The sequence below is a fragment of the Podarcis melisellensis genome, assembly GCF_964234715.1.
Source record: "Podarcis melisellensis genome assembly, chromosome: 6".
NCBI classification, from domain to species: domain Eukaryota; kingdom Metazoa; phylum Chordata; class Lepidosauria; order Squamata; family Lacertidae; genus Podarcis; species Podarcis melisellensis.
The window spans coordinates 58,993,319-59,054,977 of record NC_138538.1 but is presented as its reverse complement, the minus strand read 5'-3'; the positions used below and the strand labels follow the sequence as shown (position 1 = coordinate 59,054,977).

The 61,659-nt window shown below is 41.8% G+C and overlaps 3 protein-coding genes, 1 long non-coding RNA gene and 1 pseudogene across 8 annotated transcripts in view; 4 read left to right on the top strand and 1 right to left on the bottom strand.

The window, feature by feature from the left end:
• The first annotated feature begins 1,172 nt into the window (after positions 1-1,172).
• On the top strand, positions 1,173-40,769 carry LOC309372317 (cytochrome P450 2J2-like). Of its 4 annotated transcripts, none has more exons than XM_081915840.1 (10): positions 1,173-1,315; positions 18,635-18,944; positions 20,316-20,478; positions 26,244-26,393; positions 27,106-27,266; positions 28,560-28,751; positions 30,430-30,565; positions 30,884-31,071; positions 39,094-39,232; positions 39,887-40,769. In XM_081915840.1, exons 2-10 carry the CDS (start codon positions 18,744-18,746, stop codon positions 40,060-40,062), a joined length of 1,506 nt encoding a protein of 501 aa, XP_081771966.1. In that variant the 5' UTR covers positions 1,173-1,315; positions 18,635-18,743; the 3' UTR covers positions 40,063-40,769. The 4 variants fall into 4 exon arrangements, with proteins under 4 accessions (XP_081771966.1, XP_081771965.1, XP_081771968.1 ...); XM_081915839.1 differs by lacking the exon at positions 1,173-1,315 and adding an exon at positions 3,581-4,228; XM_081915841.1 differs by lacking the exon at positions 1,173-1,315 and adding an exon at positions 3,587-4,228 and having other exon boundaries at positions 28,560-28,736.
• On the top strand, positions 27,273-28,356 carry LOC309372364. Its single transcript, XR_014169457.1, has 2 exons — positions 27,273-27,873; positions 28,121-28,356. It is a non-coding gene; the product is annotated as an uncharacterized lncRNA (long non-coding RNA).
• On the bottom strand, positions 32,363-37,483 carry LOC309372161 (tigger transposable element-derived protein 1 pseudogene; annotated as a pseudogene). Its single transcript, XR_014173493.1, has 3 exons — positions 37,327-37,483; positions 33,354-33,563; positions 32,363-33,309 (listed from the first exon to the last, which is right to left on the bottom strand). The product of XR_014173493.1 is annotated as a tigger transposable element-derived protein 1 pseudogene (transcript).
• A 2,794-nt stretch (positions 40,770-43,563) lies between the features above and the next one.
• Positions 43,564-53,669, top strand: LOC309372320 (cytochrome P450 2J4-like). Its single transcript, XM_081915846.1, has 9 exons — positions 43,564-44,504; positions 45,343-45,505; positions 47,442-47,591; positions 48,259-48,419; positions 49,472-49,648; positions 50,182-50,317; positions 50,957-51,144; positions 52,002-52,140; positions 52,801-53,669. Exons 1-9 carry the CDS (start codon positions 44,304-44,306, stop codon positions 52,974-52,976), a joined length of 1,491 nt encoding a protein of 496 aa, XP_081771972.1. The 5' UTR covers positions 43,564-44,303; the 3' UTR covers positions 52,977-53,669.
• A 3,877-nt stretch (positions 53,670-57,546) lies between these two features.
• The window catches only part of LOC309372319 (cytochrome P450 2J4-like), an 8,652-nt gene continuing 4,539 nt past the window's right edge, over positions 57,547-61,659 (top strand). The window contains exons 1-4 of the mRNA XM_081915845.1: positions 57,547-58,113; positions 59,393-59,555; positions 59,674-59,823; positions 60,487-60,647. Coding sequence (XP_081771971.1) covers positions 57,913-58,113; positions 59,393-59,555; positions 59,674-59,823; positions 60,487-60,647 — 675 coding nt within the window. The 5' untranslated portion in view covers positions 57,547-57,912. The remainder of the gene's footprint in view (positions 58,114-59,392; positions 59,556-59,673; positions 59,824-60,486; positions 60,648-61,659) is intronic.

Here is a 61,659-nt window from a genome sequence, read left to right as displayed (position 1 = left end):
TTTTTTTTGTTTTTTTGGCAGGTTCTTTTTTTAATAGATTTTTATTCAGTACAAATTAAAAAACATACATATTTACAACAAAAGAAAATACCAAAGAAAAAGAAAATACATCTAACCAAGGAAAAAGAATCAGAGAATATTTTGTCTTTTTTCATATTTACAGTTATTTATACCTTTATAAAATGCTATTCATGATAACACATTGAAATGACGAATAAGATATCAGAAAAAAGAACAAAGAAAGAACAAAGAAGTAAAAGAAAAAAATCATATGTGAAAATTTTCAAAAGTAGATAAGCACTCACAATACATAGCCGTCTCCCATCTACCTTTATATTCAATTGTATAATTTCATCTTGTCCCTATCCACCTCAAATAAATTGTTTCTTTTGAAGAAAAAAAACAGAAAAAAGAAAAGAAAAGAAAAAGGGAAAAAAAGAAAAAGATTTCCACCATTTACCTCACGCGTTTTTAATAATCCGTTCTTCAGAGCCTCTGTTTTTCATATTTTCCCTTTGGATTTCCTTAATTTTTCACTTTGTATTTTTTTATATTACGCACAAGATTATTCTAAACACAACCAGATTTTTGTAGTTGAACCCTGGTTTTGTAAATAATCATTTAAGCACTCCCATTGCTTCATAACCATAGTTTTGGATTTTCTCCTTATTATATCTGTCAATTTTGTAATTCCAGGTACTCGCAAAGTTTCCCCAACCATTCTCTTTTTGTTGGGATGCTTTCCTCTTTCCAATAGCTAGCAATCAAAATTCTTGCCGCTGTTGTCGCGTATAGAAATAAGTTAATTTTATCTTTGGGGATATCTTTATCTAGGATTCCTAATAAATATGCCTCTGCCTTTTTGTGTGTGTGATGTCCTTATCAATTTTTTTATTTTGTCATGGATCATGTCCCAAAAGCTTTTAATCTTTGGGCAAGTCCACCACATGTGGTATAACGTACCTTTTGTTCTGTTACATTTCCAACATTTGTCGTTGTTCCTTTTATTTATTTTTGACAGTCTGTCAGGAGTTAAGTACCATCTGTGGTGAATTTTAAAATTGTTCTTGTCTTTCTATTTATATCCAAAAGGAGGTGGTGTAGTCTCTATTAGTGTATTCTTCTGGTTGTAATTGCTTTTAACAGCCACACACATCACTGTATCTTCGGGAGACTTTCGAAACTCTCTCTGGGATCTTTAAGGACTCCTCTTCGTCTTCTCTTCCTGTCCCTGTTTCTAGCAGTCTCCGTCAATGGCAGAGGATCCCTGTGACTCAGCACACCTCCACACTTCTCTTTCCCTTCTCCCACACAGGTATGTCAGATTTCTCAAGTTTTTTTCCTCAGCGGGTCTGTTTTTTAGTCGTTTATTTTCACTACAGTTTTTAGTCCATTATAAAGTCCTCCAATAGTTTATTCTTCTAGTTTTTCCTAATTTCTAGTTTCAGTTCGTTATTTTTGCTCAATCTGGTGTATCTAGACACGCTTTTCTTAAAACACCTTGTGCAATTATTAGCAGAGGGTTTTCGCATGAGGCGCACGGCCGCCTTCTCTGTTGTCTGTTCAGTTCTGTAGTTCTGTCCACAAACTGTTTCTTCCTGCCTCCCCCTCCCTCCACTGAACAGGCAGAGGTTTTCCAATTATTTTCTTTTCTTTCCATTATTTTACAGGGGAGGCATTTGCTTTTCACAGTCTCCTTTTTATAGGAGAGTTCAGCGCTGCCGTGCCGGGGAATTGGGGCGTTTGTACCAGAGAGTGGTTTTGCCTCTTTGCGCAAAGGTCTTCCCCTCATCTTTCTATATCAGTTTTCTTTGTTCTATAATATTGGGAAGCCTCTTCTTTTGCGCTGCCTTAGGCTTCCGCCCTCAGCTTCCCCCCTGAAATTGAGGTGACTTATGCCTAGTCCCTCGTTTTTCCCTCTCTGGCACCAGGTCCGCCTTGAGATTGCAGGAGCGTGGATCTCCACGCGTCTCTCTAGCGGCTGCTCTGGAAGCTTCTGGTTTTTTAACAAAAGTGTTTTTAAACATTTTCTTTAGCTCATTATATATCATTTCCCAGAAAGCTTTTACCTCTTTACACGTCCACCACATATGGTAAAAAGTATCTTCTTTTTCCTTACATGTTGGCCAATTTAACTGGCGTTAAATACCAGTTAATACCACCTATACGTCATTTTCATAACATTTTCTTTAAGCGTACTACATACTGTAAAATTACAGTATTTTTTGCCCTATAGGACGCACTTTTTCCCCTCCAAAAATGAAGGGGAAATGTGTGTGCGTCCTATGGGGCGAATGCAGGCTTTCGCTGAAGCCTGGAGAGCGAGAGGCATCGGTACGCACCGACCCCTCTCGCTCTCCAGGCTTCAGGAACCTCTGTGCAAGCCTTGCGAGCCTGGGGGAGTTCCCGCGGGCTCGCAAGGCTTGCGGGCAGCAGCCTGCAGCCTGAAGCATGGGGTGCGCTGCGGAGCACGCCCCGTGCTTCGGGCAGATGTCCGCAAGCCCTGCGCGCGCGACGGGAGGTCCCGCCGGGCTCGCAAGGCTTGCGGATAGCAGCCTGTTCTGGGGGCTGGGGGGGGGAAAATAAATTATTTTTATTCATTCCCCCCCAAAAAACGAGGTGCGTCCTATGGTCCAGTGTGCCGTATAGGGTGAAAAATACGGTAATACCTTCATTCCATAACCTCTCCCAATCTTCTAACTGTATGCTATGTCCAATATCTTTAGCCCAATATATCATTACCAATTTTACCTCCAAATCCTAATTTTACCTCATAATCCTAATTATGTTTAGCCAGAATTCATTAGGGCTTAACCCAGGTAAGTAGGGTTGGGATTGCAACATGTATCTTTAAAGCACATTCAAAACAGACTTGCCCCCTCAATGAATCTGGGGAACTGTAGTTATTTTGGGAGTTGTAGTTTACCCCTGAGAGAGCAAGATTTCCCAGGAAATCACATTTCAGGTGATTTTGTATGCAGATCATAATGATCCATTGATGAGGCTCCAGAGTCCCCATTCCCTGTTCTTGGTACGGGGGTCTCTCCCCCACCCCATTATTTTCAAAATTATTTTATGTAATAACAATTTTATAGCTGCCAGTTATAGTTCAGCATTTCCATCTAACCCCCAATAATTTGTAAATACAGCATTGGTGTCTATGTAAATCCTAAAAACAAAAGTAAACAATAAAAAACAAGAATGACACCATAGGAATGCAACAGCAGCAGCGCATAGCTAAAACAGACTGTAAATGAACCCATGCCCCCTTAAGATGGAGCCTGTAAGCCTATACACATTACCTGAGAGTCCTCCTCATTGAGTACATTGGGACTTACTTCTGAGTAACCAGGCAGGGAAGTTTCATTTGATTGGGAGGAGGGAGAACAAAGGAGCAGCACTATTTAGTACAGTGGTACCTCAGGTTACATACGCTTCAGGTTACAGACTCCTCTAACCCAGAAATAGTGCTTCAGGTTAAGAACTTTGCTTCGGGATAAGAACAGAAATTGTGCTCCGGCGGCGCAGCAGCAGCAGGAGGCTCCATTAGCTAAAGTGGTGCTTCAGGTTAAGAACAGTTTCAGGTTAAGTACGGAACTCCGGAACGATTTAAGTACTTAAACTGAGGTACCAATGTACAGTTATGATGCTTCAACTGTTCTTAATCTACCCTGACTACTATAATTCTATACCCAATTTGATTTACCTGAGACAAAGCCCCATTAAACATTATGAGAATTACATCTGAGTAAAGATGTGTACATTGTACTTAGAATTTGCTATATAGGGATCTTTGAGTGCCTGGACTTAAACAGAACACTTTACTTTTGCCACCCACCCACCCACTATTTGCACAAAATAACTTCAAGGGAATACCTGTGCCAGATGCTTCCCAACTGCTATGAAAAGTGAACAGCAAGACAAGAAGCTGGATAGAAAAGCAGGAATCAGAAGGTCTTTAGGACCCTGGGGCGTTTCTATCAGCTTGTGTCCAAAACTTGCAGTTTACTCATTGGCTCAAAACAGGGGGAAAGGTCTTGCTTGTTTCTCTCTCTGCCCTCTCAGGAGAGGGAACAAATAGCTTGCTTTCACCCTTTGTAAAGGAAGGTCAGAATCAAGCCAGGGTCCCAAGACACTGTGGGCTTCCTCTGGCTCTCTTCTAAAGAGCCTACTGAATAGGTGTTCCTGTGCAGCTCTAACTGGTTCCTGTCACTGAAGAGAGCAGCTGGTAAGTCATGTTGCTGCAGGATTTCCATCTGTTGAATTTGTTTCCTGACAACAGGGAGCAGTCCTCCCCACAGATCTTCAATGCACTCATGTTATACCTAAACACTTTAGATCTTTAGATCTTGCTTTTCCAGATTGTTCTTTCTACACCTTACCTCTTCTTGTCTTATATGCATCAGCCAGTAGTACCAGGACTAAGTTCCTAGCCAAGTTTTGTTACACATGTTTTGTTTGTTATTATGCATTTCTTACTTTTTCCAAGAAAATGTCAATAAAATCAATTGAAAACAACAACTGTGGATCCTTAGGAGCTTCTGGGTCTGACAGAACACAAGCTTGTTCTGCCTGCAGTGGAAAAAAGGCATTGGTTTGTTTAGAGAAAAGGGTGTGCTCACAACTCAAGATCTAGCTCTAATGGAATTCCTGCCCAGGTTTACAAGGCACATTTTGTTCATTGCGATCATGCAAAGAGCTTAATATGTTAGCTACATCAATGCATCTTAATGAACATACAAGAACTCTCCCTTGTTACATAACCAGTTCTTGCTGTTCTGTATTGTTGGCCCCACTCTCAAGGCAGCGTTTAAATGTGCTTATAAAGGTAAAGGGACCCCTGACCATTAGGTCCAGTCGTGACCGACTCTGGGGTTGCGGTGCTCATCTCGCTTTATTGGCCGAGGGTGCTGGTGTACAGCTTCCAGGTCATGTGGCCAGCATGACTAACCTGCTTCTGGTGAAACCCGAGCAGCACACAGAAACACCATTTACCTTCCTGCTGGAGCGGTACCTATTTATCTACTTGCACTTTGATGTGCTTTCAAACTGCTAGGTTGGCAGGAGCAGGGACTGAGCAACGGGAGCTCACCCCGTTGCAGGGATTCGAACCGCTGACCTTCTGATTGGCAAGTCTTAGGCTTTGTGGTTTAACCCACAGCGCCACCCGCATCCCTAAATGTGCATATACATATAGTAATATTGGTGGGTTAAGCATACAATTCTGAGCTGGATTGTGGACGGTGAATATTCCATAGGTTTTATTGTTTTTCAAATGTATTTCTGTTCTGATTGAATAAACAAAGTCAATAACAAGGTGAAAACTGAGTTTGTAAAGTGATTTTGTAATGTTTTATAGGGGTTGCTCGTGCGCAAGCAGGCAAATATCTCCCTGGCTGGTTGCAAACACCTGGCTGGGCTGTCCGGAGCACCACTCACCCGTGGCTGACTCAGTCGCTGGCAGAATCCGTGAGTGGGCGTTTCTTAAACTTCTTCCAGTAAAGAAGCTGTTTGACGCCCAGTCTCCACCTTCCCTCTCTGTGCGAAAGCCTTCTGCGCAAAGTGGGTGTGGGCAGCGGAGGACCCTTTCCCTCCCCGCTTGTCCCAATAACAAGGTGAAAACTGAGTTTGTAAAGTGATTTTGTAATAGGCAAATATCTCCCTGGGAGCAAATATCTCCCAGCAAACACCTGGCTGGGCTGCCAAAGTAAAGTTTATCTGTCTGGAGCGCCACTCACCCGTGGCTGACTCAGTCGCTGGCAGAATCCGTGAGTGGGCGTTTCTTAAATTTCTTCCAGTAAAGAAGCTGTTTGACGCCCAGTCTCCGCCTTCCCTCTCTGCGCGAAAGCCTTCTGCGCAAAGTGGGTGTGGGCAGCGGAGGACCCTTTCCCTCCCTGCTTGTCCCAGGCAAGGAGTCATGGGACCGCCTTGCCACTGCCAGCTCCTGCCCCCCCTCTCCACTGGTGCTATGCTGATTCTCTTCCCCATCAGATGAGCTGCTTCTCCTGATCCCTGGACGCTCTCTATAATCCCTCTGGCTTTTGCTCTCTCCCTCCAGCACTGATGTCAGTTCCCTGACAGATTTCCATGAAAACATTTGTGGAATTGTTTGGGATGTCCATTGCTTTGGGGAAGAAGATGTTTATAAAAATTCTAGAATAATGCAACAGGTTTTACTGCTTACCCCAAGCTTGGCACTATTGAACCTGTCGCGATTCAAATCGGGTTTAAAAGAACAATGTTCTTACTGTTTATCTTCCTGTGACTAGGGGGACAATAACGAAAATCTGGAACAATTGCACCTGAACTGAACTGAATTATTAGTATGATATATTCTAGCATATAGCCTTCTGGGAGAAACTCCCTGATAAGCTATAGGTATTGGTGGTGGTGGTGGTGGGGAGGACAGAAAAGAGATCAAATTGTGGCCATTGTGTTTCCTTTTTTTAAAATTTTTTTTGTTTTGTTATACACATATGTTACAAATATACAAGCATACAAACATACATTTCATACAATCCTTAAAAGTGTTCAAACATACCTACACTCAATCCCACAAATAATTCCTTTTCCCCTCACCATCCACCACCCTCACCCCACCCTTGTGTTAGACTTCCAATCTACTCAATTACAATTTCTTTCCACTTCCATTACTTTCTTTCACACACCTTTAACCTAATTTCATACTTCTTTTTCTATTACACATTGTTATCCATCTTATTTAGTATTTCGGTACTTGAAATGGAACTTGTTTAGTCTAATAGGAGTTCTGATTTTTCGATACGATTTTGCAAGTATCTTTCAAACACCTTCCAGTCCCTATCTATCTTCTCTTTTGAGATCCTTCCAATTTCTCCCATTGCTTTGGATATATTGTAGTACTCCAATAATTTGGCAAGCCACTCTATTTTTGTCTATTACTTTTCCAATTTTTCGCAATCAATAGCTTTGCGGCTACCGTTGCATATAAATATAAGGTCTTGTCGTCTTCCTTTAGGCTTCCTGGTACTATTCCCAATAAAAAACCTTCTGGTGTTTTCCTAAATGAATATCTAAATATATTTTTTCATTTCATTATATATTGTTTCCCAAAATTGTTTGGTGTTTAAACAATTCCACCATATATGGATCATAGTACCTTTTCCAGTATTGCATCGCCAGCAGACATCACTACAGTTCTTATTCATTTTTGCTATTCTTTCAGGTGTTAAATACCATATGTTGCATTTTAAGGTAATTTTCTTTCAGTATATAACACATGGTGAATTTCATATCTTCTTTCCACAATTATTCCCATTGTTCAAACATAATATTTTCCCCAATATCTTGTGCCCATTTAATCATTGATACTTTAACCAATTCATCCTTTGTTTCCCACTCTAAAATCGGATTATACAATTTAGATATATTTTTTAATTTTTTTTGTATTAAGTATTTATCAAATTTTGATATTTCTTTTTCAAATCCTAACTTTTTGTCTTTTGCTAATCTATACTTAATTTGAATATATTGGAACCAATCACTAATATGAGCTTTAATTTCTGTATAATCCTTTAATTCCAATTCTCCGTTTTCTTCCTTTAATACCATTTTGTAGGTAGCCCAATTTTCTTTCATATTTAATTTTTTCACTGCGACAATTTCTGCCGGCGATGCCCACCAGGGAGTTTTCGGTTCTAGGAGTCTTTCATATTTCTCCCATATTTTATGTATAGACTTTCTGACTCTCTGCCCCAGGAAGCCTTTATGTACTTTAACTTTTTCATCTATTAGATAGGCATGTCATCCAAATCTCGTCTCTACTCCCTCTAAATCCAATACATCCAAATCATCTAATTTGATCCATTCTTTTAGCCAGGTCAGACCCACCGCATCATGATATAACTCCATGTCAGGGAGACCAAATCCTCCTCTCTCCTTCTTATCTATCATTATTTTGTGTTTTATTCTTGGCTTTTTCCCTGACCATACGAATTTAGCCAAATCTCTTTTCCAATTATTAAAACATTTATCTCCTCCTAGTATTGGGATACTTTGAAATAAAAACATCATCCTTGGGAACATGTTCATCTTTATTACTGATATTTTCCCTAGTAAGAAAAGATTTAATTTTCCCCATACTTGCAAATCATTTTTTATTTCATTCCATGTTTTCCCATAGTTCTCATTACTTAAATCTATAGTGTTTGTTGTTAAATTTATTCCAAGATACTTTATTTTCTTTTTGATTTCCAATCCTGTAATTTCTTGTAATTTCACTTTATCTTTTTCTTCCATATTTTTCACTAACATTTTGGTTTTCCCATAGTTTAATTTAAATCTGCCATATTCGTTTATGCATTGCAATATTCTAGGTGTACATTGTAGGGGATTTTCTGTTGTGATCATAACATCATCTGCAAAGGCTCTTAACGTATATGTTTTTCCACCAACTGCTATTTCTCTTATTTGGTTCCGCCTTATTTTCTCTAATAGAACCTCTAATACTATTATAAATAACATTGGGGATAGGGGGCATCCTTGTCTTGTACCTTGTATCAAAAGATATTGATTTCTTCTCCAAACTCTCCATTAATAATAACTTTTGCTTTCTGTTGGTTATATATTGCATTTATACCTTTTTGGAATTTTTCACCTAGACACAATTCTTTTAATAGTTTTTTCATAAATTCCCATGAGATTTTATTGAAAGCCTTCTCTGCATCGATTGAAATAAGGGCTGCTTGTTTATCTCTTCTTACTTGTAGATATTCCATTATGTCTATTATATTTCTAATATTATCCTTTATTTGTCTACCTTCCACAAATCCAGCCTGGTTTTTATGTACTATTTTTCCTATAATTTTTTTCAACCTGTAAGCCAATAATCCTGCATAAATTTTATAAACCGCATTTAACAATGAAATGGATCTATAATTTGAGACAGATTCCAAGTCCATACCTTGTTTTGGCAGGAGCGTTATATACGCTTGAGTCCAAGAGTCTGGAATATTCCCCTTCTCTACCGCTTCCTCTATTACTTCTTTTAGTGGGTCGATTAATTCATTTAACATTTCTTTGTAGTATTCAGCTGGTATGCCATGTGGACCTGGGGATTTCCCTATTTTTAATTTTTGAATTGATTCCTTAATTTCTACGGTTGATATTGGTTCATTTAATAATTTATGGTCTTCTTCTGCTATCTCTATTAATTCATTTTTCTTTATATATTCCTCTATTTCTTCTATTGGCACTTCATCTTTTTGATATAATTTTTTGTAATATTTTTCAAATTCTTTTTTAATTTGTGTCATATCCTTTATTGTCCTCTCTTCTACTTTTATTTTATTTATTAATTTTTCATTTCTTTGTTTTTTTAATTGTCAGGCAAGGATCTTGCCTGGTTTATTTGCCCATTCAAAATTTTTATATTCCCAAAATTTGATTTGTTGTTCTACCTCCTGTTCTATAATTTTATTATATTCTACTCTCAGTAATTTAATTTCCTAATTTAATCTCTCTTTATTTTTGCTTGCATAGGCCAATTTTTCCTTCCTTTTAATTTCTTCTAAAAGCTCCCTTTTCTTTTTTTCTTTTCTTTATTCTTATATGCTATTGAGTTTTGTTGTATGAAATATCCCCTAATAACTGCCTTCCCAGCATCCCACACTGTTTTAACATCTGTCCCTTTCCTCCAATTGTTTTCAAAATATTCCTTCATCAACTTTCTGGCTCCTTGTATTACTTTTTGGTTTTTTAATAAGAAAACATTCATTCTCCACCTTTTTTTTCCTTCTCTTTTCCTTTAAGAGTTAATGATACTGGATTGTGATCTGTAAGAGTTTTTGGTAATATTTCGGCATTCTCTGCTTCAATTGTCATATCCTTAGTAATCCATATACTATCGATTCGACTATAAAATTTTTTTGGTTCTGAGAAATATGTGAACTCCTTTTCGACAGGATATTTATATCTCCATATATCTACTAAATCAAAAATCTTTACCATTTCCATAAAGCTTTTTGGCAGCTTCCCTTCATTTCCCCCCTCTTCTTCTGCAATCTATCCAATTCTGGTTCCATTACTCCATTTAAATCCCCCAACACAATAATTTTCATATCTATATATTCCATTAATCTTACTTTAACATAGAATTCTGATTTTCTTTTATTTGATCCATAGATCCCCGCTACCCCAATTGGTTCCCTCTCTAGTGATATTTTGACTATTACAATCCTCCCCTCTTTATCTTCATATAACAATTCTGGTTCGTATTTGAAGGGAAGCCTTGCTTTTGCACATGCCTGCATAATGGGAAGCTCTGCTTCTGCACATGACTGTGGCCTGATGGGAAGTCTTGCTTCTAAGCTTTGCTTCTGCACATGATTCTGGCAAACTGTTCTAAGCTGAAACATTCCTAGAATGTTCAGTTCACATTGAGTTCGTACCCTGACTTGTTCTTAATGCATAGTTGACCACATCTACGGATGAATGCTATATCAATCACTAGTAAAAGTTTAATTAGGAGGTTTTCATGCCTGTCTAGTTCTGTGCTCCCTTTCCCAGCCTTTAATCTATTGATGATTAATGCCTATATGCAACCTTTGCTTTGTACTTGTGTTAACCAATCAGCAATAAGCACATACGTGGCAATGCTGTAATATTCAATAAAAGAGACTTCTCGAGACTTGTTCGAGAGATGCCGCCAATATGACACTCACCACTCATCTGTCATTATTTCAACCCAAAAGTATTTGCTTTTAACATACATTATAACCCCCCTCTTTTTTCTTAAATCAGATGCGATGAATTCTTCCCCTAACTTTGGTTTTACCAATAATCTTTTATGTTTAGTATTGATGTGGGTTTCTTATATACAAGCAAGGTCCCACTTCTGCCTCTCTAAGATACGTTCTATTTTCTGCCTCTTCCTCCTATTGTTTAGACCATTTACGTTCCAAGATAACAATTTGAATTTCATCCTTTGTTAAAAAATTATAAAGTTAGTAGAAAGAGTTTAAATTATCTGCAGTGGCGAAGGAGAAGGATTTTGTAATAGCTATTGGTCTGATTATTTACCACTGGCATAGTTCTTTATCCTTCCACCCTTTGCTGAGCTCTTTCTTCTTCTTCCACCTCATCCAATAGCTCTCCCTTTCTTCCTTCCTCATTTCTTACTTCGCTTTTCCCTCCTCCTAATTCTCCTCGATACTTCCTCCAAAACATATCTGCTTCCTCAAATGTCTCAAATTGTCTTCTTTTTCCTTTGAAATTGAAGGAAATCCCCACTGGGTATTCCCATCTGAAGGATATTGATTTGGCCTTTAGTGCTTTTGTTAGAAATTGGAATTGCTGTCTCTTTTTTATCGACCTGGATGGGACTTCTCGTAAAATTATTATTTCCTTTCCATCTATGGCTAATTTGTTCTTACTCTTTGCTTGGAGGATCTTATCTTTCATCCAATTCGATGTGAATACAATGATGCAGTCTGCCGGCCATTTGTTCATTTTTGCTTTCCTTGAGTTCACTCTGAAGATTTTCTCTGTCTGTTCTATTATGTCTTTTTCCTGTAAATGTAGCCACTTTGCTAAAGTTTCAGGCATCTTCTTCCAAATATCCTCCTTCTCCTCTTCTGGAACATTCCTGAATCTCAAGGTCTTCTCTTTAATCTGCATCTGTATCATTGCTAGCGCATCCCCAGTAGCTTCCTGGATTGCTTTTTCTTCCTACATCTCCTTTTTCAATTTGACCATTTCTTTTCTTTGTTCCCTTTGTTCTTTGCTAATTTTCTTCACCATCTCTTCCATTTGTTGATTTTTATTCTTAATTTCTTGTATTTTCTTATCTGTCTCCTTCATTCCTTCTAAGACTTCTATTAATTTTTCCTTTATTTCTTCATTTTCTTTTTCATTTTTTCCATTGTGTTTTCTAATTTTTCTAATTTCCCATCAATTGTGTTGATTTTTTCTTCCAACTCTTTTCTCAATCCTCCCACGTCCAATTTCAAACTAATAATAAGCTCCTTCAAATCCATTTCTTCAAGGCCTGAGTTTCTCACAGTACCGGTGTACACCCCGACCTGCTTACTGCAGTCAGAGCTCACACTGTTGCAGCTGTGGTAAAAGCGGAAGTCCCCCATTGTGTTTCCTTTTGTTTGAGCATAAAGATGGACAGGGCATAGCTGGATACTTTCAACAATATATAAATCAGTGTAGATATCCTGACGTCCAAAGGGAAATATTTAAATTGTTTTCCAGAAATTTTGCAAGAACGTAACAGAAGAGGAAGACAACTAAATATTCAAGTGCTGCTTTTGTTTATATTAACTCTGCTGTCGTGTTTCGTATCTTACTATGCTATGATCTGGATTATCTTTTTTGGTAGTTTGTTTATTTGTAGTAATATCTTATGGTTGAGTAATGACCTTGATATGACATAGCGTAAAGACTCAATGAAGATCTACTGTATATGTTTTTTTAAAAAAGTTTTACTTTTCTTGTATAATCAAAAGATTAAATTTCCTCCTTGGAACTAACTGATCAGGAAAATAGATTAAAAATCCCATTGACAACATGTTTACACCATCATAACCATCAACCCTTTGGCAACAGACTATTCAAAATTTAAAGGACCTATCAGTGTATATGGTTTACAGCTTATATAAACAATGCACCTGAACTTAATCGACATATGGGCCCCCCAACAAAGTTCTTGTACAAGCCTCTGATGTTGTTTGGTTGGAAGTGGGGATTTCCTTATTATTATTATTATTATTATTATTATTACAGTGGTGCCTCGCAAGACAAAATTAATTCGTTCCACAAGTCTTCATCTTGCGAGTTTTTCGTCTTGCGAAGCACGGTTTCCCATAGGAATGCATTAAAAATCAATTAATGCGTTCCTATGGAAACCGCCTTCAGACCAGGTCCGGGGACAGTCTGTCCCCCGACCTCTTCTGAAGGCCGGTGGGGGGCGAAAGTCTTTGCTTTCCCCCCCCCGCCTGCCTTCCCGGGAGAGCGGAGAAGCAGCGCTGCCTTCCCGCTCTCCCAGGAAGGCAGGCAGGGGGGGAACAAAGACTTTTGCCCCCCGCCAGCCTTCAGAAGAGGTCCAGGAAAATAATATGCATTACTTACAAGAAGGAGAAAAGAAAAGAAAAAGAAAAAGAAATAAAAAACAATACAGTACAATATATAAACAATACACAACACAACATTGACACATTAAACAAAACGAGAGCAAAAACAATTAAAAGAAACAACATCATCACTACTGGGTTAGCGCCATCGGCGAATGGCGGAGTTCCTCCAATCGCTTTTTGTAAATAGGCTGAAGCAAAAACTTGGTAATCTAATAGCCTGGAAAGTTGTTTGCAAAGGCTGGAATTTCCTGCATTTATAACCAATAAAACCCCCTTGGAAGCAGGAGAAAAGGGGGGGGGGATTTGACTGTTTAAGCCTGCAGGAGAGGGAGTAAAGGAAAATAAGTTTCCATCGTCTCAAACCTGGGAACGGGGTGTCAGGATAGAAATTGTTGGACACGTCCATTGATTGTAAGTGCAGCATTTTGACAGATAGTTAAAAAAGAGAAACAAAGTGACTTCAATGTTGCCTTCCGCATTCTAAAGAAACAAAGTATTTGAAAATTGAAAGTAACTTTCTTTTGTTGGATATGTTTCAAAAAGATGGATACAAATAGAAATTGTGTCCCCTAGAGGGAGCTTGTCAATTTGCTGCTGCAGTTTACTTGGAGACCTTACAGCTGTGAGATTGGGATCATGGGACCAGTCGTTTGACCTTGAATAGAAATGTGTTGGGAGGAAGTTTTGGTGACTGCCTTTTGTAAGACAAATGCTTTGCTGGAGCAGTTGCATGAGAAGACGGATTTGATGAATGAGAAGTTGGACTTGATGACTGCTGTAGTCAGTCAATATGGATTAACAGGAAATACGGTTACAGAAATTATACAGCGACCAACTCAGGAAACTGGTTTGACTGGGCAAGTGCAAGGGCAGATGAAGATGGAGGAGGCTGTGATCACACCTCAAGCAATACAAATGGAGAGACCCGAAGCCCTGCAGGAGCATAAGCCACTGTTTTGGAAGATTGAACTTGGAGTGGGCCTAAGAGAGCCTGGAGCTAAGGAGGCTCTTAACTTTGGTGGGACTCTGAAACATGCTGATAACTATTTTTTGGATAACTACTTTTCGGATTACAATGATGATGGCGGGGAGTGTGACTTTGGGGAATGGGCTAGCCTGATGAGGGAAGATGGAGACAATTATTGGTTGGAATCCCCCAGAGACCTACTCCTCAAGGAGAAAGGGAAGACATTAAGAAAGATACCAACAAAAGACAAGGAAAAGTGTAAGCATAAACAACAAGAAGAAAATCTGCAGAAGGGGCATAGAAGAGACTTAAGGGCCTCGGACATAAGATCACCAGGTTGATGGACTGGATGGAATGGACAGTAAGGACTGACAAAACCTGAGACCAGGAAGAAGGGACGTTGGATTAAAATTAGAAAAAAGAAAAAAAAGTCTAGAAAAGGAAATTTTTTATTATTATTATTTCTGGAATTAGTGTAAAACTAATGAAACACTAGGGGAAATGTTGGAATGGAATTATCTGGCTTTAGTAGAAAGGATACAAGGAATTATGTATAAATATGTTTTAAATTTTGAATTTTAAGGTTTATTATGGTAAGATAAGGTTAAATAAATTAAGGTAAATTGAATAACAGAATATGGTGAAATATGAAAAGGATTTGCTGAGTTAACTAATAGGCTAGACTGTTAAGATAAATTAGAGTTGAGAAAGATGGAAAGAATTTGCTGAAACAACGAATTAAGCTAGAATACAAAAAGGGAGGTGTGAGGAGGTCAAAGAAATAAGCAAATGAAAATATGTAACATGGGATTTGTATTCTTTTTTCTTTTTGTTGTTGTTGTTGTTGTTGTTTTTATCTCTCTCTTTTATGTACCTGTTCTTTTTCTTATTTTTCCTTTTTTCTTTTTTCTTGTATTTTTGAAATTTTGAATAAATATCATTTAAAAAACAAAAAAACAAAAACCAAAAACACACATCATACCATCTTAATACCCTCTCTTTCATTCCCTTGTTTCATCGACCTCCTCTCACCTCCCTTTTTGTATTCCATTTCTATTAATTATTTCAGCAAATCCTTTCCATCTTTCTCTATTTTCTGTCATATGGTTATCTTAACATATTTTAACCTTATTTTCCATTAATACTATAGTACTTATTTATGCTTAATTCCTTATAACATTTCTACTAAAGCCGTATAATTCCATTCCAACATTTTTCTAACACTCATTAATTTTACATTATTTCCATACATAGACTTTAAACTTTTTCCAATAATCTTCCACCTCCCTGGTCTCGGATTCTGCCAGTCATTTCCGTCAATTCCATATAGTCCATCAACCTGGTGATCTGTCTGAGGCGCTTAACTCTTTTCCAAGTCCCTTCTGCAAGTCTTCTTCATATTTATACATGCATTTAACTTTGTCTTCTACTGATCTTGTTCTTATTTCCTTCCTTTGATGCTGGAGTAGATCTCGGGGAAATTCCCACCTAGCAATGTTTTTATTCCTTCTCGACAGGTCAGCCAAATCTCCATAGTTAAAACTAAGATCCAAAAGATATTTCAGGACATATTTCAAAGTTCCTCCAAAGCTGGAGGTCCCAACTCCAGTCTCCTCCTGACCCAAGTCCAGGTCCCAAAAGTCAGTAAATCCCTGCATGAAGGGATCTATCCAGCTTTCCTTCTCCAGTCCAAGCGGGGCTCCAATCTTCAAAATTTGACTTTATCTAAATTCAATCATAAAAGGCATCAACTTATAGTCATCAAATTGCATCTGTAAGGCTGGGGCTCTCTCCCTCTCCACTTGTGCTACTTTAGGTTCAACAACCACAACTTTCTCCCCCGCCTTCTCCACAATTTGCCATGTCAAAGTAGATCCCTGTATCGATTCCTGAATAGTTTCCGTATTAATATTCACTTTTTGTCCCAATTTAGTCACCTTTTGTTCCAAGTTATCAATTTTTATAGTCATCGCATCCATCTTCTTATGGAGCTGTTCCAGTGAATCATTTATCTTACATAATGCAACCACTAAGGCTTCTTCTGTCAACATTCTTAACACTCCAAGGTCAATCCCAGATTCTCACAGTTTTTTATCTTGCAGCTGGAAATTCCCCCAGCTCAGCTCATGTAACAATTTCAAAGGCTTCCTCTACGGGAAAACAATTTCTATTTGTATCAATCCTTTTAAGCACAGTTCAAGCAATAAAGTTAGTTTCAATTTTCAGTTACTTTTAGTCCTTTTTAAACACAGAAGGAGACAATGGAAACAATGTATTTCTCTTATTTAACTAGCTGTCAACAAACGATCTATTCACAGTCAATGAGCATTTCCAAAACGTCAGTCTTACTAGCAGCCCATTTCCAGGTTCAGAGCGGTGGTAATTTGACTTTCTTCACTCTCTCCTGCAGGCTTACACGATCGAAAATTTCCCCCCTCTTCTCCTGCTTCCAAGGGGGGGGGTGATGTTTTTAGCCGATGGAAGTTTAATCCTTTACGGAAGGCTTTCCAAGACTTTAGCTTGCAGCCTATTTGCTTCAGTCTATTTACAAAAGAGGAAGGCGGACTTCCTGTTTGAAACTTCCCCGTTTCAGTGCCAAATTAAGATGTTTAAAAATCCAATTTTCTGTTCTACTCACGGGTAGTTGTTTTAAGATCAAATTGTCCACAGGAGAAAGTCAGCACTCTCCGGCAACAGCAATGAGGCTTCACTCCGTGAAAGAAGCAGTCAATTCGAAGCACCGCGCCACTCACCCCACGTCACTCCGGATCCCCGAAACCGGGTTTCCCCGCGAGTAGGGGAGGCGCAAAAGGTGCCAGCCGAATCCCACGTTCACAGGCTTCTCCTGCCTGTGATTTTTTGTGGGTCCCCGCCTTTGCCGTGGCGGCCAGACCCTAATTTCCACGAAGCAAATTCCTCCCAATCAGAGGAATTCAGCCATTACCGGAGGCGCTAACCCGGAAGTCCTCCCCAGGTGCCATCATGGAGGGGGTGACAGATGATCAAGGAACAATTACTGCCCTACTAGGGCAGTTCATAAAAAACTTTTTTTTTAAAAAAAGAAAAAAGCCTGCTCCAAAGGTCCTGTCTTACTACACTAGGGATTATATAGCTCCATATGAAATTTCATGCATGTCAGTTAATATCTTGACCCTCCTCCACAAAAATAGCTGTTTACTTGGCCATTTTCCTGTGTTGTGAAGGCTGAAATTTCAACAAAGCACATGCCTTTGCTAGACTTTTTTCGGCCACCTGCTAAAAGCATTATTTTTTAGGCAAGCATACCTAGATGCTTAGGAAGTTGAAGTTCTTGATATTTTAGCTTTTGTATGTTTTAAAGTAGGATTGTTAATTTTTCTTGATTTTACTGCTGTGGTGGTTTTTTGTTTTGGTAAACCACTTTGCATGTTTTTTAAAATAAAGTTTATTAAATAAATAAACAATAAATATAAATAAAATAACACAATCCATCCTGTAGATATAAGTATCTGTCCATAGTCGCCTACTTGTTATCAGAGGCTCAGAATCCACATTCCTTTGTAAGAAAACATGAAATAACGTAAAAGCATTTCTGCAGGCAAAAATCAATCAATCAATCAATCAATCAAGGGGGGTGGTGACAAGAAATGTTCCGCACCAGGTTCCACCTGACCTTCCTACACCTCTGTATGAAAGGTGCCGGAACTGAGTTCTGGTGAGTTCTGGCTGGGGGAAAAAAGCCCTGGCTAAGACTAGTACTACATGATATGGTAGCGCTCAATGGAACTCACAAGAGCTGAGTTGCTTCTGCTTATGGGAGGGAGAGAAGCAACACTGCAGTGACGGAGCCAATCTGGTGCTCTTGGCAATGCATTTGCATTGCATCAATTTCTTCCCTTCTGCATGGTCTGCTGCTGGCTAAAACTGCCTAGTACTAGAGGGCTCTGGCCCTCTGAATGATCCTTCTCCCATCATCCCTGTCTATTGGCCATACTGGCTGGGGCTGCTGGGAGTTGGAGACCAAAAATATCAGGAATCCGTGTTCACCATGCAGCCATCAATCAGCAACTGTCAGGGGTCCGTGGAACGTCCGTGGAACGCTAGGGCTGCTGGGAGTTGGAGACTGAAAATATCAGGAGAGGTGCTGGTTCCCAGTCCCAGATCTAGTCATACTGTTGCCAAAACAAAATATAATCTATGCAATATTGAACAGAAGGCGGGCAGATAGACTCCTCTGGCCTCCTTAGCCAGAGGTCAGAGTTGCTGAAACTACCCCAGATCCAAACCTTTCAGGAGCAAAAGGCATCCTGCTTAGTGTAAGTTTTTATTTTCTTTATTGACAGTGCTTTGATTTGCACGGGGAGAAAATCCTTCTTGGAAATGTCATGAAGGAAATTAACCTTTGCTGTTCCAAAAAAGTGAAAATAGGAAGGAAATATTTTAATTCTGATTGCTGCTCTTCCCCACTCTCTTTTTCCTGCTTGGTGGAATCATTCATTGGGTCATTTCCTGCCTCTTTATGGGCATGATGTACAGTAATATAGGCAGACTTTGTTCTCATTTCCTACAGGCGCATCAGCCAAGAACACAGCTGTGGCTGCTCTAGTGGTATCAGATTCAGGTTTCCCTCAGCAGACAGCAGACCAGTCTGCAAAAGGAACACCTAGAGGGGTTTGAAGATGCTGCTGCAGCTGCTCTCTGTCCTCTGGGAGGCCTTGTCCCTGAAGGTCGTTCTGGTGTTTCTGGCTACATTTCTACTTCTTGCTGATTACAAGAGAAATATTCGCCCAAGGAATTACCCCCCAGGGCCCATGCCTCTTCCTTTGCTGGGTAATATGCTACATGTGGATTTCAAGAAGCCTCACATTTCATTACAAAAGGTAAGGATGAAGGATAAACCTATGGCATGAATTAAATACGACACTGCTGTGCCAGATTTGGGGTGGTGCAAGTGGTTCCCTGGCATAAGGCACTGAGTCAAGTGGGCAAAGAATTGAGAGGAACGATCATTGTGAAGATCCATTTATGTGTGCCAGATTTTGGTCACTCTCAGGGTGCCATACTACCAAAATATGCCCCTACATTGCACTGGAAAGGAGTGTAAGACCCTGGCTGGAGAAGCAGGTTGAGATGCTTCCAGGTTTAGCATCCTGATTCTGAGAGAGGTCAGCCTCATGTCTGTGAGGAGCCCATATGTGGGGCACCAAGAAAAATGCCTTTCTTTTTGTTTCTTCCCAGAATATGGTATCCAGAAGTGTTTTGCCTCTGAACTTTGAGGATCTATTTTATTCTACAGTTATTTGTAACAAATCTGGGTCTTACAACTGCCTTTCACTTACCGTGGTTGGCAGAGTATTTTTTGTGTGTGTTTGTATGTTTTGTTGCTCCTTGTCCTACCTTCCCCACTTTTATCTTTGCAACAACTCTGTGTAGTACACTAGGCAAAGTTACTACATGCAAATAAGCCGCAACTCTTGTGAATACATTGCAGGTGGAGGATGGAGGGGGCCTGTCCATGTACAGACCCTGGAAACCATTTTGGCATTTCTGATGTCCCCGATATATTTGATGGCAATCAAAGTTCCCTTCTTCCATATAGGCATTCAAGAAGCACCAAGCAGACAAATAATATATATAATATATAATATATAATATATAATATATAATATATAATATATAATATATAATATATAATATATAATATATAATATATAATATATAATATATAATATATAATATATAATATATAATATATAATATATAATATATAATATATAATATATAATATATAATATATAATATATAGAGAGAGGATTGTTGGGTGTAGTGAAGGGTTAACCTTCTATGCCTCGTGCTTGAGGGGACGGGCTTACAAGGGAAGTAAGCCAAGACATGACGAAAGCAGCTTGGAATGTTGTGAACTGAGTGGAAATTGAAAGCATTCAGTTCAGCCGCTGCAAGGAGAGAGAGGAGGCAGAGAAAATGCAGCTTAACACGGATGGCTGTTGTGGATTGTAAATGCGCTATTTTGCTTCCAATAAAGAGATATAAGGACAGAAGAACCGTCTGGACTGATTACTGCCCTTTCGACACACAGGCACTGTGTAATTCTGCTAATTGCTTTATGACCGCTCCGAAGCCACACTGTGTAAACAGAAGCTGGAGAGGCTCTCAGGGGAAGCGTGGCTGGGCGCCAAACAATAAAGCAACAAAACTATCATTTCTTACATTCTACCTCAATCTCCATTCAGCTTATAGAAAAATACGGCAATGTCTACAGTCTTCAGGTTGGAAGCATGAGGTTTGTGTTTGTGAATGGATTGCATCTGATGAAAGAGGCTCTTGTCCATCAGGGTGAAAACTTTGTAGATCGACCAAGTAGTCCTGGTATCCAGGAAATATTTGGGACATCTGGTAAGTTTCTTTTAATGTTGTCAATTATTTAGATAATTAAATAATTCCTTTTTATTTTTTATTTTTAATGGTCTGCATTGATTGGGGAACCTTTTAGATTATTCCTCAAGTTTAAATATTCAGGACTCATTGTTAGATCTTTCCTTAATCTTCATTTTCATTCCTTGCATCTTTAAACTACTACTAGTAAGATGTGTCATAAAAGTATACCTACTAAACTGTTTAGATTAACTGAACTCACCATTCAGTATTGAGTACTGAAGATAAACAGCTTGTAAATAAGAACCTGGCATTATTATGGATGGAGGAATCTGTCGGTTTTTCTTTCAATCAGTTCTTCATTTTTCCATTCTTCAGTTTGAAACACTTACACATCAGTAACACTCCAGTTTGTGCATTGTTTCAGCAAGTGAGACTGAAGTAAGATTGCATTTAAATTCAAGATGAACTGAATTTCTGTCCCATCACTAGTAGAGATGGAATAATAGTTAGCGCTTAAGCATGAAAGGAACAGGTAATATCTTCTTCATAGTCATTTATCTGTTGTTGTTTAGTCGTTTAGTCGTGTCCGACTCTTCGTGATGCCATGGACCAGAGCACGCCAGGCACCCCTGTCTTCCACTGCCTCCCGCAGTTTGGTCAGATTCATGTTTGTAGCTTCGAGAACACTGTCCAACCATCTTGTCCTCTGTCGTCCCCTTCTCCTTGTGCCCTCCATCTTCCCCAGCATCAGGGTCTTTTCCAGGGAGTCTTCTCTTCTCATGAGGTGGCCAAAGTATTGGAGCCTCAGCTTCACGATCTGTCCTTCCAGTGAGCCCTCAGGGCTGATTTCCTTAAGAATGGACACGTTTGATCTTCTTGCAGTCCATGGGACTCTCAAGAGTCTCCTCCAGCACCATAATTCAAAAGCGCCAATTCTTCGGCGATCAGCCTTCTTGATGGTCCGGCTCTCACTTCCATACATAGCTACTGGGAAAACCATGGCTTTAACTATACGGACCTTTGTTGGTAAGGTGATGTAAAGGGAAGTTTTCCTTCTGCACATAAGATCATTCCCTCTGCACATAACTGTTGCATTATAGGGATACATAACTGTGGCCTTATGGGAAGTCTTGCTATGGGAAGTCTTGCTTCTTTCCTCTTGCATTCTGGGAAGTCTCACTTATAATCTTCTCTCTGTTTCTGCACACACTGTACAAACCTGCTCCAAACACCAAGACATTCCCTCATCGCTCAGTTCACCTTAAGTTCATGGTGACTTGTACTCCATGCATAGCTGACCACATCTATAGAACTTGATTATTATATTCTTTCATGTTATGATCAATCATTAGTAATTGTTCATGTTATATTAATCTTTAGTTATAATTAATTAGGAGGTTTCATGCTTGTCTAGTCCCAACCTCGTTTCCCAGCCTTTAATCTACCAGTGATTAATGTTCACATGTAATTCCCACCCCTCACATGTAATTCCCGCCTTGCATTTGCATTAACCAATAGGCAATGAGTTTCTTTGTGTTTGTATCAACCAATCAACCACAAGTACACCTGTGGCAATGTTTGTGATATTCAATAAAAGAGAGTTCCCGGGACTTCCCCGGCAGACGCCTCTCACATGACACCTACTACTCGTCTCCCGTGATTTTCATTCCTACATCTGGTGACCCCGACGTGCCAGATCCCTTACGCAGCCTAGCACCTGTACTTCACTCGACTGGAAAAGTCTCAGCGCGCTTACTTCGTGAGTATGGGGAGCAATTTGACAAAATTGCAGAAAGAACATGCCAGGGAATTGTTTTCTCTAGTTAGACAGCGAGTTGCGGGTGTTAATGTTTCCTTAAAAGAAATTGAACAGCTCCTTGCTGAGATCAATTGCCAATATCCCTCCTACCCCGAAAGGGTGTCCCTTGAGGTGGGGACTTGGCAAAAGATCGGGAAGACCCTCTTTGCAGAACCGAGGGCTCCGATTCATTGTCTGCTCACCTGGCAGAAATGTGCAGCTGCCGTTGCTAAATTAGGACCCCAGGCGTCTCCTTCGGCCCCTGCCCTTCTGGCTGTTGCAGACAATCCCCCCCCTCCTTATCCTAAGCTTTTGCCTCCATTGCAGCCTTGCCAACCCCTCCCTACACCTCAGCCCGCAAACCTATCCACCCCTACCCTTCCTCCTTTGCCTGCTTTGCCTGCCACAACCCCTGCGTGCTCTCCTACAGGAGCTGTGCGCACCTCACTTTCCCTGGCTAGGCAGAAAGGAATTCTGTCCTTAGAGGAGGAATCTGTGTGGGCTGGGGAATTGCCTTCTGCTTTCCCTATTAGCTCTTTTGTTAATATTAAACAACAACATTCAGAGCCCTACCATCAATTTATAGATAGATTGAAAGAAGCAGTCACCAGGCAGGTTGATAATACTACAGCCCAGAATGAACTGATGAAAAAATTGGCTTTTGAAAATGCAAACACCGACTGTAAGAAGGCTTTGCAGTCAATCATTAACCGTCCTCTGGCTCAGATGATTCAATCCTGTGCGGAAATTGGCAGTCAGAGCCATGCCATGTCCTTGCTTGCCGGAGCCAATCCAAATTTGGCAGCCAACCAAAGTGAATTTAAGCATAGCGCAGTAGCTCTGTCCCGTTGGATGCCCTTACTGTGTTTAGTAATGGAGCCCCCTCCAGGGGGGTCGTTGCATGGCTACAAAATGATAAATGGCACAGCCTCTACACTCTTCCACAGAAGTTTGCCCAGCATTCTGAGCTGGCAGCTGCTGTTAAAGTTTTGCATCATTTCTCCACGCAGCCAATTCCATGACCCCATACGTGGCTTACTTTAATGTTACTTGTGCCCGTATGGTGAACTGCACAAAAACCAACAGTGTAAAAATGGGCAAGGATAACTTCAATTGTTCTGATTATGTAAATATTTCATATATATATAAATACACAGAGCTGCCTGACGGCTGGTTTTGGTCGTGTCCAGGCTTCACGTTTAATTACATTCCTGCAAACATCAGCCATGGCACGCCCTGCTGCTTAAGCCGTATGTCTATTATTTTACCCAAGAAGCATCATTTATCCCGCTCTCGATATTGACGCCCTATAGAATTGAATAATGATTGCGATGATTCTGTTTCTCTCCCTAGCAGATCTGAATATATTTTTCTAGCTGTATCTCTTCTAGGAGTCCCTGGACTGGCTGTCCGGAATAGCAGGAATATTAACTCTTTAGCTTGCTCCGCAGCAAAGGCTCTGAACTTTACATCACAAGCCCTTCATCTTTTGAATAAAGAGCAGAGTGAACTCCAGCATGGCGTCCTGCAGAACCGCGCTGCTATCGATTATCTATTGATGCTCCATCATTACGGATGCGAACAAGTGGAGAACATGTGCTGCTTTAATATCACTGACAATTCTAAGGCTATCCAAAACAAATCTCTCATTTGCAAAATCTCACACATCACATCAAACAGGATGTTGGTTTTCCTGCTTTCTGGGATTCTTTCACCCAGTGGCTTACCGCTTGGTTGCCAAACCTTACTTGGCTTCGTAATCTCTTTCAATATGCTATTGTCATAATTTGCATGTTGATCTTACTATGCTGCTTCCTCCAATGCATTCCTGGCCTCATAAGTCTTTTCTCCCGGTTTCTCTCTCCCCCTCAGCCACCCAATAAAATCCTTGCTGCTTATTTTGCGAAATGGCAACACCAACAGTAAACCAAAGGGGAGATATGGGCAGATTTATTTCGAGCATGCGTTGGCAAACCACGTATCTCGTAGTATTTTTTGTCCCATCCTCCCTGGCGAATTTATTTTGGGCATTCGCTGGCACACCACTAATCCCGAAATATTTTTGCCTTATTTACCCAGAATGCCTCGCATATAAGAAAAGAAAGGGGGAGATAAAGGGAAGTTTTCCTTCTGCACATAAGATCATTCCCTCTGCACATAACTGTTGCATTATAGGGATACATAACTGTGGCCTTATGGGAAGTCTTGCTATGGGAAGTCTTGCTTCTTTCCTCTTGCATTCTGGGAAGTCTCACTTATAATCTTCTCTCTGTTTCTGCACACACTGTACGAACCTGCTCCAAACACCAAGACATTCCCTCATCGCTCAGTTCACCTTAAGTTCATGGTGACTTGTACTCCATGCATAGCTGACCACATCTATAGAACTTGATTATTATATTCTTTCATGTTATGATCAATCATTAGTAATTGTTCATGTTATATTAATCTTTAGTTATAATTAATTAGGAGGTTTCATGCTTGTCTAGTCCCAACCTCGTTTCCCAGCCTTTAATCTACCAGTGATTAATGTTCACATGTAATTCCCACCCCTCACATGTAATTCCCGCCTTGCATTTGCATTAACCAATAGGCAATGAGTTTCTTTGTGTTTGTATCAACCAATCAACCACAAGTACACCTGTGGCAATGTTTGTGATATTCAATAAAAGAGAGTTCCCGGGACTTCCCCGGCAGACGCCTCTCACATGACACCTACTACTCGTCTCCCGTGATTTTCATTCCTACAGTGATGTCTCTGCTTTTTAAGATGCTGTCTAGGTTTGCCATCGCCTTTCTCCCAAGGAGAAGGCGTCTTTTAATTTCGTGACTGCTGTCACCATCTACAGTGATCATGGAGCCCAAGAAAGTAAAATATCTCACTACCTCCATTTCTTTCCCTTCTATTTGCCAGGAGGTGATGGGCCCAGTGGCCATGATCTTTGTGTTTTTGATGTTGAGCTTCAGACCATATTTTGCGCTCTCCTCTTTCACCCTCATTAAAAGGTTCTTTAATTCCTCCTCACTTTCTGACATCAAGGTTGTGTCATCTGCATATCTGAGGTTTTGATATTTCTTCCGGCAATCTTAATTCCGACTTGGGATTCATCCAGCCCAGCCTTTCGCATGATGAATTCTGCATATAAGTTAAATAAGCAGGGAGACAATATACAGCCTTGCCATATTCCTTTCCCAATTTTGAACCAATCAGTTGTTCCATATCCAGTTCTAACTGTAGCTTCTTGTCCCACATAGAGATTTCTCAGGAGACAGATGAGGTGATCAGGCACTCCTATTTCTTTAAGAACTTGCCATAGTTTGCTGTGGTCAATACAGTCAAAGGCTTTTGCATAGTCAATGAAGCAGAAGTAGATGTCATTTATCTACTTATAGTGCAAATCCTGGAAAAATGACTACAGTTCACAAGCCAACCTAAGGAGGGATAATGACGTTAACATAGCAAAATGAAACAAAAAGAAAAAAAGAAAATAAATCTATTAACCATGAGGAAAGGAAGGGTGTGAATAATTACAGAAGGGGCTAGAGTGGGACCCCCATTTTAAATCTAAACCAGTTAATTCTGGGGGGGGGGGGAATGCCTGGGTGGCCTAAGGAGAGGAAGGAACAAAAGATATTAACTGCATGACTTCTTCACCTGTCAGTATTTTTTTAATGCTGCTTTTCTATCAAGAGTTCCCACAGTGTATAACAGGACAAAATAAAATTAGTATTAAAAATTCTACCCAAACAGTCAAACACACAAAAAGCATCAATGAAACAGCAGTAACAGCAAACGGCAGAATTCAGAGCAAACAGATAAAAGCCACCAGCACAAATTGGCTAGTTTCTAATGCCTTGCAGTCTTTCCAAATGTCATCAGCAGGCAAGCAGAATAATGGAAAGCAAACAGGAGTCCATCTTGGAATTAACAGGATTGCTAAATCTACTTACTTGCTCTATATACTTATTACTCCTTCCCATCTAGGAATAGTCTTCTCTAATGGTCTCATCTGGAAACAACAAAGGCGATTTGCCTTATCAACTCTCAGAAACTTTGGTTTGGGTAAAAGGACTTTAGAAGAAAGAATACAGGAGGAAAGCTGTTACTTAAACAAAGCAATAGAAGCTGAGAAAGGTGAGAACCAGAGTTAACAATCCTGTGGCCCACCTTTGATGCTTACCTTAAGTTGCTACTTTGTATGAACTAGGTCAAAACTTCATTAGCTAGGGTGTGAAGCTTTCTGGCATTATTTCTTCACACAAATGTAGCTCTGCTTGGACTGGAATGACCCTGTGATGGCAAAGGGGGTGTTGATAGGAAGCTCCACAGAGGCTCGTTGTGGTGCACAAAAGTTCTAGTGTGAAGCGCTGTGCGGGAACCTGCCATGGGAGCTAAAAGCCCCTGAACTAGAACAGAGTAAGAACAAAGGTTGGGTTTTGAGGATATCTGCAGATTTTTGATAATTTTGACAACCAACGTCGCAAATAGAGTAGGGTTTGAAGTGCTTTTTTTTTTTTGGTATATCAGTGTGTCTCTATACTGTCTCTGATGGTCCTTTTTGACAGCCATTGTAACAAAAATGCCCTTTCCTGACCTCCTGCCTCTCAGATCAATATCACCATACTGCAGAATAATCATTGCCTATAGAGAATAAATATAAATGGGCCTCAGAGTCCTGAGTGTCCCAGGTTAAATTACAAGATATAATGTTAATATGAAATGATTTCTTCAGCTAAAACAAATCCTGCCTCATCAACATCCAACCACTTTCCCCGCCTTCTGTTTTTGTTATATGGAAGCTAGAAGCACCCCAATTCCTTCTGCACCATTTTCTTTCTCTCTCCAGGGCAGCCATTTGACCCTCAATTTCAGATTCAGAATGCTGTTTCAAATATCATCTGTTCCATCACTTTTGGGGACCGCTTTGATTACCATGACAGCCGTTTCCATAATTTATTGCACCTGTTTGATGAGACAAACCGCCTTCAGGGAAGTTTTTGGAGTGTGGTAGGTCTTCTTTGAGTTCAACTGAATTGCTTTGATTCCAGACACATTCCCATATTCTTGCTGACTGCAATCATTTGCTTTGGGTCCTCCTGTTTCTTCATGTTCTCATTCCTGTTTTCTCCCTTACTATTCATTCAAGTCTCTTGACTCATCCATATTCCTTTGCCTTCTAGCTTTTTTTTTATCAAGGCACTAAAGACTTTAGTATTGTAATGTGTATTACAGCAGAGGTTGTGTTTTTAAGTGGCTGGAGGTATGCGCATATCCATTCCTCATTCCTCATACGCAGGTGTCCAGTGACCCACATCCAGTGGAGCTGTGGGCACGCTATTAGCATTAGCAGAGTATCAGCAAAGAAGTGAGGCTGTAGGTATTTGGCATCACAAAACCTTCTTTATTTACAAAATATCAAAATAACAAACATGGCTGAGTGTGAGCAGCAGCTTCACACGTCGCCTCTGTCCGAGTCTGAGTTCTGTTCCCACACTCCTATCACTATGGAATGTAAACAGTGGATCACAAGATCCAGCAGCAAAAAGAGAATGAAATTACTAATAGGAGGGTTGTCACATGTGTGACTGAATAAAATCGCTGTGTATGTGAACAGGTTATAGATAGGTAGCCGTGTTGGTCTGCCATAGTCAAAACAAATTTTTTTTCCTTCCAGTAGCACCTTAAAGACCAACTAAGTTAGTTTTTGGTATGAGCTTTCGTGTGCATGCACACTTCTTCAGATACATACTGTGTATCTGAAGAAGTGTGCATGCACACGAAAGCTCATACCAAGAACTAACTTAGTTGGTCTTTAAGGTGCTACTGGAAGGGAAAAAAAATTGTTTTGACTATGTGAACAGGGTGTGACTTGATCCTACACAAACCTGTTCTAACCTGTGAATGGAAGCCCCATGCAGATGCATAACATTAAAGGGAAACTCTACATATTCATGACATGAGCAGGCATTGATAAAGGCCTTTTTCAAATGATGGCAATCATCTTCTTGAGAAGTCAATCAGTGAATTACAAGTTGTGTTCGTAGAACTAACCACAATAATGCCATTTGATTTGCAATCTGTACATTCTAACCAAGAAGTTAAGACATTGCCATGGGGTCCCATCTTAAGCAGTGGTGAGTGTAATATTTGCTCTGGTTCCAAGAGAGTCTGCCATCTTTGAGCCTGTGCACACCAGCCTTTATTACTGCTAGCTCCTTTCCCATGACAATGACATGATGTGAATGCTTTTTTGAGAGGGGTTTTCCTTCACATATATGATATTAGTGTTTGTTTCCTCAGCTGTACGATGCATTTCCTACTGTCATGAAGCACTTGCCAGGGCCCCATCAGACACTTTTTAAAAAATGGGGGCAGGTGAAATCCTTTGTGAGAGAAATCATTGAAAAACACAAAGAAGACTGGAAGCCATCTGAACCCAGAGACTTCATTGACGCCTACCTAAATGAAATGGCCAAGGTGAGAGATGAAAAGGTAAAAAAGTATGTAAAAGTTTGTTATTTTGTCTTTAATAACAAAACAGTAGTAGAAGGCAGAGAAGCAATATTAAAAATCATAACTAGTCATGTGGCTTGTCTGAATGGTCCTTAGTGCCTGACCATATTCTTTCTGTTGAATTTATGACTTCAGACAAGATGCATTTCTACATGCACAGAATATGAGGTCATGTATTTTGTAGGGAGACACCTCCCCACTTGTTCACTGCTGGGATTTCACCACTAGTCGGTGGTTTGTGAGAGCACACAGTTGACATGACTAAAAGAATCTCTGCAGTGGAGGCATCTCATGACCAAAGGATTCAGTTGCCTGAATAAACCCAGAGCAGGAATTATTGACCAGAACAAACCCAAACTTTATGCCAGCATCAGAGAGTCACAGGACTCTTGACTGGACCTTCCTAGAGGCAGGATTGTTGTTGTTTAGTCATTTAGTCGTGTACGACTCTTCGTGACCCCATGGACCAGAACAAGCCAGGGACCCCTGTCTTCCACTGCCTCCCGCAATTTGGCCAGACTCATGTTTGTAGCTTCGAGAACACTGTCCAACCATCTTGTCCTCTGTCGTCCCCTTCTCCTTGTGCCCTCCATCTTTCCCAACATCAGGGTCTTTTCCAGGGAGTCTTCTCTTCTCATGAGGTGGCCAAAGTATTGGAGCCTCAGCTTCACGATATGTCCTTCCAGTGAGCACTCAGGGCTGATTTCCTTAAGAATGGATGCGTTTGATTTTCTTGCAGTTCATGGGACTCTCAAGAGTCTCCTCCAGCACCATAATTCAAAAGCATCAATTCTTCGGCGATCAGCCTTCTTGATGGTCCAGCTCTCACTTCCATACATCACTACTGGGAAAACCATGGCTTTAACTATACGGACCTTTGTTGGTAAGGTGATGTCTCTGCTATTTAAGATGTTGTCTAGGTTTGCCATCGCTTTTCTCCCAAGGAGCAGGCGTCTTTTAATTTCGTGACTGCTGTCACCATCTGCAGTGATCATGGAGCCCAAGAAAGTAAAATCTCTCACTGCCTCCATTTTCCCCCCTTCTATTTGCCAGGAGGTGATGGGCCCAGTGGCCATGATCTTTGTTTTTTTGATGTTGAGCTTGAGACCATATTTTGCGCTCTCCTCTTTCACCCTCATTAAAAGGTTCTTTAATTCCTCCTCTCTTTCTGCCATCAAGGTTGTGTCATCAGCATATCTGAGGTTGTTGATATTTCTTCCAGCGATCTTAATTCCAACTTGGGATTCATCTAGCCCAGCCTTTCGCATGATGAATTCTGCATATAAGTTAAATAAGCAGGGAGACAATATACAGCCTTGCCGTACCCCTTTCCCAATTTTGAACCAATCAGTTGTTCCATATCCAGTTCTAACTGTAGCTTCTTGTCTCACATAGAGATTTCTCAGGAGACAGATGAGGTCATCAGGCACTCCTATTTCTTTAAGAACTTGCCATAGCTTGCTGTGGTCAATACAGTCAAAGGCTTTTGCATAGTCAATGAAGCAGAAGTAGATGTTTTTCTGGAACTCTCTAGCTTTCTCTAGAAGCAGGATTAGAGTCACTGAATCCCCTGGTGATCTCTTGACATGTGGGGCTGTCAGTAGGATAGTGTTTTTAATGACAGCTGAACTCCCTGGTGCATTTTCTTTGCTTTAAGGAGGATGCCCCTTCCAGTTTCCATGAAGAAAGCCTCCTACAATCAACACTGGATCTGTTTTCTGCTGGAACAGAATCAGTTTCTACAACCCTGCGCTGGGCTTTGCTGTACATGGCCATATACCCAGAAATTCAAGGTAGAACTGTAGTTGACTCATTTGCCTTTCATTACAGTCGGAATACTGCAGCTTCAGGTGGACTCGTCAGAAAACACACATTCCCCTCAATAAAAGAATGAAGTCTTAAGGCATTGCTGGAACTTGATTAGTGAAAGTCCTGTGTGCTTTTTAAGTTGAACGGAATTTCACAAATGAGATACCGCTACTCAGGAGGGTCTATTCCTTGTCACCATCTACTGGGTACTCAGTGGTGGGACATCAAGATGCAGTTTCCTTGCAGATATTGGTTTATGTCTGTTCTCCTTGTATTGATAGCAGATTTTCTTTTCTCTGCAGCAAAAGTCCAAGCAGAAATAGATTCTGTGATTGGTCAGTCTCACCAGCCAGCAATGGATGACAGGGACAGCATGCCGTATACCAATGCGGTTGTTCATGAAATTCAAAGAATAAGCAACATTGTGCCTGTGAATTCGCCCCGGATGACAACTAAGGACACTACACTTGCTGGGTTTCATATTCCCAAAGTAAGTATTAAGATGATACAATGGTACCTTGGGTTAAGAACCTAATTCATTCCGCAGGTCCGTTCTTAACCTGAAACTGTTCTTAACCTGAGTTACCAGGTTAATGGGGCCTCCCGCCTCTGCCGTGTGATTTCTGTTCTCATCCTGAAGCAAAGTTCTTAATCCGAGGTACTATTTCTGGGTTAGCAGAGTCTGTAACCTGAAGCATCTGTAACTTGAAGCATCTGTAACCCGAGGTACCACTGTACAGTGGTGCCTCGCAAGACGAGATTAATTCATTCTGCGAGTTTTTCGTCTATAGCGAATTTTTCGTCTTGCGAAGCACGAAATCCCATAGGAATGAATTGAAATTCAATTAATGTGTTCCTATGGTCCAAAAAAGTCCAAACAAAGCCAAATTTGGTTCAACAAGAGTTTATTAACTGCTCTTTAAAGTCACACATACTCTGAAGAGCATTTCAAAAACTGAAGGAACAATAAATTAAGTTTCTAAACATGACAGAAAAACATTTAAAAATCAACGAAGTGTACAGTACAGACTCTGGGGGACCACTCGAAGAAGGTTCCTCTTCCACTCTTTATTTCTTGCTGAAGAACCTGTCCATGGTCTGCTGCTTCATCCGCCTTTTCAGCACCTCCCTGAAAGGCGACATGACCGTCGTATCAAAAGTGTTCGCAAGGTCATGTGCCCCGTGCTTCTCAGGGTGGTGCCGCTGTGCAAAAGCCTGCACATCCTTCCACTTCATGCAAATGTCCCTCAGTTCTTTGGAGGACAGCCGTTCCTTAGTTGCTTCCTCCTCTTCCAGCGAGGCCTGCTCCTGCGCAGCCTCTGCCTGCAGTTCGACCAGCTCCTGGGTGGTCAGCTCGTGGTTGTGCTCCTTCCAGCTTGCTGACGTCCTCCTCTGTGACCTCCAGGCCTATGGTCCTCCCCAAGGCAACAATGTCCTGCACCACTGTTGACTCTGGTGCATCAGAGTCACTTGGTGCCACACAGTCCGGCCATAGGCTGCACCAAGCGCAATTCAAATTTCTCGGGCAGATCCCATTCCAGGCCGTGGTGATCATCTTCAAGCAGGTGACGATGTCGAAGTGGTCCTTCCAGAATTCCCGCAGGGTGATGGTGGTGCAATCAGTCACCTCGAAGCATCGCCTGAAAAGCTCCTTGGTGTAGAGTTTTTTGAAATTGGCGATGACCTGCTGATCCATCGGCTGGAGCAGTGGCATGGTGTTAGGCGGCAGGAACATGATTCTGATGAAGCTGAACTCCTCCAACAAGTCCAACTCAAGGCCTTTAGGATGAGCAGGAGCATTGTCCATCAAAAGCAAAGGCTTCAGCGGCAGGATTGACCCAGTCCACAAACAGCACACGTGTGACCCAAGCCTTACTGTTGAATCGCCACATGACACTCAGCTGCTCCTTGTCAACCTTGTGTTTCTTGAAGCCCCGTGGGTTCTCCGAGTGGTACACCAGCAGGGGCTTGATCTTCAGGTTGCCGCTTGCGTTGGCACAGAAGAGCAGGGTCAGACGGTCCTTCATGGGCTTTTGGCCAGGCAACTTGGCCTCCTCCTGTGTGATTAAAGTCCTTTTGGGCATCCTCTTCCAAAACAGCCCGGTATCGTTGCAGTTGAAGACCTGCTGTGGAACGTAGCCCTCCATCTTCACAACCTCCAGGAACTCCGCTGCAAAGTCTTCAGCCACAGGAACATCAGAACTGGCAGCCTCTCCATGCCTGAGCACGCTGTGGATTCCAGATCTTGCCTTGAACCTGTCAAACCAACCTCTGCTTGCCTTGAAGACTTCTGGCTCGCCTGAGGTTCCTGGCTGTTCCCGGACGAGGTCTGCGTGCAAGGCCTTGGCCTTCTCACAAATGACGGCCTCAGTCACTGTGTCCCCTGCACGCTGCTTCTCTTCTAACCAGATGAGCAGCAACTTCTCGACCTCCTCCAGAACAGCTGGGCGGTTCTTCACGATCCTGATGACTCCCTTGGCTGCATCAGTCACAAGGATCTTCTCCCTCATCTTCAGGATGGTCCCGATGGTCTATAGATTCCGCCCGTACTCCCTGGCAAGGTCTGTCACACGCATTCCACCGTCGTGCTTCCAGATGATCTCCTTCTTCATTTCCAGCATCACCTTCTCCTTCTTCCTCTCGCTGGCCTCTGCAGCAGCAGTCTTCTTGGGTCCCATGGCAGCAAAGCTCCTACCTTCGCAAACTCAGAAATAAAAAAAAATCAGTGCTTCACATCCAAAAAATTCAAAAGCACCCAGCCACCCACCACACAGAAATTCAAACCCAGAACCAAGTCCTTGAATTCCAAAAAACTAACCCAAAATACAAAACCCGCCCAAAAAGTTTTAAAAGTTTAACTTACCAAATGGCTGCAAATCACCAAAGTCTTCAAAAACCTCAAATGGCTGCAAAAGAAGTTTTGGAAAAGCTTCAAAAATCACCAAAGTCTTCAAAAACCTCAACTGTTCCCCCAGCCACCCACTGTAGGGATTCAGAACTTAACGGGTTAAGTTGTTCTGAGTAGTGCGTCACATTCTGACGTCAGGTTTCGAAGGTGGGAGGAGTTTTCTCTATTCCTTTGTCTTTCAAGGTAGAAGGAAGCACCAAGTTATGGCTGAGAGAAGCCCGGGAGTATTTTTCTGAGAAATGTCACAATAAAGAACTGTTAATGGACTCACAACGTGCTTGATGCGTTTGTCTGGAACTGGGGCAGCAACAGCAATAGTTTCCCCCGCTGTGTTTCACTCTGCAAGGCGTGACCGAATGGAGCAGATACGCAGCTTAAGGAAGCGCACCGGACCGCTGTAATGAGCTAATTGGTATCGCAAAGCAATTAGCAGGTCGCGCCTAATCGTCAAATTTCACAGGTTATGGAGGCCTAATTACCGCTTGTAAAGCTGTTGCTGGAGGTCTGCCGGAATGCTTTGAAGTCAGCTGCGTCAGCTGGAGAACGCTCCTGAAAGCGGAGGTCTGCGTTCTGAGATTTTTGCCTGCTGCTGAGAGGCAGAGAGAAAGCTGAGAGCTGAGAGCAGCTGGGAATCGTTTCTCCACGGACAAGTGCCGGAGAGCTGGTTACGTGGGTACAGCTTGGGGCCCTTTGGGAGAACATGGCGGACGGCCACGATTCATACTCCGTCCCATTTGAAAAATTGGACGGCAAGAATTGGCAGGAATGGAGCAGGAGGCTGAAGGCATGGCTGGTAGCGAAAGGGCTGTGGGAGGCTGTCCAGGCACCCCCACTTCCCACACCAGCGGCTGGCGCTGCACAAGCAGACATAGCTAATGCCCATGCTTCTCAGAGAAGAAATCAAAGAGCCCTGGGAGCTATTGTGCTTAGCTTGGATGGCTCACAGCTGCCTTTGGTAGAGGGGCTGGAGAATGCGTGTGAGGCCTATCAAGCGTTGGAAAGGGTGCATCACAGAACCACGGCTGGTGCAAAGATACACACCACCAGACGCTTGTTTGAGATGAAGTTACGTCCTGGGGATAGCATCAGGAAGCATGTAACTGATATGCTGGCTGTGTTTAACCAGCTGAGACTGTTACAAGTCAACTTTTCAGAGGAGCTGAAAGTGTACATTTTGCTCAGCTCTCTGGACAAGAGTTATGACAATCTGTGTCTAACTCTGGAATCGATGGATCCCCAAAATCTGACTCTGAATTACGTGGCGGGACGCTTGGCAGATGAAGAAGAACGACGCCACAGGGAAGGCAAAGCTGGCACCGGGAGCTCTGGGTGTAAGGGTGGAGCCAAGCCAGCGGAATGCACGGTCCAGGCTTTTTCCGTTCGTCGTTACATCTGTAATTCTCCTGACCATCTGTGTCGCAATTGCCCCCACCGGAGCAGAGAGCCGAGGCAGGATGTTGTCAAGGTCACTTCCCATGGGAACCAGTCAGGTTTCCATGGCAACCAGTCTGGCAAGGCAGCCAGGCGTGGAACTGAACAAAGCGGACGTGCCAAACGTGAGGAGGAGGCTTATCAACTGACTGCGAGTATGGCATTGTTTGAGGACAGCTCTGAGAGAGACACTGAGCTTTGCTTCGTGATCGACTCTGCAGCTAACCGCAACCTGATTCCAGAGACCCCTGCTGTCGAGATGTGGAATTGCAAGGCAGTTCCAGCTGGAAAAACTGTGCTATTTGCAAATGGACAAAAAAGAGATATAACTAATGTTGCAAATGTCTATTTTTCTGTTTTGCAGGAGGAGATGGAGCTTTGCACTGTACCTGGGATGCATCACTGTCTTTTATCTGTGCCTTATTTGTTAAATAAGGGGTTTAAGATTTCTTTTGAGAATGATGTCTGCACAATCTTCAAAGGGGAAAAGCAGCTTGTCAAAGTTACAAAGGGGCAGAATGATCTCTTCATTCTTAAAACGTCTCTTGGGTGTGAGGGGAAGGTTGAGAGAGCACAAGCCCTGCGTGCTACAGTTCCCACTCATGTTTCATGTGCTTGTGTTTGGCACCAAAGGACAGCTCATGGTTCTCTAGAAGAACTGCAGGTGCTACCTGAGGTTGCCAAAGGCTGTAAGATTAAAGATTGTGGAAGTGCCATAAATTGTGACACTTGCAGACAGGCAAAGGTAAGAGGGTGCAGTTACCCAAAGGTGGAGAGGGTAACCACAAAACCTTTTGATCTTATACATATAGATCTGTTGGGTCCCTTAAAGGAACCTAGTCTGGGAGGGGCCAAGTTTCTGCTGACGATACAAGATAGTTTTTCGCAGAACACCTGGACACATGGTCTCAAATCCAAGGAAGATGCAGCACAGCTGATTAAAAGCTGGATTGAGGCGGTGGAACTAAGGTTCTCCACCAAATTGCAAGCAGTCACCAGTGACAGAGGTGCTCAGTTTACTGGGTCTGCTTTGCAGGAGTTCTTTCACAAGAAAGGGATACGTCACACAGTGACTTCTCCCCAACAGAGGGGGGTGGCAGAGCTTAGGAGTGAAGCTCTGGTTAAGGCTGCACAGGTGATGATGACAGATTCTGGGTTACCTCCAAGGTTTTGGTTGGAGGCAGTCAGGTATGTGTGCTTCACCTGGAATCATACCTACAATTCACTGGTAGGTGACACACCTTATTTTATGTTGCATGGCAGGAAACCCCAGATTCACTTTCTGCGTTCGTTTGGATCACTTGCATCTGTGCCGGTGCCTGAGGCTTTGCGAGGGCCAGATGGATCCAAGTTCCAGAAAATGATCTTCTGTGGGTATGAGCCAGCAGCTCGTGCATGGAGGTTTGCATACCCGTCAGGTGATCAGAGTAAGTTGCTGATCAGTAAACACGCTGAGTTTTATGAGCAGGATGAAAGGTCAAAGATTCCTGCAAAGCGTGATGTTCTTTCAGAATGTCTTTCTGATGCAGAACAGGAAGGTTCAGATGAGGAGGAAGGAGAGGCTGAGTCTGCTGATGACGATCAGCTCACTGACCAAAGTCAGGGTCAGGAACAGGATGGGGCATCTCCACAAGTTGTTAAAAGAGAGCCCAAGAGTGAGCCTAGTTCTCCTGTTAGCGTGATGCAAAGGATTCGAAGACGCTTTAAGTCAGAGGGGGAATCCCGTGATACAGAGGACACACCTGCTGACCACAGTGAGTCAGAGGAAACCCCTGAGTTTGTACCCAGGCGGTCCAGTCGCACAACGAAGGGTATTCCACCTGAGAGGTATCAGGCCACAGGGGTGTGAATAAGTTTCGCACAATGCAAATCTGAGAGTTGTGAGGTTGTTCCACAGATGCCTGACAGGGACACCAGGAGAGGGCGCAAGGCAGTGGGGAAGGGAATGATCTCACAAGGTTTTACTGAAGATGTTCCACAGGTCTTGTCAGAACGCGACACAAGAGGGGCTGTAGGGATTCAGAACTTAACGGGTTAAGTTGTTCTGAGTAGTGCGTCACATTCTGACGTCAGGTTTCGAAGGTGGGAGGAGTTTTCTCTATTCTTTTGTCTTTTGAGGGAGAAGGAAGCACCAAGTTATGGCTGAGAGAAGCCCGGGAGTATTTTTCTGAGAAATGTCGCAATAAAGAACTGTTAATGGACTCACAACGTGCTTGATGCATTTGTCTGGAACTGGGGCAGCAACAGCAATAGTTTTCCCCGCTGTGTTTCACTCTGCAAGGCGTGACCGAATGGAGCAGATACGCAGCTTAAGGAAGCACACCAGACCGCTGTAATGAGCTAATTGGTATCGCAAAGCAATTAGCAGGTCGCGCCTAATCGTCAAATTTCACACCCACCCACCACACAGAAATTACAACCCCCTCCCCAACTGTTGCAAACCCCTCCCCAACTGTTCCCCCAGCCACCCACCGCACAGAAATTCAAACCCAGAATATTTTTTTTAAAAAAACAACATGGCCCAATGGTCACAGAAAATCATAAAAATTCAAAACACACACACACACACACACACACACACACACACAAGCTCCCAGATTCTTGCAAACCCCTCCCCAACTGTTCCCCCAGCCACCCACAACACAGAAATTCAAACCCAGAATTTTTTTAAACAACAGCAGAGTGGCCCAATGGTCACAGAAAATCATAAAAATTCAAAAAAACCCACACAAGCTCCCATATTCTTGCAAACCCCTCCTCAACTGTTCCCCCAGCCACCCACCACACAGAAATTCAAACCCAGAAATTTTTTAAAAACAACAGCAGAGTGGCCCAATGGTCACAAAAAATCATAATATTTTTTTTTAAAAAAAAAACACCCCACAAGTTTCCAGATTCTTGCAAACCCCTCCTCAACTGTTCCCCCAGCCACCCACCACACAGAAATTCAAACCCAGATTTTTTTTAAAAAAAACAGCAGAGTGGCCCAATGGTCACAAAAAATCATAAAAATGCAGAAAAATCCACACAAGCTCCCAGATTCTTGCAAACCTCTCCCCAACACCAAGTCCTTGAATTCCAAACACCCCAACCCAAAATCCAAAAAACCCCAAAAAAGTTTTAAAAGTTTAACTTACCAAATGGCTGCAAAAGAAGTTTTGGAAAAGCTTCAAAAATCAGCAAAGTCCTCAAAAACCTCAAAAAAGGCTACCACATGCTATGAGTTGCTCCTCAAAGTCAAGTCGCAACTGCACCTCTTCAAGCAATGCACCCTGGGTATTAACGGTTTTACGAAAAAGGAAACAAACATGCAAGACGTTTTCGTCTTGTGAAGCAAGCCCATAGGGAAATTCGTCTTGCGAAGTACCTCGAAAACCGAAAAACTCTTTCGTCTAGCGAGTTTTTCGTCTTACGAGGCATTCATCTTGCGGGGCACCACTGTATACCATTCTTATTTTCCTTTCCTCTTCCTTCAAGATACAAAAACTTGAAGCCAGAGTTCTAAATGAGGGTTGGCCAACATGAGGTCCTCCAGATGTTGTTCAAGTCCAACTCTTACCAACCTGAGCCAGCATAAGCAATAGGCAAGAATGGTTGGACTTGGATCCAGGAGGCTCAGTACTGCTGTAGATAATTGCACAGATAAAAACACAAAGAGTTCTCTGCCAGTCTTCTCTTCTTTTTCTTTGAGAGGAAACCATATTGATTCCCAACCTGACTTTTAAAATCTATATTGGAACTGTGCTTTTGTGGGACTTCGTTGGATGAATTACTTAATAATGAGAAGTAAATATTGCTTTCAGAACATATCCTTGCTCTGTCAGGGGATAGAGGCTTAGTACTGCTATAATTTCAAAGAGAATACAGTGTACCTCTGGTTACGAACTTAACACATTCCAAAGGTGTGTTCTTAACCTGAAACTGTTCTTAACCTGAGGTACCACCTTAGCTAATGGGGCCTCCCGCTGCCACCACACCACTACTGTGTGATTTCTGTTCTCATCCTGAGGTAAAGTTCTCAACCCGAGGTACTACTTCCTTGTTAGTGGAGTCTGTAACCTGAAGTATTTGTAACACAAGGTGTTTGTAACCCAAGGTTACAAACTCAAGGTTACAAACTCAAAAGCGCCTTGTCATTTTTATCTACTTTCTTCTCTGCTTCTCCTTTGCCAGGGAACCATAATGCTCGCCAATTTGACCTCTGTGCTGTTTGACAAGGATGAGTGGGAAACACCCAATGAGTTTAATCCTGGCCATTTCCTGGAAAATGATCAGTTCATGAAAAGGGAAGCGTTCTTGCCATTCTCTGCAGGTAAAAAAATTCATGGGCTTCTCATCAGAACTGCAACAGTGACAATATGATGGTGATTTGGTTGCTGAGAGCCTTGTGTATTGCTGGGGTTACCACCCTATTGGGACCAGTGGTCACATTTAGGATTTTGAGGAAGTGCTCTGTGTGCATGTCACAAAATGGCTGCCCTGGGAGGTGGGATGTTACATGAAATGGTGTTGATATACTCCCCCCCTCCACCCAGTAAGCAAGCAGTTTGGATTTTTTAAGGGAATATTTACTGGGACCTTTCTCAGCTGCCCTAGAACAGAAACCTACTTCCATCTGGATCTTGAACAACTAACTCTGTTTGCTACACCCTTAGATAAGCTATATGCAGATTAGGGAGATTCCTAATAAAATAAACATGAAATTGAAATTTTCTCCAAAACTACATATGAGAGAAAATTATGTTAATTGAAATGTATCTATTCCAAATTCTCAAAAACCAGGATCATATTTGTTCAGTGTTCCCATTTGCTTCACTAGGGAATACAGAGGACTGATTTCTATCTTTATTTTGCAACAACATACTGTTTTAAAGTATTTGTTCTCTCAGTGTTGTTTTTAACTGTGCAGCTGTTTACTGTAGCAAAAGCTCTCCACTGAAAAAATCTTTTTCTCCCTCTCTTCCAGGAAAGCGAGTTTGTCTGGGAGAGCAGTTGGCGAGGACTGAGCTCTTTCTTTTCTTCACTGCCCTAATTCAGAAATTCACTTTCCAAGCTCCAAAGAATGAGACATTAAGCCGTGAATATAGGATGGGTCTGACATTGTCTCCCCTGCCATACCGGATATGTGCATTCTCTCGCTAAGGGACCCATCTTATAGCATTGTCATTTCTTTAAAAAGTTGGATTAGTTTGTGGGGCAGAAACACGCCTGTGGCTTAGTATTAATTATGTTAAGCTGGAATTGATTAGGACTTCACCCAAGTAAGTAGGGTTGGGATTGCAGCCTGTACCTTTTAAAAAAGTGCATTCAATTCACATTTTCCCCTCAAGGAATTCAGGCAACTATAACTCAAGGCTGCTGGGAATTGTAGTTTTCTGAAGGGTAAACTACATTTCCCATGATTCTCGGGGGGGTGTATGTATGCAAATAATATTGTTTCATTGGTGAGGATCCAAATTCTATCCCCCCACTTATTGGTCAGGCGGTCTATCCCCCATCCCACTATTTTCAATATTATTATGTCCTGGTTGTAGTGAAGAAAAGGCATTGCTTGCTCTAATGGAATTCTTGCCTATGTTTATAAAATTTGAAAATGTTGCTTTGAAAATATTGTTACATAACCAATTCATAGACTCATAGAATTTCAGAGTTGCAAGGGACCCCAAGGCTAATCTAGGGCTGCCATATATCTGGGTTTTCCCGGACACATCCAGGAATTGGGCTGCAAAATGATGTCTGGGCAGATTTTTGCTGAATTGGCAAAATGTTTGAGAAAAATAGGGGCACTTTTTTAAAAAACAACAACAACAAAATTTATAGATCCCCATCTTAAAGTAAACAACCCCCCCCCCAAAAAAAAGCTCAACAACTTAACGCTGGGGAAAATGGTCAACCCCCCCCATCTTTCACGCAATGTGGGGCTCAAACCCATGAGCCTGAGATTATCTTTGTTCTGTATTGTGCTTCTAAATATAGTAAAATTGGTGGGTTAAGCATAGAACTCTTGAGTTGTATGGTGGACAATGAATATTCCCTAGGTTTTATTATTTTTCCAAAACAATTTTGTTGTTCTTTAATAAACATGGTGGATAACAAGGTGAAAACTGAGTCTGCGAAGTGTTTTCCATGAAAATCGTTAAAAGTGGCAGTTTGGCTGTCAGGGAGTGCATATTGCTGACACTCACAGGGGCAGGGGCAGAGGAGAATGTCAGAAGATGCATGCTCCATTTTCATCAGTACTATTGTGTCCAGTTGAAAACATTCAAGCAGAAATTTCCTGGGGATATTGTGCCTGCAGTTCTTTGTAGGAATCTGTTTGCTTACGACTCAAAATAAACCCCTAATGTAATTCCTGCCTATGTTTATAAAATAAAATGTTGCTTGGAAAATTTTGTTACATATCCAGTTCATAGAACCATAGACTCATCGAATTTCAAAGTTGCAAGGGACCCCAAGTGTAATCTGTTTCAACCCCCTAAAATGCAGGTATATTTTGCCCAATGTTGGGCTTGAACCCATGAACCTGAGGTTCTTGCTGTTGTGTAATGGTGGCCCCAACCCCAAGGCAAACCCTAATGTGCTTATAAATGTGCTTATAATTACAGCAAAATGAATGGACTAAATTCTTGAATGTTACCTAGGTTTTATTATTTTCCAAAAACATTATTGTTGTTCTTTAATATACATAGTGGATAACAAGGTGCAAACTAAGTCTGCAAAGTGTTTTTCATGAAAATAGTTAAAAGTGGCAATTTGGCTGTCTGGGAACGCATATTGCTGACACTCACAGGGGCAGGGGCAGAGGAAAATGTCACTCAGAAGATACATGCTCCCTTTCCATCAGTACTATTGTGTCCAGCTGAAAACATTCAAGCAGAAATTTCCTGGGGATATTGTGCCGGCAGTTTTTTGGGAGTCTTGGGCTTGATGCGTGCTTGGCCTGAACCAATCTCTCCTGTGGTGTTCTTTGGGAGAAGGAACATGGAGTCTTAAGGCCATTGAACAACTATTATTGAATAATAAAGGCTTACTCTCAGTTCTTTCTAAAATTATATTGGATGCCACTGTAGGTGGACCTGCTGGTTAGAAGTTGTGCTGGGAACAAAATATCCAGCTTTCGCTCAGTGATAGAGACTGGGAGGTTTTGTGATGGAAATTGCCTTATAAATCAGTCTTTGCTTCTGTGAGGGAATTATCTTTGAAAGTATTGCACAGCTGGTATTTGACACCCAGGTATTTGACCCACACTGCAACAGTTTCCTCCCCCCTCTGTTGGATGGTGGGTGTCACCAGGTGGGCATGTATTGATACAAGTGGGTTTCGGGAGAAGGTGTTTTTAGAAATCTCTCAAATAATGCAACAGGATGTGCTCCTTACCCCATGTTTGGCAGTACTGAAACTAACAATTCAAATTGGGTTTTAAAGAACAATGAACTTATTGTCCACCTGGTCACAAGAAGATGAAAAATTATGAAAGTTATTTTGTTGTCTTGTTCTGGGGAAGGAATTTTTCTGACCATCACTATTATTTCTTCTGTGAAATAGGTATTTCCTCATCCCCACAATAGTTTCAGAAGTACCCCTGGGCCCCCAAAGGTGGGAGCCTCTGGTTTCCACAGCAACATTTTAGCGACTGGGTGCTTTCATACTTGACCTCCCCAAGCAGAAGTCCATGCTGTTGTAGCTTGCAGCCATTGATGCTCCACATGCACTGTGGCAGGAATAAGGACTTGCCATTCAGCTCCACAGTAGACACAATTCCACCTGGCCACCTGATTATCAGTTTTAGTATTTAAGTATTTGTATTTAAGATGGGGAACCAAGGCTAAGAGATCATGGCTTGGCTAAGAGTAGAACTAGATGGTATAGTAGCACTCACTGGACCTCCCAAGAGCTCAGTTGCTGCTGCTTACTGGGAGGGAAAAAATCAACACAGCAGTGATGTTAGTGTGCTGTAAGCACACTGATGGAGCCAATCCAGAGCTCCTGGTAATGTGTTTGCCTTGCACCAACTTCTCTTCTTCACATGGTCTGCTACTGGAGAAGACTATCTAATACTAGAGGGCTCTGGCCCTCTGAATGATCCTTCTCCCATCATCCCTGTCTATTGGCCATACTGGCTGGGGCTGCTGGGAGTTGGAGACCCAAAACCAGCTGGAGAGGTACTGGTTGCCAGTCCCAGATCAAGTTATTCTGTTGCCAGAAAAAAATGTAACCTATGTAATATTAAACAGAAGGCAAGCAGGTTGACTCCTCCGGCCTCCTTAGCCATTGGTTATAGCTGTCGAAATCACCACTCGTCCAAATGTGTCAGGAACAGAAGTCATCCTCCTTAGTAAAAGTTTTAAATTTCTTTATTGACAGTGCTTTGATTTGCACTGCCAGAAACGCCTTCTTAGAAATGTCCAGAAGGAAAGTAACCTTTACAGTTTCTAAAAAGGGAAAACAGGAAGGAAATATCATAACTCTTCCCCTTTGGTAGAGTTACTCATTAAGTCATCACCTTGCCTATTTGTGGGCACGATACATAACAATACCTGTGGACTTTGCCCTCATTTCTGGAAGGAGCATTAGCCACGCAGGCGGGTGTGGTAACGTGACTCTCGCTAGACCTCCCAAGAGCTGAGTTGTCCTGCTTACTGGGAGGGGAGAAAGCAACATGACGGTGATGTTGGTGTGCTGTAAACACACTGATGGAGCCAATCCAGAGCTCCTGGCAATGGATTTGCATTGCACAAAATTTCCCCCTTCTACATGGTCTGCTACTGGCTAAAACTATCTTAGTAATAGAGGGGTCTCCATTGATCCCTGACTGTTGACCATACAACCTAGAGCTGTTGGGAGTTGGAGACCAAAATCATCTGGAGAGGTGCTGGTCAGTCTGTTGCCAAAGCAAAATCTAACGTATGCAATACTGAACAGAAGGCAAGCAGGTTGACTTCTCTGGCTCTTAGGCAGCGGGCAGAGCTGCTGAAACTACCACCAGTCCAAACATGTTAGGAACAGAAGACATTCTCCATAGTAAACATTTTAAATTTCTTTATAGACAGTGCTTTGATTTGTAGTGGCAGAAAACCCCTTAGAAATGTCATGAAGGAAAGTATCTTTTACTGTTTCACAAAAGTGAAAACAGGAAGGAAATATTCTAATTCAGAAAGTGGCTGTTCTCCACACTCTTCCCCACCCCCTTGGTACAGTGAGTGATTAAGTCATCTCCTTCCTGCCTCTTTGTGGGCGTGATATATAATATATGCAAACTTTGCCCTTATTTCAGGAACTTTAGCCAAGAGGGCGGGTGTGGCTGCTGTAGCTGGAGCAGAATCAAGTTTCCCTTGACACAATGCCGTCTGTGCTGACATAAGGACACCTAGAAGGGTTTGAAGATGTTGCTCCAGCTGCTCTCTGTCCTCTGGGAGGCCTTGTCCCTGCAAGTTGTTCTGGTGTTTCTGGCAACATTTTTACTTATTGCTGATTACAAGAAACAGATTCGCCCAAGGAATTACCCCCCAGGGCCCAGGCCTCTTCCCTTTCTGGGTAGCACACTACATCTGGATTTCAAGAAGCCTCAGATTTCAGCACGAAAGGTAAGGATGGAGGAAAGAGCTTTAGGGTGGTGTGGAAAGTTTCTCCCTATAAGATGCCCAGCCAAGTGGGCGCAAAATTGAGAAAATCTATTTGAAGGTGCCAGATTTTGGCCTCACTCACCACCTAACAGCTATTCGTAACAAACCTGTGTCCACAACTGCCATTTGCTTTCTATGGCTGGCAGAATATTGTGTGTGTGCATGTAGGTACTTACATTGTACATAGGTACATAGCTACATTACATGTAGGTAGGTACATATCCCTACCTTCACTCCCCTTTTATCTTTGCAACAGCTTTACTACAGGCAAATAAGCAGCAACTCTTGTTAATAGATTGCAGGTGGAGGATGGAGGGGGCCTGTCCATTTACAGCCCCTGGAAACCATTTGACAGCAATCAAAGCTTCCTTCTGCCATATTTCTTTCTCCCTCTCCCTCCAGTCTGCCAACAAATTAATATATAATATATTAGATAGGATATTATATATTCTTCCTCCATCTCCATTCAGGTTCTAGGGCTGCTCAGTGATACTAATACTCCAGTGACACATAATGTGGCATTTTTGTGCTGGTGGCAAGAAAGATCAGGGAGAAGAACCTGGACAAAATTGCAGTAAACTGTAAGGGAGATTCAGAGGTCTAAACTGGGAAAAAACCCTATGTTGTGTGGAGTCCCCAATCTACACATGCATTTGCACTTTATAGTTTTGACAATTCAGGCAGGGACTCTGTTTTTTATATACAATTATATAGTTATGTTGATACTTCTCCTGATAGTATTTTGTAATGGACTTTGGCTAGTACACTAAAGCTTATTCACCTTACTGTCTCCATTCAGCTTGCAGAAAAATATGGCAATGTATTCGGCCTTCAAACTGGAACCATAAGGATTGTGGTTGTGAATGGATTACACCTGGTGAAAGAGGCTCTTGTCCATCAGGGAGAATATTTTGTAGATCGACCAAAATCCCCTGTTCTTGATAAGATATTTGGGTCACTTGGTAAGTTTTCTTTACTATGGCCAATGATTTAGATGATTAAAATTGCTTTTTTAATTATATGTACTGATTGTACAACCTTTTAGATTATTAGATGTTTTCTTAATTTAGGGTTACCAGACGTCCCTGTTTCCAGGGGACAGTCCCCAGATTTGCGAATAAGTCCCTCAACAAATTCCATCCCCGGAATGTCCCTGGATTTCATTTAATGTCCCCGGGAAACGCAGCCTATCGGAGCAGCCTCCCAACATCTGTGAAGATAGACTTCACGCTGCCTATCAGAGCTTGCATGCAAGCAGGAGGGAGCAGGGATCTCTCAGGCAACGGAAGGGGAGGGGATCCCTGCCCCCTCCTGCTTGCATGTAAGTAGGAATGGGATTGGGGCTGCTCCGATGGGAATGGAGGCATCGCACTACCTGAGCCTCGCTGCCACTCTCAGCCCTCCTTCTCCACCTTCCATTGCTGACCCACCGTGCACCGCCTCCCCACCCACCCCCACCACCAAACAACCAACAACTCAGGAAATCTGGTGACCTTATCTTAATTCACTTTTCCATTTCTTGCATCTTTAAACAAAAGTAAACTAATAAGATTTGCCATAGATGTAGACCTGCAAAACTAGATTAACAGCTCACAATTCAGTGTTGGGTGGCAATCAGAGTCTGGCTGTGTAGTGCATCAAACAGCTTGTTATTATTGATCTGCAATTGTTAGAGGTGGAGGAATATGGGAGTTTTTCTTTCATTCAGTTCCTCATTTATCTGTTGTTCAGTTTGCCACACTTCTACATCCAATAATGTTTCAGTTAATGTATTGTTTCAGGCAGTGAGAATGAATTAAAATTGCATTAAATTGCACCTGAGCTGACTTTCTGTCCCATCCCTAGTAGTGATGGAATAATATGTTGTCGTTAAGCACTATATGGAAGCAGCAGGTAGTATCTTTTTCACAGCCATTTTTGAGTCCACAGCTGCCTTGACCAACTACATTCTTTCCATGGTACCCCTGTGGGGTTCAGGAGCCCAGTTATGTCACCCCTTGCCTGCAGAGCTGGCAGCCTCTCACCCTTTTTTGAGCACTCTCCCTTGTGGAGTGTTCCCTCAGCCTCCTCTCCTCTCCCCTCTCCTTGGGAGTCCTCTAGGCAGCCACTGCTGCCATCCTTGGTCTCTGAGCTCCCCCACCTCCTTGCCAAAGAGAGGTGCCTCCTCACATTGCCCCACAGGGGCCTGGAACTTGTCCCAACAGCAAGGACTGGCTGGCTGGGCTCCCTAACCCACTTGCTTCCTTGTTCCGTGGCCACCTCAGCTCCTGACAACCAGCACACCCAGAACATTCACTCGCGGAGCTCATAACCAGGGCTGCTGCAACAAACAGCCACACAAGCCTTTGGGAGGCAGAGATGCTAGAGGGTATCAGAGGAGGGAGGGAAGGAAAGAGGGTCAGAGACCAGTGTTGCCCGCAGCACTCTTAACCATAATTCAAGGCACCCTAGGGTACCATGGCACTCTGGTTGCAAACCACTGAGCTAAGACTTCACTGTGATTGTGTCCATTTAGGAAAGGGAGGGCATTGGGAAGTGAAACAGGTCCAGTTCAGAGGTCACTGTCCACAGATGCCCAACATATAGACCTCCAGGTATAGGGCAGTATATAAATTCAAACAACAACAACATATAGCAAAAATGTTATGCAAATGAAACAGCAAAGAGAAATGTGTTAATAGTGAGCAGAACCCAAGTGGGGATGCAGCATGCTGGAACTCATGTCAAGTGGGCCTGTGGCCAAGGTCCAGGTCACATTTTCAAATGCCTTGCAGTCTTTCCAACATAATAAGTAGGCAAGCAGAATAAAGGGAAAGAGACAGGAATCCATCTTGGAATTGAAAGGACTGCTAAATCTTACTTACTTGCTCTACGTACTTATTACTCCTTCCCATCTAGGACTGGTCTTCTCTAATGGTCTCATCTGGAAACATCAAAGACGGTTTGCCTTATCAACACTCAGAAACTTTGGTTTGGGCAAAAGGTCTTTAGAAGAAAGAATACAGGAGGAAAGCCGTTACTTAAAGGAAGCAATAGAAGCTGAGAAGGGTGAGAACCAGAATCAACAAACCTGGGGCATATTTACACTGCTATTTTCTATGAACAAGATCAAAAATACATTAGCCAGGGTGCGAAGCTCTGTGGCATTATTTCTTCACGCAAATGTAGCTCTGCTTGGACTGGAATGACCCTGTGATGGCGAAGGGGGTATTGATAGGAAGCTCCACAGAGGCTCGTTATGGTGCAGAAAAGTTCTAGTGTGAAGCTCTGTGTTGGAACCTGCCATGGGAGCTAAAAGCCCCTGAACTAGAACAGAATAAGAACAAAGATGGAGTGTTTGGGCTGAGAAGGTGTGCAGATTTTGATGATTTTGACAACCAACATCACAAATAGAATAGGGTTTGAAGTGCAATCATTTTGGTATATTTTGGTATATACTGTCTTTGAGACGGTCCTTACCCTTTTTGACAGCCATTGTTACAGAATAATCCTTGTCTATGGAGAATATAAATACTCATTTGAAAATATAAATAGATCTCAGAGTCCTGGGTGTCCCAGGTTAAATTACAGGATATGATGTTAATGCCGATGCTTTCTTTGGCTAAAACAAATTCTACCCCTTCCACACTCATCCACTTTCCCCTCCTTCTGTTTTTGTTATATGGAAGCTAGAAGCACCCCAATTCCTTCTGCACCATTTTCTCTCTCTCCCCAGGGCAGCCATTTGACCCTCACTTTCAGATTAATAATGCTGTTTCAAATATCATCTGTTCCATCACTTTTGGGGACCGCTTTGATTACCATGACAGTCGTTTCCAGAAGCTACTGCACTTGCTCGATGAGGCATTGCTTCTTCAGGGAAGTGTTTGGAGTATGGTAGGTCTTCTCTGAGTTCTTTTGCATATAACCACAACACAATTGCTTGGGCTCCAGTGACATGCCCACATTATTGTTGACTGTGAAATCATTTGCTTTGCTCCTTTTGCTTTGGTCCTCCTTTTTCTTCATGTTCAGATTTCTGTTTTTCCTGTATTCAAGCATCTTGTTCCATCCATTTTCCTTAAGATGGGAGGCCAAATCATGTGTTACAGCACAGATCATATTTTTATTGGGGGGAATAACATGTGTGACTGAATAAAATCTCTATGTATGTGAACAGAGTGAGGCCATCACAAATGTTATACATAGAGTGAGCTGCCATTGTTCTGCCCAAGCTTCTAACAACCTAGGAGTTCAAAAGCATACCAGCGCAAGTATATACCGGTAAATAGGTACTGCTGTAGTAGGAAGGTAAACAGCATTTCCGTACACTCAGGCGTCCATCACGGTGACCCGTTACACTGGAAGTGGTTTAATCATGTTGGCCACATGACCTGGAAAGCTGTCTGTGGACAAATGCCGGCTCGTTAGCCTGAAAAGACAGATGAGCGCCGCCACCTCATAGTCGCCTTTGACTGGACTTAACTGTCCAGGGGTGCTTTACTTTACCTACATGGACTAATTCTACACTCACACCATTAACAATCTGTGAACTGACACCCCATGCAGATGCATAACATTAAAGGGAAACTCTACATATTCATGAAATGAGCAGGCATTGATACATGCAGTTTTCAAAATGGCAATCATCTTCATAGGAAGTTGATCAGTGAATTAGAAGATGTGCTTGCAGAAATCAGCACCATGATGCCATTTAATCTGCAATCCATACATTTCTAACCAAGAAGTGAAGACATTGCCATGGGGTCCTATCATAAGCAGTGGTGAGTACAATATTTGCTCTGGTTCCAAGAGAGTCTGCCATCTTTGAGCCTGTGCGCACCAGCCTTTATTACTGCTAGCCTCTTTCCCATGACAACAGCATGATGTGAATGTTTTTGGAGAGGGCTTTCCCTGCACATTCATGATATTAGTGTTTGTTTCCTCAGATATATGATCTCTTTCCCACTGTCATGAAATACCTGCCGGGGCCCCATCACACACTTTTTAAAAAATGGGGGCAGCTGAAATACTTTGTGAGAGAAATCATTGAAAAACACAAAGAAGACTGGAACCCATCTGAACCCAGAGACTTCATTGACGCCTACCTAAATGAAATGGCCAAGGTGAGAGATGAAAAGGATAGAAGGTAGATATAATTTTGATAATAAAAATGATAGTAGCAGAAGGCAGAGAAACAATTTTAAAAACCAGAAATAACCATGTGGCCCATAATGGCTGGCCACATTTCAATGTTTCCATTGAGTTTATTGTTCTAGAAAAAATAAATTTCTGCATATGCATGAATATGAACTCATGTATTTTGTGGGGAGACAATTCTCCATTCTTTCACTTCTGGGATTCTACCACTTGTCAGTGGTGAGTGAGAGCAAACAGTTGACATGACCAAAAGAATCATTGTAGTAAAGGCCATCCATTGCCTCAGTTGTCTGAATAAACCTCCTCTAGGGCTTTGGCGTCCTTGACCAGAACAATCCCAAACTTCATGCCAGCATCAGTGATTCACAGGACTGTTGTCTTGACCTTCCTAGATGCAGGATTAGAGTCGCTGAATCCCCTAGTGATCTCTTGACTTGTGGGTCTGACAGGATGGTGTTTTTAATGGCAGCTTAACTCCCTGGTGCATTTTTGTTTTAAGGAGGATTCTGTTTCCAATTTCCATGAAGAAAACCTTCTACATTCAGCACTGGATCTGTTTCTTGCTGGAACGGAAACAACTTCTACAACCCTGCGTTGGGGTTTGCTGTATATGGCCATTTATCCAGATATTCAAGGTAGAACTGTAGTTGGCTCATTTGTCTTTCATTCCTTTGGGTTGTACATAACAAAAGCCTACTGAAAGCAAACATCAATATATAATCTTATCATTAGATGCTGAAAAGGTCTCTGACAAAATATATAAACAGAATATGGTGGCTGTACTAAACTAATGGTGGCTTTGGAATGCAAAAAAATGGATTAAGATATCATATGATTCACCCTCATCTAGAGTAAATGCCATGTTTTCTGCTACTATAGAGGAGCTAGACAGGGATGTCCATTTTCACCTTTGTTTTTCAATATTTGCATGGAACCCTTAGCTTGCGCTATTAGACAACATAGGTACTGTTGATCTATGGAGAAATACATAATTCAGTTTAATACAAATTGGTTTCATCTGCAGATGATATTCTTTTGTTTATTTCTAAATCCTCATTTGCTGATGCAGATCATAGGCGCCTTTCCTAAAATATCCGGATACTCTGTTGACTGGTCCAAATGAAAATGGATTCCAATAAGTGAAAATTTGGTTACTTATTCATTTAAGGAGTCTCCTCAATTCTGTGTCTCCTCAAATCCATTAAATATTATAGATGGGCCTCCCCTACAGATCTTAGAAAAAGTGTTGATGAGAGATTTTCTTTTATTTGCAGCAAAAGTCCAAGCGGAAATAGATTCTGTGATTGGCCAGTCTCGCCAGCCAGCGATGGATGACAGGGACAGAATGCCATACACCAATGCAGTTGTTCATGAAATTCAAAGAATAAGCAACATTATTCCTTTAAATGTGCCTCGGTTGACAACAAAGGACACTACACTGGCTGGGTTTCATATTCCCAAAGTAAACATTAAGAAGATATACCTTTCTTATAAGCCTTTCCTCTTCTCTTGAGATGTGAAAACTTGGTGCCAAAGTTCTAAGTCAGGGATAGCCAGTGTGCTGCTCCCAAGATGCTGTTGAACTCCTTCTGCTTGAGCCAGCATGGCCACTGGGCAGGGTCTGGGGTGTTCTTTGGGCACATCAAGATCTGGAGTGGAGGGAAGGGGTTATGGCTAGATAGACTTTTGGTTCTTTCCAACCCCTGGCAAAAATGGATTCCAAGCGCAGTCTGTACCATTTGCATGGATAGCTAGTTACTTTCTTTTCTTTTCGCTTTTTAAAAAATGACCATTACTAATAACCCAAACTGCAACACCTGGCATCTGGTGTTTCCTATCCTACTTTGAATATACAGTCATACCTCAGGTTGAATACGCTTCGAGTTGAGCGTGTTCGAGTTGCGCTCCGTGGCAAGCTAGAAGTAATGGAGTGCGTTACTTCCAGGTTTCGCTGCTTCCGCATGCGCAGATGCTCAAAATGACGTCACGCACATGCGCAGAAGCGGCAAAAAGTGATATGTGCGCATGTGCAGACGTGCTGTCGCTAGTTACGTTTACCTCTAGATGCGAACGGGGCTTCGGAACGGATCCCGTTTGTATCTAGAGGTGCCACTGTATTTTAAAATTGAAACTGTGTTTTTGTGAGATGCGGTTCAATGAATTACTTAATAATGCATAAAAAATATCACATTCAATACATTCTTTCTGAGTTGGACTTGGATCGAGGAGGCTTAGTACTGCAGTAGTTGCACAGATCAAAACACAAAGATTTCTTTGCAAGTTTTATTCTACCACTTTTCTCTGCTTCTTCTTTGGCAGGACACTGTATTACTTGCCAACTTGACCTCACTGCTCTTTGACGAGGATGAGTGGGAAACACCCGATGTGTTTAATCCTGGTCATTTCCTAGAGAATGGTCAGTTCAGAAAAAGGGAAGCGTTCCTGCCATTCTCTGCAGGTAACAAATGTTGATGCGTGGCTTCTTAGAATTGCAACAGAGACTACATGATGATGGCTTGGTTGTGGGAAGTCTGGTGTATTACAGGGCTCGGCACCCAACTGAGGCCAGTGGTCACATTTGAGATTATGAGGAAGTACTGTGGATGCAAGTCACAAGATGACTACTATAGGAGGTGTGATTTTACACAAAATGGTGTTGGTATACTCTTCCTCCCCCCCCCCCCCGTAAGCAGTGTGGATTTTTGAGGGAATATTTCCAGAGCTTTCTCAGGTGCCCAGGTGCTCCACAAGGCATTGGGTGGACAGCAGCTGATGCATTTTTTCATAGTTTCCTCAAGGAAGAGAAACCCACTTCCATCTTGACCTTGAGGAACTGAGCTCTGTTTGCCACACCCTTAGCTAAGATTAGGGAGATTCCTAATAAAATATATTTGAAATTTATATCATATGCAGTTTTAGAGAAAAAATAAATTCATGTAACTCAAATATATCTATTCCAAATTCAGTAAAACCATGATCATATTTGTTCAGTGTTCCCATTTGCTTGACTGAGAAGTAGGAACGACTTCTATGTTTATTTTGCAACCACATAATTACTTTTTAAATTATTTGATCTGCCCATGTTCTTTAAATTGTATTTTTCCTCCTTTTCTTCTAGGAAAGCGAGCCTGTTTGGGAGAGCAGTTGGCGAGGACCGAGCTCTTCATTTTCTTCACTGCCCTAATTCAGACGTTCACTTTCCAGGCTCCAAAGAATGAGACATTAAGCTGTGAATTTAGGATAGGTTTGACCGTGTCTCCCCTGCCATACCGGATATGTGCATTCTCTCGCTAAGGGGACTTACTTTATGTCATTACCGTTTCTTTAAAAAGTAGGATCAGTTTATGGTGCAGGAACAGATCTATGGTTTAATCCTAATTGTGTTTAGCCAGAGTTCAGTAGGGCTTAACCCAGGTGAGCAAGATTGGGACTGCAACATGTTCCTTTAAAGCAGAGATTTCCACACTTTTTAGACACGCATCATTTCGCGACACAATTATTCAGTTTTAATAGCAAACCAGAGGTTAAACTAACCCCTTATAAGAGATACGGACATATATCATGCAACACCCATGAACACTGCAGTCGACACACTAATGATGACACATGCTTTGGAAAGCTCTGCTTTAAAGCCTATTCAAAGCACATTTGCGCCCTCAAAGAATTTGGGCAACTAGGGTTTATGGGTATTTGGAATTGGAGCTCTCTGAAGGATAAATTCAATTTCCGAGGATTTTTGTGGGAATATGTGTATGCAGATCATAATGATACATTGATGAGGATCCAAATTCCATTCTCCCACTTCTTGTTCCAGGGTGTATGTCTACCCACCATCCCATTATTTTCAAAAAATAATAATAATGTCCTGGCTGTGGTGAAGAAAAGGCATTCCTTTGTTTGTAGGAATCTGTGTGCTTATGACTCAAGATAAAACCCTAATGTAATTCCTTCCTTTGTTTATAAAATAAAAAAAATGTTGCTTGGAAATTTTTGTTACATAACCAGTCCATAGAACCATAGACTCATCGAATTTTGCAAGGAACCCCTGAAGAAGTAAAGGAGGTAATGGTGAGATGGGCAATGGACTTCAGATATAACATAGAGTTTGATAAATGGCAGGCATTATGGAATAAAGGTATGAGATTCTCGGCATGTACAACACTCAAGGAAAATATGTATAAAATGATGTACAGGTGGTACGTTACGCCTGTAAAATTGGAAAAAATATATAAAACTGGTGATAAATCATGTTGGAAGTGTAAGATTAAGGAGGGCGATTTTTATCATATGTGGTGGTTGTGTGAGCCTATCAGAAAATTCTTGGAATCTATTTACAACGAACTAAAAAAAATCTTCAAATATACTTTTATAAAAAAAAAACCGAAGCCTTTTTGCTGGGGATAATCGGAGAGGAAATCAAAAAGGAAGATCAAACACTTTTTCAGTACGCGACAGTGGCTGCCAGAACTCCAATAGCGCAGAATTGGAAGACACCAAAAATCCCAACTATAAATGAGTGGCAATCCAAACTATTTGATTATTTGTTGTTGTTTAGTCGTTTAGTCGTGTCCGACTCTTCGTGACCCCATGGACCAGAGCACGCCAGGCACCTCTGTCCTCTGTCCTAAATAATTTGATTATTTAGAATTGGCAAAAATGACACAGAAAATAAGAAATCAAAAAGATATAAAGTTTAATAAGGAATGGAATAAATTTATGGCATACATGGAAACAGAGGTAAAAAATCTAAAAATTACAGTAGGTTCGATATAACACTTGTGATGTAAAGAGTTTTCTGAGGAAAAGAAACTGCAGATAGAAAAATTTCATAACACATTCCGAAACCGAGATGAAGGGAAGTCAATCAGTGTTGTGTGTTATTTAGTTAATGTTGTTAATTTGTAGTTGTCTTATGTTAGGGGATTTTCTTTCTTTTGTCTTTTCTATTATTATTTCCTTTTTTTCTGTATTTCTTTTTTGTGTGTATGTGTTTATGTATGCTTTTTTGTTTGTTTGTTTGTTTTAATGTATGATGTTGCAAAATGAATTAAAACCAATAAAAAATAAATAAATGAATTTTGCAAGGGACCCCAAGTGTATTCTATTTCAAACCCCTGCAATGCAGGTATCTTTTGCCCAATATTGGGCTTGAACCCGTGAACCTGAGGTTCTTGCAGTTGTGTATTGGTGGCCCCAACCCCAAAGCAAATCTTACAGTAAATGTGCTTATAAATACAGTAAAATTGATGGGTTTAACTCTTGAATGTTGCCTAGGTTTTATTATTTTCCAAAAACATTATTGTTGTGCTTTAATATACGCTTACATACGGGTTACATACGCTTCAGGTTACAGACTCCGCTAACCCAGAAATAGTGCTTCAGGTTAAGAACTTTGCTTCAAGATGAGAACAGAAATAATGCTCCTGTGGCGTGGCGGCAGCAGGAGGCCCCATTAGCTAAAGTGGTGCTTCAGGTTAAGAACAGTTTCAGATGAAGTACGGGCCTCCGGAACGAATTAAGTACTTAACCCGAGGTACCACTGTACTACATAGTGGATAACAAGGTGAAAACTGAGTCTGCAAAGTGTTTTCCATGAAAATAGTTAAAAGTGGCAATTTGGCTGTCTGGGAGCGCATAGTGCTGACATTCACAGGGGCAGGGGCAGAGGAAAATGCCACAGAGAAGATACACACTCCCTTTCCTTATGATTGTGTGCAGATTTAAAAGTCCACTTGGAAAAGTTCAAGTTGAAATTTCCTTGGGATATTGCACCTACAGTTCTTCAAGAGTTTTGGGCTCGATGTATGCTTGGCCAGAACCAATGTCTGCTGTGGTGTTTTTGGGAGAAGGAACATGGAGTCTTATTACTGAATAATCATGGAGCAGATATAGGCTTACTGTCATCTCTTTATAAAATTATATTGTATGCCACTGTAGGTGGACCAGCTGGTTAGAAGTTGTGCTGGGAACAAAATATCCAGCTTGACCAATATAGCTGGGCATGTATTGATACAAATGGGTTTGGGGAGAAGGTGCATATAGAAAACTCTCAAATAATGCAATGGGATGTACTCCTTACTCCAACTTATTATTCATCTTCTTCCAGTGAGTAAGGACAGTAATGAAAGTTTGGAACAATTTCACCTGTATTGATCTGAATCCTAGCATATAGCCTTCCTGGAGAAACTCTCTCATAGATTACAGGTGTTCTGGGGGGACAGAAAAGAGATCAAATTCCAGCTATTTGGTTTCCTTTCATTTGAACATAAGAATGGACTTGGCATAGCTGGGTAGCTCAAACAATATATAAATTGGTGAAGATATCCTGACGTTCATTGGAAAATATTGTTTGCCAGTAAGAAATTTTGCAAGAAGGTGACAGAAGAGGAAAACAACTCCTAAATATTAAGGTGCTGCTTTTGATAACTTACTAAGTTTATATCAATTCTATTGTCATGTGTCATATCTCATCTTGAATTACCATTGTGCGATCCGGATAAAGATAGCAGATGCAAAATCTCTTTGACAACATGTTCCCACAACCATAACTATCAACACTTTGACAACAGACAATTCAAAATGTGAAGGACTTATCAATGCATATGCTTTACGTTGACATTTGTGGCCTCCAATATGGTACCAATAAGCACTAAATTGATCTCAGGCACCTTTCCTACACACCAAGGCCTCTTTCTCCCACATTCATTTTTTATTTTAATTGAGGATTTTTTAAAAGCTCGGTTGTTTGGTTGGAAGTGAGGGTCTGTAATTTTTTTGTGCTTTGGTGTGTCTAGTTTATCTGCTTTTGGGTGGGTGCAAATGGCTTGTTTGGTTCTGGGGACAGAGCTTTTCTGAGCATCACTATTATTTCTTCTGTGAAATAGCTATTTCCTGGTTCCCACAATAGTTTCAGAAATACCCCTGGGTCCTAAAAGGTGGGAGCCACTGGTTTCCACAGCAATAATTTAGCGACTGGGTTCTTTCATACCTTGACCTCCAGCAGCAGAAGTCCATGCTGTTGTAGCTTGCAGCCATTGTGCCGCCACGTGCACAGGGGCAGGAACAAGGGTTTCCTTCAGCTCCACAGTAGACACAATTCCACCTGTCCAGCTGATTATCATCAGTTTTTGTATTCTTGTATTTAAGATGGGGAACCAAGGCTAAGAAATCGTGGCTTGGCTAAGACTAGTACTAGATGGTATAGTAGCACTCACTGGACCTCCCAAGAGCTGAGTTGCTACTGCTTACTGGGAGCCAACCTAGCAGTTCGGAAGCGTGTCAAAGTGCAAGTAGATAAATAGGTACTGCTCCGGCGGGAAGGTGAACGGCGTTTCCATGCACTGCAATGGTTTTGCCAGAAGTGGCTTAGTCATGATGGCCACATGACCTGGAAAAACTGTCTGCGGACAAATGTCAGCTCCCTTGGCCAATAAAGTGAGATGAGCGCCACAGCCCCAGAGTTTTCTGCAACTGGATTTAACTGTCCAGGGTCCTGTACCTTTACTGGGAGGGAAAAAAGCAACACGACGGTGATGTTGGCGTGCTGTAAACACACTGATGAAGCCAATGTATTTGCATTGCACAAAGTATCGCCCTTCTACATGGTCTGCTACTGGCTAAAACTATCTTAGTACTAGATGTCTGTCCAGTGATCCCTGACTGTTGACCACACAACCTAGGGCTGTTGGGAGTTGGAGACCAAAAACATCTGGAGAGGTGCTGGTCAGTCTGTTGCCAAAGCAAAATCTAACCCATGCAATACTGAACGGAAGGCAAGCAGGTTGACCTCTCTGACTCTTAGGCAGCAGGCAGAGCTGCTGAAACTACCACCGGTCCAAACATGTCAAGAACAGAAGATATCCTCCATACTAAATATTTTTAATTTCTTTATGGACAGTGCTTTGTTTTGGAGTGGCAGAAAACCCCTTAGAAATGTCATGAAGGAAAAGATCCTTTACTGTTTCACAAAAGTGAAAACAGGAAGGAAATATTATAATTCAGAAAGCGGCTGTTCTCCACTCTCTTCCCCGCCCCCCTTGGTATAGTGAGTCATTAAGTCATCTCCTTCCTGCCTCTTTGTGGGCGTGATATATAATATATACAAACTTTGCCCTTATTTCAGGAACTTTAGCCAAGAGGGCGGGTGTGGCTGCTGTAGTGGAGCCGCATAAAGTTTCCCTTGACACACAGCAGACTGTTCTGACATAACAACACCTAGAAGGGTTTGAAGATGCTGCTCCAGTTGCTCTCTGTCCTCTGGGAGGCCTTGTCCCTGCAGGTCGCTCTGGTGTTTCTGGCAACATTTCTACTTATTGCTGATTACAAGAAACAGATCGGTCCGAGGAATTTTCCCCCAGGGCCCAGGCCTCTTCCCTTTGTGGGTAACATGCTGCATACGGATTTCAAGAAGCCTCAGATTTCAGTAGGAAAGGTAAGGATGGAGGAAAGGGCTTTAGGGTGGTGTGGGACGTTTCTCCCTATAAGATGCCCAGCCAAGTGGGCGCAAAATTGAGAAGATCCATTGGGGGGGGGGTACCAGATTTGGGGCTCACTCACTACCTAACAGCTATTTGTAACAAATCTGTGTCCTTAACTCCCATTTGCTTTCTATGGCTGGCAGAATATTGTGGGTGTGGGTGTGGGTGTGTATGTGTATGTGTATGTATGTGTTGTTGTACATTGCCCTACCATCACTCCCCCTTTATCTTTGCAACAGCTTTGTGTGGTAGACTAGGCTAAGTTATAGGTAAAGGTAAAGGGACCCCTGACCATTAGGTCCAGTCGTGACCGACTCTGGGGTTGTGGCACTCATCTTGCTATATTGGCTGAGGGAGCCAGCGTACAGCTTCCAGGGCATGTGGCCAGCATGACTAAATTGCTTCTGGCGAACCAGAGCAGTGCACGGAAATGCCGTTTACCTTCCCGCTGGATCGGTACCTATTTATCTACTTGCACTTTGACATGCCTGTGAACTGCTAGGTTGGCAGGAGAGGGGACTGAACAATGGGAGCTCACCCCATCGCAGGGATTCGAACCGCCGACCTTCTGATTGGCAAGCTCTGTGGTTTAACCCACAGCGCCACCCACGTCCCTAGGCTAAGTTGCTACATGCAAATAAGCAGCAAGTCTTGTGAACAGATTGCAGGTGAAGAATGGAGGGGGCCTGTCCATTTACAGCCCCTTGAAACCATTTTGGCAACTCTTATGTCCCTGATATATTTGACGGCAATCAAAGTTTCCTTCTTCTATACAGGCATTCAAGAAACATCAGGTACACAGACATAAAATCGCAATTCTTTCTCACTCTCCCTCCAGTCTGCCAACAGATTAATATATAACATATTAGATAGGATATTATATATTCTTCCTCCATCTCCATTTGGGTTCTAGGGCTGTCAGTGATGCTAATACTCCAATGACACATAATGTGGCATTTTTGTGCTGGTGGCAAAAAAGATCAGGGAGAAGAACCTGGACAAAATTGCAGTAAACTGTAAGGGAGATTCAGAGGTCTAAACTGGGAAAAAAACTATGTTGTGTGGAGTCCCCAATCTACACATGCATTTGCACTTTATAGTTTTGACAATTCAGGCAGGGACTCTGTTTTTTATATACAATTATATAGTTATGTTGATACTTCTCCTGATAGTATTTTGTAATGGTCTTTGGCTAGTACACTAAAGCTTATTCACATTACTGTTTCCATTCAGCTTGCAGAAAAATATGGCAATGTATTCGGCCTTCGTTATGGAAGCACAAGGGTTGTGGTTGTGAATGGATTACACCTGGTGAAAGAGGCTCTTGTCCATCAGGGAGAATATTTTGTAGATCGACCAAAAGCCCCTGTTGTTGATAAGTTATTTGGGTCACTTGGTAAGTTTCGGTTACTATGGTCAATGATTTGGATAATTAAAATTCCTTTTTTAATGATATGCACTGATTGCTAAATCTACTTACTTGATGAACATACTTATTACTCCTTCCTACCTAGGACTGATCTTCTCTAATGGTCTCATCTGGAAACAACAAAGACGGTTTGCCTTATCAACTCTCAGAAACTTTGGTTTGGGCAAAAGGTCTTTAGAAGAAAGAATACAGGAAGAAAGCCGTTACTTAAAGGAAGCAATAGAAGCTGAGAAAGGTGAGAACCAGAATCAACAAACCTGGGGAATATTTACGCTGCTATTTTTCTATGAACAAGATCAAAAATACATTAGCCAGGGTGCGAAGCTCTGTGGCATTATTTCTTCACGCAAATGTAGCAGTGCTTGGACTGGAACGACCCTGTGATGGCAAAGGGGGTGTTGATAGGAAGCTCTTTGTGGTGCACAAAAGTTCTGGTGTGAAGCTTTGTGCTGGAACCTCAAGGCCACTGAACTAGAACAGACTTAAGAACAATGATGGAGTGTTTGGGCTGAGAAGATGTGCAGATTTTGATGATTTGACAACCAACATCACAAATAGAATAGGGTTTGAAGTGCAATCATTTTGGTATATTTAGGTATATACTATCTTTGAGACTGTCCTTACCCTTTTTGACAGCCATTGTTACAGAATAATCCTTACTGTGGAATAATCCTTGTCTATGGAGAATATAAATGCTCACTTGAAGATATAAATGGGCTGCAGAGTCCTGGGTGTCCCAGGTTAAATTACAAGATATGATGTTAATACGAAATGCTTTCTTTGGCTAAAACAAATCCTGCCTCATCAACACACAACCACTTTCCCCACTTTCTGTTTTTGTTATATGGAAGCTAGAAGCACCCCAATTCCTTCTGCACCATTTTCTCTCTCTCCCCAGGGCAGCCATTTGACCCTCACTTTCAGATTAATAATGCTGTTTCAAATATCATCTGTTCCATCACTTTTGGGGACCGCTTTGAATACCATGACAGTCGTTTCCAGAAGCTACTGCACTTGCTCGATGAGGCATTGCTTATTCAGAGTAGTGTTTGGAGTATGGTAGGTCTTCTCTTTTTGCATATAACCACAACACAATTGCTTGGGCTCCAGTCACATTCCCACATTATTGCTGACTGTGAAATCATCTGCTTTGGTCCTCCTGTTTATTCATGTTCAGATTTCTGTTTTCCCCGTCCTGTTCATTCAAGCATCTTGTTCCATCCATTTTCCTTTGCCCCCTAGCATTGTTTATTAAAGCACTGAATATGTAAAGGTTGGGATGTGTTCAGTAACGTAAAGTGGGAGGCCGAATCATGTGTTACAGCACAGATCATATTTTTATTGGGGAGAATAACATGTGTGGCTGAATAAAATCAAGGTGTGTGAACAGAGTGAGGCCATCACAAATTATATACATAGAGTGAGCTGCCATTGTTCTGTCCCAGCTTCTGCCAACCTAGCACTTCGAAAGAATACAAGTAGATAAATAGGTACTGTTGTGGCAGGAAGGTAAACGGCATTTCTGTACGCTGTGGCACTCATCATGGTGACCTGTTGCACCAGAAGTGGTTATTCATGCTGGCCACATGACCCAGAAAGCTGCTTGTGGAGAAATGCCAGCGGTAAAGCAAGATGAATGCTGCATCCCATAGTCACCTTTGACTGGACATAACTGTCCAGGGGTCCTTTGCCTTTACATGGATTAATTCTACACATACACCACTTACAATCTGTGTGAAGATGCATATCATTAAAGGGAAAATCTACATATTCATGAGATGAGCTGCCATTGATACATACAATTTTCAAAATGGTAATCATCTTCATGGGAATTACAAGTTATGCTTGTAGAACTAACCACAATGTTGCCATTTGATTTGCAATCTGTACATTCTAACCAAGAAGTTAAGACATTGCCATGGGGTCCCCTTCATAAGCAGTAGTGAGTGCAATATTTACTCTGGTTCCAAGAGAGTCTGCCATCTTTGAGCCTGTGCACACCAGCCTTTATTACTGCTAGCCTATTTCCCATGACAGCAGCATGATGTGAATGTTTTTGAGAGCGTTTTCC

What these genes read in the sequence shown, in the direction of transcription:
- LOC309372317 (XM_081915840.1), top strand. Translation starts at nt 18,744, where the DNA reads ATGCTGCTGCAGCTGCTCTCTGTCCTCTGGGAGGCCTTGTCCCTGAAG. An exon ending in AGGGAAGTTTTTGGAGTGTG is followed by an intron (nt 27,267 to 28,559) that starts GTAGGTCTTCTT and finishes TTGTTTCCTCAG; the next exon opens with CTGTACGATGCATTTCCTAC. An exon ending in CTGGGTTTCATATTCCCAAA is followed by an intron (nt 31,072 to 39,093) that starts GTAAGTATTAAG and finishes CTCCTTTGCCAG; the next exon opens with GGAACCATAATGCTCGCCAA.
- LOC309372320 (XM_081915846.1), top strand. Translation starts at nt 44,304, where the DNA reads ATGTTGCTCCAGCTGCTCTCTGTCCTCTGGGAGGCCTTGTCCCTGCAA. An exon ending in CTCAGATTTCAGCACGAAAG is followed by an intron (nt 44,505 to 45,342) that starts GTAAGGATGGAG and finishes GTCTCCATTCAG; the next exon opens with CTTGCAGAAAAATATGGCAA. An exon ending in CATTTATCCAGATATTCAAG is followed by an intron (nt 50,318 to 50,956) that starts GTAGAACTGTAG and finishes TTTTATTTGCAG; the next exon opens with CAAAAGTCCAAGCGGAAATA.